We start from the raw sequence: 72,089 nt of genomic DNA, 5'->3' as shown, positions 1-72,089 counted from the left end.
AGTGTTGATCGTTTTCCTTTTGTCTCACTAGAAAAGTAATCAAAAACAGAAATAAAAACGAAAGTCAAACACATCATGGAAATATAAAATGTTTCAGGACATGAAAATTTAGAACTTGCCATTGACTGAGATTTTTGGCATGTATATGCAGTAGCAGAAGAAAACAGCTTAAAACAATTATTTTAACAATTTTATATGGGAAAAAAATTCCTATGGACTAAAATTAACTTATACTTAAGTTAAAAGTAAAACTTTGCAGAAATTATGTAAAAACATTATAAAAATTAATTCTATCTTAATAAAAACTAGTAAATATTAATTTTCTTCAGAGAAAGGAAAAATTAGATCAACATGGCCACAAAGACGTTACTGGATGGTTATGGATGGTAGGTTTGATATACCAAAAGAAGTTGAAAAATTCAAAACTCAAAAGTAATGTATTCCACTAGTAAAAAAAAATTAGAAAGCGCAATATATGCTTCGGTTTAAGCGAACCTGAAGCGTATAAAAACGTGATGGCAGATTCATAATAATAGCTTAAGTATATACTTCGGTTGCTCCATGACCAGTGTCTAAAGCATGCTACTAACTCGGTTCTACGTAACACTGAGGCATAAAACTCTGCCCAAACCTGCTCCACCTGACAGCTGATGGGTTTGATAAGAGCTACTAATTCGGTTGTCCAACAACTGATGCCTAAAGGGCAATACTAACTCGGTTCTAGGTGAAACCGAGACATACAACTCCTGATGAAAATCGAGGCATGATGTGCTCTCACTCGTGCTCAACATCTTCTTCTCTGTCCCTCGTGCTCAACATCTTCTTCTCTATCCCTCGTGCTCTCACTTTTTCATTTCCACAGCCCAACATCTTCTTCTTCCCTTGTGCTCTCACTTCTTCTCTATCTGTCGCTGTACCTCCTCCGCCGCTGCCTCCGCCGCTCTAGATCCACCGCTCCAGATCACCATCGCTAAGCCGCTCTAGATCGGCGAGCCCTCTGTCGTTGCTGCCTCCGCCATTGCTGCCTCCGCTGCTCTAGATCCACTGCTCCAGATCGCCATCGCCAAGCCGCTCCAGATCGGCAAGCCCTCTATCGTTGCTGCCTCCGCCGCTCTAGATCCACCGCTCCAAATCGCCATCGCCAAGCCGCGTCCAGATGGCCAAGGCGCTCCAGATCGGCGAGCCCTCCGTCGTTGCTGCCTCCGCCATTGTTCCCCTCTATATCTTCATCTTCATCCACCGCTCCAGATCCACCGCGAGTCGCCGCTACCCTCTGTATCTTCATCTTCCTCCAGTCGTCGAAGCCATGTGTGATTGGAAACCCTAAGGGAGCTTCTGGTTCGTTGCAGAAGATGTTCATCTACAATAAAGATAAAGTTTAATGTTAGGTCTGTTTTGACTCACAATCACAAGCACTTTGGGTTTCTGAAATTGGGTAATGTTAGGTCTGTTTTGATCTCGGATTGGGATTGGGATTGGGATTTTCCGGTTGCGTGAAAAACAATGACTTGCACCACTCCGTTTTTGGTTGCGTATTGAAACAATTTCTGGTTCTGGTTGCGTACTGAAATTGCATCTGAAAAAAAAAAAGGATACTGCCTCGGTTATCTAAGAACCGAGGCATACTCCTGTCTAGTTTTATCTCAGTCCATGACCGAGACATAAAGTCTGTCCTTTTTACCTCGCTCACATATGCCTCGGTTGCAAAACCGATGCCAATAATAAAAAATAACCGGTGTCTTTTCTTCTTATGGTACTAGTGTTCTTAATTTGTAATATGTTTTTGACCCTTTTGGATTGTGTTTATCTTTATTGATGTTGCAAATTTTGCCACTGCAATTTTACTTGGATGTTATTGTCACATTAATACATCGATGATATAGTCTAAAGTGACGCTTTGATTTGTTTGTTCGCATATCTTGGCAAAAAATGAAATAAACTCTTCGATCTTTTAATTTTAAATTTGTAATGAATACTGGTATTTTTAATTAATATATTATATAACATGTGTTAAGATGTGGAGGTTTTATGATGAGATGAGAAAATAAGAGCTACTCTTCTGATATTCGGAAATTAGAGTTTTTATAACTCATAATTTCATAGCTATGAATTGCATAAAGTTCTTAAAAGTGTAAAACTCTATCTTCTATCAATAATAATCAATAAAAGTACTCAATGTATACTTAATTAAACAATAAGAGAATATAACATAGGAGAAAAAATTAGCATTGAAGTGTGTACTGTACAGTATGTAGCGGTTGGCGCATGAAAAATTCATGATTTGTTACGAACAATCAACCCGCTCATGATAGAAGCAACTAGTCGATCGGTTATGCGGCAACACAATTAACAGGTAAGGTAGAAAATATTAATGAATAATTAATAAGTTTAATGGTCATATCAAGTACGAATATATGATATTAATGAGTAATTAACATGTTATATCACCTAAAAAATAATGTGTGTTAATGGTTAATCAATGGTTGCTACAAGTCCTATAAATATACCATTCATGTCTAGGTAAAATAATCTTGATCTATCCTAATAAAATAAAGACCTCTTTGAAAAAGATATCTGACTTGAGCATCAGAATGTCTTCTACAGGTCAACCCATCGGAAGAGATTTCGGTCTCGAAGAGGATTGGATGATCGGAAGAGAGTGTAGCAAGGAAGGACGACCGACCCTCGGACCTTTTCAATCGAAACATTGATGCCCATCATGGGGCCAAGTGGAATCCCCATGAAACCAAGATGAACCAGACATGCGCTCAGTCTCGACCGCTACTTCGGATCAATACCAGGTTTTGCAACAAAAGCAAAAAATTCCATAATAATTTCTAAAGGAAGGTCCAATCCCTTACCGCTCAATCAGTTGGACCACCTACGTTCAGCCTTATCAAGTTCTAATGACTTCTCATTATAAAAATAAAATATTGAATATTTTATTAGCGCATATTTTTTTGTGAGTAAAAATATCCTATACAGGAAGGTTCAATCCCTTACCGCTTGGTCAGTAGGTCCACCAACGTTCAACCTTGCCGGATTCTAATGACTTCTCATTATAAAAATAAAATATTGAATATTTTATTTAACACATATTTTTTTGAGTAAAACTATCCTGCACAGGAAGGTTCAATCCCTTACGGCTGGGTTAGTTGGACCACCAATGTTCAACCTTGTCAGGTTCTAATGGCTTCTCATTATAAAAATAAAATATTCAATATTTTGTTTAACACATATTTTTGTGAGTGAAATATATTGCACAGGAAAAATTTCCAAAGAGAACTCCTAGCGTCTACTACTCAACACAGGAAAAAGTTCTAAAGTCTGCTCAACATAGAAAAAAGTTCTAGAAAAAGAACTCCTATCAGTCTCCGCTCAGCCTAGGGAAAAAGTTCCAAAAAGAACTTTTAGTGTCTCTGCTTAAAATAGGAAAAAGTTCTAGAAAAAGAACTCCTATCAGTCGTCGCTCAACCTAGAGAAAAAGTTTGAAAAAGAACTTCTAGTACCTCTGCTCAACATAGGAAAAAGTTCTAGAAAAAGAACTCCTATCAGTCGCTACTTGGCCTAGAGAAAAAGTTCCAAAAAGAACTTCTAGTGCCTCTACTCAACATAGGAAAAAGTTCTAGAAAAAGAACTCCTATCAATCGCCACTCGACCAAGAGAAAAAGTTCAAATAGAACTTCTAGTGCCTTCGCTCAACTTTGAAAAAAGTTCTAAATAGAACTCCTATTAGTCGCCCCTCGGCGTGGAGAAAAAATTCAAATAGAACTTCTAGTGTCTTTGCTCAACATAGGAAAAAGTTATAAAAAAAGAACTCCTATTAGTTGCCGCTCGGCATATATATAAACTCCTTCACATCTGTACTCACTTGCTTGGGACTTGGGGGCTTATGTACTATATGATTCTGATGGCAACCTCCTTAGCTAGGTTAAGCCAAAGCTAGGAGATGTGCATGGAGGGGTGTTCCTTGGATGAATGGTGCGAAAATGTGATGGTAAATGGTCCAAGGATGATGAGCTAATGTATGAATGGTGTAGAACCTCAAAACCTCTAGGAGATATGGTGGTGGTGGTGTAGTGTTTGGTGGGTCCAAGAGAGGTTAGGCCAACTCAAGGAGGAAGGTGACTAGAGGGGCCTCATGGGTTGCTCTAGTCTTGATCTAAGATGATTAGTATGGCCAAAAATGGGCAACATAACATTACTCAACATCAAAGATGAAATACAAGGGTGGAGACACCTCTATTTATAGGCCAATGGTGTCTCCTTCTAACCCTAAAAGCATGATCTTCCACCTTTGCTCTCATTGGCCAAAAATGAGGCCTTTTAAGGAGTGGACAAGTGTCCACAAATCCTCTCTAATGATGGGAGGACATGTGGCCACTCCCAAAACACAATCCTCTCCATTCCTAGAGTGCCATGTGGCCACTACTAAAAGAAAAAAAATCTCCACTCCTAAGGTGCCAAGTGGCTACCTTTTAAAAAGTAAATCCTCTCTAATGGAAGCATGACACATGGCACACACTTTCCACTTGGTTTGGATGTCTAACTTTTAAGGAAAATCCTATGCTACTTAGGCCTTAATACAAGCCTTAAACAAACCTACACTACATGGCCTAATACAATGGCCTAAATTCTTACACTACTCTTTAATCCATGCTCCATGATGGCTCCAAAGGTGGCCCACAAGGTAGAGTTTATGTCATCTTCATGGATGGCTTCCACTCTCTTGAAAGTGCTTGACCATGGCTAGGGGATTTTCCATCATTCCTTCCCTCTTGAAAAGGATTTGCCCTCAAATCTTCAACATGGAACAAGGCAAACTTCCTTATCTTCTTTAGAGTTTTGTGTTCTTCTCCACCAAGGTCAAATACCTATTTTATAACACAAGTTAGAACAAATGTTATAATAGTATGTAAATGAAGAATATAGCTCCCAACAATGATACACCTTAAATCAAATGAATGATCAAGGTCTTGAAGAGTAAGAGCATCTTTAAAGCTTTTATTTGTCTTGTGTTGGATGTATATGTTTGAAAGACTATCCATTCCAACACAAGACTTAATTTTTTAGGGATATGCCATCATACCCTCCCTTTTGAAAAGGATTTGTCCTCAAATCTTTTTGTTCTTTTATGACAAAAACCTTTTTCTTATTATTGGTTAATTTGTGTATCTTTCCACCAGGATCAAAGATCCATATGCAAGTGTCATCAAACATAAAACCAATAATCTTTTGAACCACAAACAACATGCATCTAGATGAAAGATTTAAAGAAGACCTTATGCTAATTTTAAAAGAATTTACTTGAAAACTTTGAAGGTCTACTCCACAAAATTGTTTGTGTTTACTTTGAGTTAATTGAATCCTAGAAAGTAACATCAACTCAAAGTTTGATTTGGAGAAATTTGAGGAGTTAAAAATAATGGGAGGTAAAAAAGAAGTTGAAATTTTTTCAAAATTAAAAGTTGGAGTTATGAAAGATGGTTGGATGTATTGAGAAAAGTTCAAGGATTGGAAATTTCCCTTCATCATCTTAGTCTTAATCTTAATTGTGGGAGTGGTAGGGGGCTTTGGTAACTCTTCCTTTTCTTCTCTTATATCAATCTCTTCTTTTTCTCTCTTTTCTTTCTCATTCCTTTCTTTTATCTTTTTCTCTTCATACTCTCTTCTTCTTTCCTCCTCCTTTTTCTCTCTTCTTACTTCCTCCTCTTTCTCTCTTTGTTCTTTCTCTCTTTTCTCATGTTCCTCTTTCTCTCTTTGTTCTTTCTTCCTTCTTTTGTCTTCATCTCTACTTCTCTTTATCTTCCTTAAATCCTTTTGGACTTTTTCTTGTTTTTCATTGAGAGTTCTAAGTTCCTCATCCAATTTAGCAAGATATTCTTCTCTTTCCATCTTTTCTTTTTCTTTCAAAATAGCTTCTTTCTTTTGCCAAATTTTTAGTGACTTTAGTTCTTTGGCCAAGTTTTTCAAAGTAGGCTTGACCTCTTCACTAGAGTCACTACCAATTTCAAAGGATGTGGTCTTAGACATTCTCAAAGTTTTCAAAAATATGCAATGCAACAAATAAATTACTTAGAATTTCAAGAGAAGTTCCCTAGGAGACTTAAGGAAGTAAAAGATGCCCAAGTTCACTTCCAGGAAAGGGAGGTGAATCACAAATGATTGCTTAAGAACCAAGCCTTTCCTAGCCAAAGCTTATCTTAGGTACTCTTACACCAAACTTCTCAAAAGGAACAAAAATTGAAATTAAAGTAAAGACACACTAAACTACGACAATTAAGGAAAACAATAAATCTAAACTATGCGGCCTAATGATGAATTAGAAGGAACTTTGGTTCCCTCTTACCCACCAACTACAAATTTCGCTTAAATAATAAATGTCCAATGTTCTTGTTAGTAAAAACCCCTAACAAGTCAAAAATACAAGTCCAAAAGGAAAACAACTACAATTTTACAATTCAAAGAAAATACACACAAATCTCTCTTTCTCACCAAGTGTATACTCTCTTGTTTTGTGTTTTAGACAAAGACATTAAGCTTCCCTTCAAGACCTCCTTCACCTTTGAATGTTTCTCACTGTTTTGGGCTATTATCCCCATGATCCTCACGTTTTTTTACCATCCAAAGACCTACACCACAAGTTAACACCATTAAAGCCAAAAGGAGTCCAAGGAAAAAGCAAGAAAAGGTCTAAAATGAACAAAGGCTCTTCAAAAGGAGTTTTACTTTGACAAAACCATGAATGTTTAGAAGACAATCAAGCAATTAAATGGTAAGAAAGAAAGGTTAGCACAAAAAAAGAAGTTACCTAAAGAAAGGCACTAGAATGGATCACAAAAAAACCAAAACTACTAGAAAAACACAAGGTGCTTTTGTTCTTTTGCAAGCTAGACCAAATGGTGCACTAAGGCAACCTTTTTAGGTCATCATGGTTGCTGGAACAACAACTAGGGACATCAGTTTCAGCTCCCAAATCAACATCAAAGTTCTCACACAAAAGTTGGTACATATGGTACATGCATGTGCTTTTACTTTTACTTTTTGCTTTTGCTTTTTGTACTCTTTTGTCTACTTTTCTTTTGTACCTTTTGTCTCTCTTTTTTTTTTGAAATGTTTAGCACAAACACCCACCAAATCAGATCTCCAATATTGAATATTACAAGGAGTTTCAAGTTCATACAAGCTTATAGCACCAAAATGAAGAAAACCTACTAGAATCAAATATGAGCATGAAACACAAAAAGTGACATAATGGAAACCTAACTCTATGAACTTGTTCATGATCTAAAAACAAGTATGAACTCAAATATATAAAATAAAAGCATTCAAAGGCACAAATACAAATAAGTTTTTGGACATGACCTCAACATATAATTTTGATGATTTGCAAAGTTTCAACTAGGAAATAGAGACATCAAAAGGACTAAACATGACTCTAGACAATATGGATTGATTTGAAAATTAAAATGACTCAAGAAAACATATATTGACCAAAAATAACAGTAAGGAATGCCTCAAAAAAAAAGAAAAGACACAAAAAAGTAACCAAAACTACCAAAAACGAACTTGAAAAACTCTAATGACAACATCCTGCCAGCTTTAACCTTTGCTGAGTGTTTTACTCATAGCTTTCTCCACAGAACTCCAAATGAAGTGATTCATTTTGTTTTTTGAAAATAGACTCAAAGGGCTTTCATTTGAATATTTTTACGTATTTTTTGGATAACTGAGCTAGATGCAATTTAAGTTTGAAAATCGTCACAGTTTGCTGCTAGAACAAATGATAGATTAAAAAAAACACAACAAGACAAGTAGGGAAATAACATCAACAACATGGAAGAATAAAGGATAGATAAGGACCAAAAGACTTAACTCTTGAAGAACCAAAGCTCTGATACCAAATTATGGCAACCTCCTTGGCTAGGTTGGGCCAAAGCTAGGAGATGTGCATGGAGGGGTGTTCCTTGGATGAATGGTGCGAAAATGTGGTGGTAAATGGTCCAAGGATGATGCGCTAATGTATGAATGTGTAGGTCCTCAAAGCCTCTAGGAGATATGGTGGTGGTGGTGTAGTGTTTGGTGGGTCCAAGAGAGGTTAGGCCAACTCAAGGAGGAAGGTGACTAGTAGGGCCTCATGGGTTGCTCTAGTCTTGATCTAAGATGAGTAGTATGGCCAAAAATGGGCAGCATAACATTACTCAACATCAAAGATGAAATACAAGGGTGGAGACACATCTATTTATAGGCCAAGGGTGTCTCCTTCTAACCCTAAAAGCATGATCTTCCACCTTTGCTCTCATTGGCCAAAAATGAGGCCTTTTAAGGAGTGGACAAGTGTCCACAAATCCTCTCCAATGATGGGAGGACATGTGGCCACTCACAAAACACAATCCTCTCCATTCCTAGAGTGTCATGTGGCCACTACTAAAAGAAAAAACTCTCCACTCCTAAGGTGCCATGTGGCTACCTTTTAAAAAGTAAATCCTCTCCAATGGAAGCATGACACATGGCACACACTTTCCACTTGGTTTGGATGTCTAACTTTTAAGGAAAATCCTATTCTACTTAGGCCTTAATACAAGCCTTCAACAAACCTACACTATATGGCCTAAATTCCTACACTACTCTTCAATCCATGCTTCATGATGGATCCAAAGGTGGCCCACATGGTAGAGTTGATGTCGTCTTCGTGCATGACTTCCACTCTCTTGAAAGTGCTTGACCATGGCTAGGGGATTTGCCATCAGATTCGTTATGAAAAACCGGACAAATCATGATGGAAGTAACTAGCTGATCGGTTATGCGGCAGCAAAATTAGCAGGTAAGGTGGAAAACATTAATGGTTAATTAATAAGTTAAATGTCCATATCAAGTACAATTATACGATATTAATGAGTGATTAATAGGTTATATCACCTAAAAATATATTGCGTATTAATGGTTAATCAATGTGTTTTGCTGCCACAAGCCCTATAAATATGTGATTGATGTCCAGGTAAAATAACCTTGATTTATCCTAATAATATAAAGACCTCTTAGAAAAAGATATCTGACTTGAGTGTCAAAGTGTCTTCTGCAGGTCAACAACCCATTGGAATGGACTGCGTTCTCATAGAGGATTGGATGATCGAAAAAGACCATAGCAAGGAAGGATGATCAACCATCAAACCTTTTCAATCGAAACAAAGTGTATGATGTAAACACAATTTCATTCAACATGAAAAACAGATGAGTACTTAGACATTCTAATACGAGAATGTGAAGTTGGAGATAAGAGTGGTTGAACTTAAAATATTGAGAATGTAAAATTGGAAATAAGAATTCAAGGAATTAAAATCGTTGCAGAATGTATTAATTGGTGTCCATAATAATTAGTATATATTTTTTTTCTCTTGTTTGATTATTCCTTTTTTCTTATTATTTCTCCTTTCCTACTTTCTTCTCTACTTTTTTTTTCTTGAATTTTTCTTTATTTCAACTCTTCCTTTCCAATTTATTTTTCACTCAACTCCTTCTCCCCTTCTCTTCAATAGCTCTTTCTGTTATGTTGTAAACAAAACCAAATTTCAATTACATTGTTTCATCTATAAAAGTTGTAATGCATTCAGAAATGATGTACAGAAAAAATCATTTTAGCGTACCTTGTGTGTGTGAGCCTTAAGCCTTCTCTTCATCCCATTCTTCATTTATGTCTCTACTCTCTGCCTTCTCTCTACCTCTTTAGTAGTTTTTTCGCTTTCTCTCTCAAAACGCTAGATGGTATCAAGAGCATAGGAGAAACAGATCTGTGTGGTGTGTGGGTGTGAATAAAGTCTAGAAGAAGAGTGTATATCCAGAAAGAAGTATTCTTTGGAAAGTGATAAATCTTTAAAGGTGAATAAGGAGATCCAAGAAGCTTTAAGATTTAATCAAGAAGAATATGGCAGGGTTTGGAGGAATACAGGGGTCTCTGCCAATGTTTGATAGCAAGTTGTTTGATGATTGGCGCATCAAGATGCAAGCCATATTTGGCTTCTAGGATGTTGCAGATGTGATAGAAGAAGACTACCCGAGTTGAGTTCAAAGGCTACTAAAGAAGAGAAAAGAAACCAGAAAATGCAGGTGAAACTAGACAGTAAGGAACAATTTTTGCTTTACTAGTGTGTCAGTTCAAAGATCTTTAATAAGATCTCAAAGGCTGCTACTAGTAAAGAAATTTGGGAAATATTGGTGAAGAGAACAAGAAGGTGAATTGCAGATATTGAGAAGGCAATTTGAAATACTAACCATGGATGAGGGGGAAATCGTGGTAGAGTATTTTGACAAGGTGCAGGAGTTGGTCAATTCCATGAGGGCCTATAACGATGGAATTTCAAATCAATATGTTGTGGATAAAATCCTAAGAACCCTAACTCCAAGGTTTGACCATGTGGTTGTTACTATTGAAGAGACCCGTGATTTGGAGAAATTAGAAATTGAGGAATTGCAGCACTCATTAGAAGCACATGAGTATCACATCAATGAACACAAGCAATGCCAAGAACAAGCACTATAGTCGTAGTCTCAGTATAAGGGCAAAAGAGGGTTCAAGAAAGGCAATAAAGGCAACATTAAGCATAAAGACTCACTGGAACAAAAGGCAAGAATCAAAAGTCTTGCACAAATTCTAATGGTGGATGGAAATTTGATAAGAAGAAAGTTAAGTGCTACAACTACCAGAAGTTTGGCCATTATGCCAAAGAGTGTTGGAAGGGAGAAAGAGCAAAGAATAAACCAAAGAAGATGGCTAATCTGGCCCAAGAGGATGTGTCAAATTTTGAAGTTGTAATGTTGATGGCTAGCACATAGGGAAGATCAACCAGAAAATGCAGTCCGGTATCTGGATTATGGATACTCACCCATATGATTGAAGGAAGGAATGGTTTGTGAAGATGATGGAGGCTATGCGGGGAAAAATTCGATTTGCTGATGATAAGAGTCTAACTGCAGAGGGTTCTGGCAGGATGGTCTTGAGAGATGGTGATGGAAGAGAAGTAGTGATTGAAGAAGTACTATATGTGCCAGGCCTAAAGACCAATCTGCTCAGTTTGGGCCAATTGCTGTAGAAAGCATATGTGATGAAAATGGAGAATAATTGTCTCAGCATTTTTTATCAAACCAAGAGGCTCATTGTCCAGGCTCAACTATTACAGAACAATACATTTAGGATCATGATGAATGCAGTTAAACACCAATGTTTTGCTGCATTAGAAAACAGTGCAGAATGGTTGTGGCATCTTAGATTTGGACATCTAAATTTTATAGATCTATCACAGTTAAGCCAAAAGAATATGGTGAATGACTTACCTATGGTTAGCATACCAGAAACAATGTGCAAAGAGTGCATTCAGTGCAAGCAGACCAAGGGTAGTTTTCAGAAATTTTTACTCCAAAAGACAACTGAGAAATTAGAGGTGATATATTCATATGTGTGTGGTCCAATTCAGACAGAAACACTTGGGGGCAGTAGGTATTTTCTGTTTTTTATTTATGACTGGACTAGGAAGAGTTGAAGTTATTTGATCAGGAGAAAATGTGAGGTGTCGCAGGTATTTCAAAAGTTTAAATGTCTATTAGAAAGGCAAAGTGGGAAGAAGATTAAGGGTCTTCGGACATATGGAGGAGGAGAGTATATCTCAACTGATTTTAAAGTTCTTTGTGAAAATGAGGGTATAGTGCATGAAGTTACTCCACCCTATACACCACAACACAATGGGACAGCAGAAAGGAAGAACATAACCATATTAAATATGGTTAGGTGTATGCTGAAAAGTAAAAGGATGTCAAACTTTCTATGGGGAGAGGCTAGGTTGACAACCACCTATATCCTAAACCTATCTCCAACAAAGAGGCCGAAAGGTATCACATTTGAAGAAGCATGGTCTAATGTTAAACATTTGAAGATATTTGGTTTTAGACGCTGGAATCAATTGCGTTCATTGGGAGAAGCGAAGAATTGGCTTCAATATATGTTTAATTCTGTTGCACATGCTAGGTCCTTTGACCTATACCTTTTCTCTCTATAATTAATTATATTTTTTTCTTCAATTCTCTATAAATAAGATAACTAAACAATTTTCTAATTGAACAAAGCACAATTGTGATATTGTATACTGTTATGAATTTGTGTGTTGACAATAGGTGCTAACTCTGGGAGAAGGACATGGAGATAAGGGAAATGAAAGATCAAATAAAAGAACTTGTTGGTCTCTTACGCCAAAGTGAGATGAAGAGAAAAGAAGTTGAGAAGGAACTAAAAGTGAGAGAACAAGCTAATGGAAGCACACTGGCTACACCACCTTCCGTAAGAATATTGTTAGTGAGTTATCTACTAATTACATTTACTAAAAACTTTAATTAATAAGATTGGAATTCAACTTACTTCCTCATAAGGTAATTTCTTCTTTTTGATGGACGTATTCAGCGCGTCAATTTTGTTAAATTTGGTATAGCTAGTTATAGATTCCAAGTACCATAGTTAAAGATTCCAAAGTAATAAGTTTGTCCTAATTATTTAGTTAAAAGTTTTGAAATTTTGACAGGAAATTTTATTTGGTCCAGAGGGATATTGAAAAAGGAAAATTAATTACTGCATTAAGCTTTTGCAACCCAATCAAAATTTATATATTTTTATTAAACACCAGACATGCCATCAATCTAATTTATATAATAAAAAATTGATATCCCTTGTAATTCAAAATAGTAAAACCATGAATTTTATTCTTTAATTTATGTTAAATGTAAGAATCTGCCTCATATTTAAATTTTCATCCGTTATATTATGATTTAACCAATTACATACTTGTTGAGTTGTCTTCTACACTGGTTACACCTTTGATAAAAGTATATATAACTAATTGTTGAGTTGTCTGCTAACTAAGCCTATAATTAAGGAACAGAGGTACTTGAACTCCTACATTTTTGTGCTTAGTTATAATTCTTTGTTTTCTTTCGTTTTTTCTCTAACGAACTTCTTTATCAACATTTTAGGAGAGAGAAATAAAGAGAAACCAGTGGCCCAGCAGGAAACCAATAGCCCACAGCTTGAGGCCCAGCAACGTGAGACAAAAATCTCACTGGAAGCCTTTGATGGTCAGAGAAGCGTTGGTGAGCCAGCTGCGAAAAGAGGAGAGAAGTGGGATCTCCATGTTCGTCCGGCAAGAGCACCGCGACGGTGGTGGATCGGAAAGAGGACGACGGTGGAACGGACCCGCGACAGAGGTAAGCCCCTTTAACTGAATAGAGATAAGGGAAAAAGAGAGAAAACGTATATGCATGAATATATGTGTGTGTTGTGTTTTTACAGAGGCTGGAAACCTTTATATATGGTTCTAGTAAGGCAGCAAAAACTGTCAAACTAACAAACTAACTGAAAATAACAAAACCCCCAAATTAGAAAACCTAGAAACCAAAAATACTGTTTACAGGAACAGTAAACCAAAAACAAGTAACACCGGATACATTCAATAGCCTCCCCTCAAGTTGGATGATGGATATTCATCATTCCAAGCTTGGGAATAATAGATTTGAACCTAGTCCGGTGAGGAAATTTAGTAAATATATCTGCAAGTTGCCCTTCTGATCGAATGGGAAGCAAATGTAGGAGCTTGGCTTGTATTTTCTCACGAACAACGTGACAATCCAATTCTATGTGCTTGGTTCGCTCATGATAGCTTTGATTGTGAGCAATATGCCTTGCTGAGTTGTTATCACAATAAAGGACAGTAGTAGCTGTTGGCTCAATGTGTAAATCTTGAAGAAGATAGTGTAACCACTGCATCTCACACACTGTAGCTGCAAGAGCCCTGTATTCAGCCTCCGTGGAAGACCTTGACACCGTACTCTGTTTCTTTGACCTCCATGAGATAAGAGAGTTGCCTAAGAAAATGCAGTATCCAGTAGTAGACCTTCTTGTATTAGGACATGTGGCCCAATCTGAATCACTGAAGCCCTTTATCTGAGGATTAGAATCAGCAGCAAAGAAAAGTCCTTCAGCTGGACTTGATTTGACATACCTAAGTACATGTTGTAAGGCTTGATAGTGGTGCTTAGTTGGTTCCTGCATGAACTGACTTAAAAGATTGACAGTGAAGCATAAATCAGGCCTAGTGTTAGTAAGATAGAATAATTTTCCTATTAATTTCCTATAATCACTAGGATTCTCCATATAATCCTCCTTTTTGTACAGACTGCTATTATTGCTCAAATAGGGTGTAGAACTAGGTTTACTCCCTAGCATTCCTGTTTCTTCTAGGATATCCAAGGCATATTTCCTTTGGCACAAGTGTATCCCTTTCTTCGATCTAGCCACTTCAAACCCAAGAAAATACTTGAGTTCTCCTAAATCTTTAATCTGAAATTGATTATCCAAAAGAGTTTTCATGAGATTGATTTCTTTCATTGAATTCCCTGTCAAGACAATGTCATCAACATATATAAGTAAGGCTGTGAAATCTGAAAGGGTTCTTTTAACAAATAGGGAATGGTCAGATTTAGATTGGGTATATCCTGAAGAAATAAGAAATGATGAAAGCTTGTCAAACCACTGTCTTCTAGCTTGTTTCAGCCCATATAAGGATTTGGTTAGTTTACAGACCAGCCCTTTATTGTCAACATTTAATCCTGGAGGAAGATCCATATAAACATCTTCATTCAAATCTTCATGAAGGAAGGCATTGTCCACATCAAGTTGATGTAGGAACCAGCCTTTAGAGGCTGCAAGAGCCAACAAAAGTCTAACAGAGGTGAGTTTAGCAACTGGGGAAAAAGTATCCAAAAAATCTATTCCCTCTTGTTGAGTGTAGCCTTTGGCTACCAATCTGGCTTTATATCTCTCAACTGTGCCATCAGCCTTATGCTTCACCTTATAGACCCATCTACATCCGATAGATCTCTTTCCTGGAGGAAGTTGGGTCAAATACCAGGTTTTATTCATCTGTAGAGCATGTATTTCCTTCCTTATAGCATCAACCCATTCAGGGCTATTCTTAGCTTCTTCATAGGAATTGGGCTCTTTATTCACAGTTATAACAAGAGTGTATTTCAAATGCTTATCTGAAAGAGATTTATAAGACAAAATTTTTTTAATGGGATAGGGAGTAATCAAACCATTTTTGGCACACAGTTGAGTGGATGGAGAGTGATCACTTTGTTGTATGTAATCTTTTAAGTATTCTGGAGTCCTTCTCATTCTGCTGGATTTCCTCTGTGCATTTCCAAGTTCTTGATCTATAGGATTGTCATTATCGGTGGCAGCTTCCTCTTCAGTAGATCTCTCATTCTCAGTAGAACTTTGTTCATGGCTGCAAGTAATGTCATCAAGAAAAAATATGTCTCTTTTATCTTTATCATGATTACTGCTTCCTGCTTCTTTGTCTTTATATGGGAAAATATTTTCATAGAAGATAACATTCCTACTTATGAATATTTCTCTACTATTAATGTCAAGGACTATATATCCTTTTATCCCACCCTTGTATCCTAGAAAAATACCCTTTCTAGCTCTAGGATCAAGCTTACTTCTGTTACCTTCTAAGGTAGATGCAAAACATAGACAACCAAAAATCTTTAAGTCAAGATAGGTGGGTGATTTACCGTGTAAGAGTTCATAAGGGGTTTTGTCTTTAATGATAGGAGAGGGAAGTCTATTGATCAGATAAACAGCTTGGGATAGAGCATAGGACCAATATATGTGAGGGATATTAGATTGGAAGATCAAGCTGCGGGTTACATTCAATATATGTTGGTGTTTCCTTTCCACAACAGAATTTTGTTGTGGAGTCTCAACACAACTTCTTTGATGTTCAATTCCATACGAATTATAGACACTAGAGCAATTAAATTCAGGTCCATTATCGGTTCTTATCACTTTAATAGCCTTATTATGTTGTGTATTAACCTTAGCAATAAAGCTCTGCAGCAGTTCTCTAGTTTGGCCCTTATTATGCATAAGAAAAATCCAAGTATGCCTATTGTAGTCATCAACAACAGTTAAAAAATACCTATGACCATGTACAGAGGGGGTAGATATGGGACCCCAAATATCACAGTGAATCATGTCAAAACAGTCATCAGATAAAGAAGTGCTTTTAGGAAAAGGCAATTTGTGCTGTTTGGCAAAGTGACAGATATCACAAGCGTCATTATCACTAGCAGTCTGAATATAAGGGAAAACTTTACACATCTTATCAAGAGTTTTATGTCCAGGATGACCAAGTCTAAAGTGCCAAATATTTACATTGTCATGTTCATACGAAAAGGCAAAACTAGGAGCTAAATTCCTTCCAAAAGATTGTAAATGGTAGAGTCCCTTGCACACACTAGCATACCCAATCATCCTCAATGTTGAGTTGTCCTGAATTTCACACATCTTAGAAGAGAAAGTTAGTGTACAGTTATATCCCTAGTGAGACTTTGAACAGATATGAGATTAAAGGTGAATTCTGGTATATATAAAACGTTAAAAATCACAAATTCTTTAGAGAAATGTATGGTTCCAGCATAGTGAGCAGTGACAGTAGAACTATTGGGTAATTTCACTGATATAGGACTGATTTTATAGAAAGTTGTAAACTGGTTTTTATCATGGGTTACATGATCTGTTGCCCCTGTGTCTATGATCCATGAAAATATACCTGGTGCATTCTCTGTGTTGTCTTTCTGGATTTGACTGATGCTGTGAGATGGGGTGTCAACTTTCTCCAGCATTTGCAGTATCTTTTGCATCTGTTCATGAGTGAAAGAATTTTGAGTGACATTTTGCTGACTTGTCTGCACTCCAGTAGATGTTGAACAAACATTAGCTGTCCCCCATTCACTCTGTCCAGTGTTGTTTTCATTACTGTTGTCATTCTTTTTGTACCAAGGTGGGTATCCATGCTTGGAATAACACTCATCAATGGTGTGGTTCATCTTATGACAGTAGGAACACTGTTTTCCGTAGTTGGGGTTTCTCCCTCTCCATCTTCCTTGATTTCTGGGAGGATTTCCACGTCCATAAGTCTTCCAACCTTGATTGTTCTTCCATTGATTTTGCTTTTCAGTGGCACTTGCAAGAACCTTGTTGTCATTCTGATTAGAATCATTTTTCCCTTGTCTTTCTTGTTGTATGATGAGGGAAAATACACGATTAATGTTGGGTAGAGGCTCCATAAGCAATATCTGGGTTTTAACAGTATCATAGCATTCATTTAGGCCCTTTAGGAAACATATGACATGCTCCATGTCCCTGTATTTCTGTGATGCTTTGGACAGATCACATTTGCATGGAATTTTGCAACTGCAAATGGGAATAGGTCTTAGAAATTCAAGTTCTTCCCACAAGATTTTCAAATCTGTAAAATACTGGGTCACACTCCTTTCACCTTGCTTGATGAAGTGAATTTCTTGGAGTAAATATGAGAATTTGAAGTGATCTCCTTTAGAAAATCTTTCCTTCAATTCTTCCCACAGTTCTTGTGCATTCTCTACGTATATCACACTCTCAGCTATTTGGGGTGAGAGGGTTTTAATGATCCAAGATAGCACCATCATGTTGTTTCTTTCCCAAGAATCAAACAAACTGTCACTTCTTTCGGGTCTTGTGATGCCTCCATCTATGAATTTTAGTTTGTTCTTGGATAAGAGAGCCCTTCTCATGTTTCTACTCCAAGAAGTATAGTTGGTTTCATTCAAGACCTGAGATATGAGGGAGGTGCCTGGGTTCTCCCCTGGGTGTAAGTAGTAGGGACTGACTGGGTTATTGGTCTGGTCCAGTTTTTCCATAGTTAGCAAGAAAATTTCAAAGAACCAAAGAAAGATCAAGAAGAAGAAGGATGTGCAGCGGAATCAGTGGCAAAACAGGTCCAAGACCTGCTCTGGTACCATAAAGAGAAACCAGTGGCCCAGCAGGAAACCAATAGCCCACAGCTTGAGGCCCAGCAACGTGAGACAAAAATCTCACTGGAAGCCTTTGATGGTCAGAGAAGCGTTGGTGAGCCAGCTGCGAAAAGAGGAGAGAAGTGGGATCTCCATGTTCGTCCGGCAAGAGCACCGCGACGGTGGTGGATCGGAAAGAGGACGACGGTGGAACGGACCCGCGACAGAGGTAAGCCCCTTTAACTGAATAGAGATAAGGGAAAAAGAGAGAAAACGTATATGCATGAATATATGTGTGTGTTGTGTTTTTACAGAGGCTGGAAACCTTTATATATGGTTTCAGTAAGGCAGCAAAAGCTGTCAAACTAACAAACTAACTGAAAATAACAAAACCCCCAAATTAGAAAACCTAGAAACCGAAAATACTGTTTACAGGAACAGTAAACCAAAAACAAGTAACACCGGATACATTCAATAAGAAATAAGAAAAATAGCTAAAATTAACTTTTTTTTACAAATTAAATTTATTTTATTTATAAATTAATTTTTAAAACATTTTTTCATATAAATTAGACTTGCTTCTTTTTCTCATCACTTTTTTTTTTTGTATCTTAGAAGTATTTATGGATCAATTAGTAAAAAAGTTATCTTTGTAATATTGTGGAGCTTTGTGCAATAAGTTTTATCAAAACTCATGGATTTTATTAAAGTTTTAGAGAAAATCTCTACAGGGAAAATTTATTCATGTAATACTAGATCATATATTCTAACTGTTATTTTGTTTCCCTTGACGTGCTCATGAATTTCTTGGCTTTCATGTAGGTTATGCAGAGAATGATATACGTGCTGAATTTTTGTATGATTATAGAAGAAAAGAGTTAGGCTTTGCCACATATCAGGTGATATGTTTTTTGATCAGTCCTATTCATGTGGTTCAGTATTTTTCGAACCACAAGAATTATCTTAGACACATGCATTGGAAATAATAGAGCACTAGGTGCAGGTAAATTAATGGTGACCATTCTTTTTTAAATTTGTCTTTAGTTAAAACTTCTTGCAAACCACTATCAAACCTGTGGTCTCAAAAAATTGTATAGTCCAATATTCTTTAAACGAATACATAACTGACCTTTCAACTTTTCATTTTTGCTATATTTTGTGCTAATTATTAGTTATATATAATTCGAACATTATTATCCAAAAAAGTTTAGTATGGTATTGATCAGACATCCATCGTTTCTTTCAACAGAGTAATATAATTGGTTGTTGAAGTAATGTATATGCTTGCCAGTCTTCAATAATGTTGTCCAAATCTTGGAAATTTTGCCATAATTTTTCACATATGGATGATCTTGGAGGTATGTTGCAATGTAATGTTTGGACAAAGGTACCCAAATAATGAAAAACGAAGATGTCGCTTGCTTGAACACAATCGTAGATTCTGGACAGACAAACTATCTTGGAAAATAGTCTGTTCATACTAACAGTACAAGTACAAGACACAAAAGAAAGAATTTTTTGTCAAGTCTTGGGAAGCTTATTGTGTATGTTATTCTTTATTGCAAGCTCTTACGGTCCTATGGTGTTTAAGAAAATTGATTTTTGTATATAGGTTCTATGTTGTTTCATTTTTCACATAACAGGAGGAAATTCCTGTGTAGTTTTTTAGTTCTCTAGTACTGGACGTGTGTTATTTTATTATTTATTAGTTTATGATATGTTTTCTTAGTTATTTAATTAATTATGGTCACTGTTACTTTATAATTTTATATAATTTTGATAATATTTGTAGAAAACGTATATTATTTGTCTTCGAAGTACATAGTATTAATCTTATTTAATGGTTCTTTACAAGTTTCAGTGTACATGTAACTTTATAGGATGTTCATGAGGAGTAGGCGATATTTCTTTTAACATTTTGTAGATATAACATTGAGTTTAGAAACAATTTTGATGTGTTAATAATAGAAAATATATTGATTATTTTGCTCGTTATAGATTATTTAGACTATATTTTGAGATTGATATGGATAGTAGCACATGCAAATCTACATTTTAAAAAAACTCACTTTTTACACCAGTCAAAACATGAACAGTAATAAAAAGTCGCACTTTTACACCGGTTATGACTCTAACAGGTATTAAAAAATTCGCATTTTTTATACATATTTTAATTTTGACAAGTATAAAAGTAAGTCTTTTTATGTGAGATTTTTCATACCTGTTCTACGAACATTAGGTGTAATACCATTCTTTTATACCTACTCTTGGGCCGGTATAGAAAAACAAAATACTTCTATACCCCCACACTTCTATACCCACTTAAAAGCAGGTATAAAAAGTCATTTTTAAAAGGTATAAAAAAATTTTTTTGGCATAGTGGGTATAGCAGAGGATGTTATAGTTTGTGTAGGCAAACTACAGTTCTTGGTAGACTTTGTGGTGATGGAAATGGAGGATGAGAGGATACCCAATATTCTCGGAAGAGCGTTTATGAAAACGGCCAAAGTCATCATTGATGTGGATGAAGGCATAGTGGTATTCCAAGATCGAGAAGAAAAAATTGTTGTAGATGTCTTCAAAGAAGAGGGGCAGATGCAGGAGGAAGAAGCTAGTCATAAAGCTACATATCAAGATGTACTCATGACTAGCCATCAAGATGAAAAGCCAAAGGTCAAAGGTAAACATTGTTTTTTGTTTCAGTTACAGGAAGAAGAAAAGATTGGGAAAGGAAGAAAGGTCCATGATGACTGGATGCAAGAACGACTCCAACTTGGTAAACCTGTGAAATTCAAAAACAAGTTGTGGGTTGTGAAAGACTACAAAGAAAATGAGGTGATAGAGATAGAGTCTCCACATTCCAGAAGAGTCAGAAAAGTGGACCGGAAGCAGTTGATGAGTTGGTGTGATATGAACATCAACCATGAAGATGGAACATGAGCTTTATTGGGTCAAGCTAGTGACGTTAAAAGAGCGCTTGTTGGAAGGCATTCCAGTGATTTGAGGACAATTTTTCTTTTGATTTTATTTTGGTTTTGTAAATTTTTATAAATTTGGACATTACTTTTGTAAATTTTTGGGTATAACATCTACTGAAGAATGCTAGGTGGAAGTATCTACTCAAAGATACTAGGTTTGACACCTACTGATGGGTGTTGGTGGATGTTTGGGTCAGGCTCGTGACGTTAAACAAGTGCTACCTAGGAGGCAACCCAGTTGATTGATTATATTTTTGTTTGTTCTGCTTTAGTTGCATAATAGGGATTTGGATGCATGAGTGATCTGAGAATTTAATTGCAGGGAGCAAGTGAGGGGCATGAGTAGGAGCCACCTAGGTTAAGCTAGGAAGAAGAAGAGCACTTCACGAAAATGCCGCTGAGTGGTAGTGTCGCAGATTGGGCTTAGGTTGCCCCTTAGCGGAACCTGAGCCCATTAAGGTATTTTTATACCCTAAGTCACGTCTTGGCCTCTCTTTTCAGATTCTTCTCTGCACACACACTCCTAAACACTTTTCCAAAGGTTCTCTACAATTTTCCCTTCATTCCTCTTGAGAAAATCTCCTTTCCACTCACTTTCTAACTAGTTTTCCATCTAAGTTTGGGGTTGGGAGAGAGCATCATTGTTCTTCACAGTTTGAAAGCATTCTTTACTCATTGAGCATGAATTTTTAGGGGTTTTGATTCCTATGCGCTATTTGATGAATTAATTGATGTTTGAACCGATTGAATTGATTGATTTTGTTCTGGAAGCATGAAAATTGTATGTGGGTGGTGTTAGGAAAGGTCAAAAGATATTTTTCAAAAATCTACAGAATCACCACTCAGGGATAAATTGCCGCTGAGCGGCACTCTGACAAACTTGGAATTTTTGCTGAATTGTGTACTGGATTGATGCATTGGTGGTGCTGAGGGGTGATTTTGACCCTCAGCGGTGGTTTAGCATGGAATTAGGGTGTTTTTTTTGGTTTACTAATGATTAACAATATGTCTTGTGGTTTTGTAATATGTGTTTGATGTAGGAATGGCATCCTCTTCAGGCAAAAGAGTGAAGACAATGGCATCCAAAAGGAAAGAAAAGCAACCAGAACAACCCCACTCTAGTATGTTCCTATCTCGCAAACATGAGAAGCATTTTAAGTTGGTCCAAGATAGGAGGCTCCTTATGGAGAGGAAAGTTGGAATAATACCTAACTTTGCTCCTCAGTTTGGAGAGCAACTGTTGGGAAGGAATTGGGGGAAGCTAGCCACATACCCTACACCAGCCAATATATCTGTGGTGAAAGAATTTTACACCAATGCAAGGAAGATTGATGATTATCCGGCTAAGGATTACCTAGGCTATGTCAGAGGCCACGCTATTAGGTATGATCCTAACTCTATCAACAGCTTCTTGGGTACTGTATGGGCTAGTGAGCAGTGCCAGTTTGCTCTATGTATGGAAGAGGGCAGTGATTTTGATGATGTGCAGAGTGTTCTATGCGTACCTGGAGGACATTTTCAGAGAAACAGAACTGGTTTTGTGGTAAACATTAGGAGGACTGACTTGAATCCTCTTGCAAAGTATTGGATGATATTTTCTCATGCCAACATTCAGAGCACTCCTCCTTTACTGTGCGATCAGGAATTTGAATGTTAATATTGGACAAGTCATAGCTAATGAGATAAGGGTGTGTGCTAACACAACAAACAGCAAAGCACCCTTAGGACATCCTTCTTTGATCACACACCTATGCAAAATAGTTGGGGTGGATACTTCTGCTCCACCATTTGAGAGGCCAAGGAAAGCGATTGATGAGGCCTATTACAGATAATACTGTGGAGGTGAGGAGGCAGCTCAGCCAGTTCCACCACGCCGTACTAACAGAGAAAGAGGACAAGCACAGAGTCAGGCATCTGCAGAGACACATGAAGCAGAGCCTTTCCAAATGAGGGACATGTATATGTCTCTTATAGGTGCACAGTTGCAGTCTATCCACAGAGGGCAGGTGGCCACTGCTGAGATGATTGTTGGAATGTATGATACACCTCCAGCACACAGGTGGACTATGGAGGAGTTCCATAACGTGGTAGCTTGGCCAGAGGAGCATGCCCAAGGAGGAAGAGTTGTAGCAGCTGAAGCTTCAGCTATGGAGATAGATGAAGATGATGCTGATGATGTTGAGGATGACGCATTTGGGGATGCTGAAGATGAGGAAGAGGAGGAGGATACAGATGACAGCTCAGATTGATGAGGAGCTGAGATAGCATTTACTGATGAATGCTATCAGCACTAGAGCAGGACTTATGCTTTTGTTTGGTTTTATATTCCTGAATTTATTTGCTTTTGTTTTTAGAATAGGGTTTGATGTACTCAATTTGAACTTGGTCTGTTATGATGGTTTGCTTTTTGACTTATGCATGATGAGTATTGCTTGATGATACTTTGATATTGATTGATGTTGAGATTGTGCACATTATATACAGGTGGTTCACAAGCTTTGTGAACAAATGCATGATGTTGTGATTGTGATTATGATGCTAAGCAGGATGTGTATGTGGAATGTGAATGAGCTTATATGTGAGGTCTTGAGCTCCAGAGTTGTTGTGATTGAATGTTATTAGTTTGAAAGCATGAAAGATTTTGCCCAGGTTTTCTATGATTGAATCAATTGCTTGTTTGCATCATATGATCAAGGCCATTTGTTGGTATCCCTTTTATTAGCCAAATGCATGATTTTAGCCCCACAAAAGAGAGCACTATGTGTTCTATCCTTTGAACCCTTAGCCTTGAACATGATTTGAAAACCCTTTGTGAAAAGCTTTACCTTGAGTTAAGTAGAAAATATTTTGTGGTATTGATAAATGTTCAAGTTTGGGATTGTTGGGAAGTTATGAAAGGGAAATTGAAAGCATTGAGCTAAGAGCAAAGATATGAAAAAGAAAAAGAAAAAAAAAGGAAAAAGAAGAAAAAGAAAAGCTCAATGCAAAAGAAAAGTTGGGAATAAGTAAGAATGATTGTGTTTATATGATTCTCTTAACTCAAGGGTTTTGTGATCTAGAAAAACCAATTTTTCTTGTTAGCCCAGCCACATTATAAGCCATTGAAAAGTCCTTGTGATGATGCATGCTTGGGAATGTATTTGATTGTGGTTAAATGAAAGGCAAAGTCAATTCATGTGACATTGTGATAGTAGAGTGAATGAGTGAATACCTTTTATACACTTGTGTGTTTGAGTGAAACACTTTATCTAGTGAGGAAAGATTCCATGAACACATAAGAACATCTTTGCTTAGTTGATTGATCATTCATTAAAAGTAGCATTTGTTGGATATTAGGTGATTATGTGAACACTAGAGCATGTGCATGTCTTGACTGAAGTTTTTGTCATGAGCTTAATTGAGTACTTACTTATCTTGAAAAGAGAATTTTTGAATGGAGTGAACCATTGTATTGATTGGTAGAAGATTGAGTTACATCTTGTTTGCTTGAGGACAAGCAAAGTTCTAAGTTTGGGGTTGTGATAACAGTTGAAAAACTATTATTTTCATGCTTAAAATTGATACTAAAAGTAACCTTTAACACTTAGAAACTAGCTTAGAATCATGCTTTTGTTCAAATTTTTAGAAATAAGAGAGTTGGACAGGTTTATGCTTGATTTTAGTGTTTTATGCAGGTTTTAAGGTGAATTTGATGAAAGAAGTGAAGAAGGATAAAGATGGAATCAGAAAAGAACTCAAAAAGTGAAAAAGAAGAGAAGTCGCAAGTACCGCTCAGCGCCAGTTTACCGTTGAGCGGCACTAATGAACACCCGTTGGCTCCATTGAGGGGTGAAAGTGTAGCTGAGGGGAGAATTGACTACGCGCTGGTACCGCTGAGCGGCGGTATTTTGGGCTTAGGCCCACTTTTCTGTAATATTTTGAATAGTATATAAGCTTTAGGACTTCCTAGGGTTTGTATCTTTGGTTGGAGACGAAGCAAACACACACCTTTCCACCCCCTTGGAGGAAGATCTTGGATGCTAAGGCTACCTACTCATCTTTCTAGGGTTCTATCTTTCACTATCTTGGATTCTATTTCATCTAGTTTCACCATGAATATGGTGAAGTAAACTCTTCTTGTTGTTGGGGAATCAATGTAATCTTGTGAAACTCTCATATATGGAATTTTGTGTTTAAACATCATATCTTTGATACATGCTTTCTTTCATCATTAGTTAGGGTTTTTCCTCTTTGCTCAAAGCATGCATTGTTTAACTTATTCGATGTCATGATTATTGATTTTAGTGATATGGACACATACGGTAAAATCTAGATCCGGGGAATCTCTCCCAAAAGCAATATCGCCTAGACATAGTGATATGAGGGTTGGTTGCCTTTAAGCTTCTGTGCTTCAGAATTAATTATTAGGGATGCTAGGAATTGTATGAACTCGTAATTAAGGATAGGCTTTCTTCGCCGAGACATCGGGTTTAAGGTAATTTAGAGAGTGGCATTAACATTGATGAAAAGAATGATGAATTCCTAAAATATATGAGAGTGGATAAGATGAAATTGATTTCCCCAACAACATACTCATCCATATAATTCGTTCAGTGTTTGTGTTCTTCTTTCCCATTGATCAAAACTCATGCAGCATACATGTTTACTTATTGTCTTTTGCAATTGAAACCTATAACCAATTGTTCACAAGTCTTAAATAATCAAGAAATCATATAACTAACTAGGCCGTGAGTCCTTTAGGAGAACGATACTTGGTCTTACCGAGTTTATTACTTGATACGATTCGGTCACACTTTGATAACAGTTGAAAAACTGTTATTTTCATGCTTAAATTTGATACTAAAAGCAACCTTTAACACTTAGAAACTAGCTTGAAATCATGTTTACCGCTGAGCGGCAGTTTACCGCTGAGCGGCACTCAGAAACCCACGTTAGCTCCGCTGAGGGGTGAAATGGCCGCTGAGGGGAAGAAACGAACTCGCGCACTTACCGTTGAGCGGTAGTTTACCGCTGAGCGGCACTATTTTGGGCTTGGGCCTAATTTTCTATATTTTACGAATAATATATAAGCTTTAGGTATTCCTAGGGTTTGTATCTTTGGCTGGGAGGAAGCAGAAACACACATTTCACCCCTTGGGGGTAGATTGGGAGATGGTGACGGCTCTCCTTTTCTCTTTCTAGGGTTTTTCTATCTCCTTCATTCTTTCATTATTGTTCATCTAGTTTCACCATGAATATGGTGAACTAAACCTTGTATTGTTGTTGGGGAATCAATGTAATCTTGTGAAACTCTCATATATGGAATTAGTGTTTAAACATCTTATTTGAGATACATCCTTTCTTTCATCATTAGTTAGGGTTTTTCCTCTTTGCTCAAAGCATGCATTGTTTAACTCATTCGATGTCATGATTATTGATTTTGTCGATATGGGAACGTACGGGGAAGTCTAGATCCGGGGAATTTCTCCCAATAGCATATTGGTTGCCTTTAAGCTCCTACACTTCAGAACTAATTACTAGGAATGCTAGAAATTGTATGAACTCGTAATTAAGGATAGGCCTTCTTGACAAGGTAATTTAGAGAGTGACATTAACATTGATGAAAAGATTGATGAATTCCTAAAGTATATGAGAGTGGATAAGATGAAATTGACAACCCCAACAACATACTCATCCATATAATTCATTACGTGTTTGTTTTACTCTTTTTGCCGTTGATCACATTCATGCATACATGTTTAATTACTGTCTTTTGCATTAAAAACCTACAATCAATTGTTCACAAGTCTTAAATAATCAACAAATTAGATAAATAACTAGGCCGTGAGTCCTTTGGGAAAACGATACTTGGTCTTACCTAGTTTTATTACTTGATACGATTCGGTCACACTTGCCGATTGTTAAACAAGTTTGTGGCGCCGTTGCCGGGGACTCTTGGTTTAACTAGTTTATTTGTTTGATTATTGATTATCTTTGACTTGTTTTTGAATTTTTAATTTAAATTTCGAATTTTTATTTTCTGTTTATATTTTTTAGTTTTTATTTTATTTTATTTTATTTTTCTGTTTTTATTTTTTTTCTGTTTTCTATTTTTATTTTTTTTCTGTTTTCTGTTTTTATTTTATTTTCTTATCTCTGATCTTATATTCTCTTTTATATCTTTTTGTGCTAACCAATTCTTTTAGGGATTTGTTTTCTTGTGTATGCAGGAAGCAATCCGAACTAGGAGCAAGAAAATTGCAGAACCTCTTCTTGAAGGTTTGGACGAGAGTAGACGGAGGAGAAGAATCCGTACATCTAGAGAACACTTTCCTTCTCCGGAAACTCTGTTACAACCATCACCACAAAATTCTGACCATAGCACTGAAAATATGGAGAACAATAGACGAACTCTTGCTGATTATACAAATGTAGCTGGACCTCAACATTTCAACAGCATAGCAAGACCAAGAGTCAATGCAGCTAATATGGAGGTGAAACCAGCACTAATCCAATTGGTTAAGAGTAACCAGTTTAATGGGTTGTCTCACGAAAGCCTATATGAGCACCTCACTACATTTAACGAGATTTGCAACACAGTCAAGATAAATGGGGTGCCAGACGAAGCAATCAAACTTAGCTTGTTTCCATTCTCACTAGGAGGCAACACTAAGATTTGGTTAAACTCTTTTCCAGAAGGAAGCTTTACAGAGTAGGAAGAGGTGGTAACAAAATTCCTAAACAAATACTTTCCACAATCAAAGGTAAATAAAGGAAAGCAAGAAATTTCATCTTTCAGGCAAGGTATGGAGGAATCACTAGGTCATGCATGGGACAAATATAAAAGCTTACTGAGAAAAACTCCCACACATGGTTTGACGAAGGGAAGGTAGTCTTGGCTTTCCTTACAGGATTTGGGTCTCAAACCAAGATGATGCTTGACGCCACAGCTAGAGGAAACATCAAATGGAAAACTCTAGAAGAAGCTACAGAAATCATTGATAATATGGCTACTAGTGATAATGAGCTGAATAGTGAAAGAGGAGTTCTTAGTCAACAAAAAGGAGTTCTACAGCTCCAAACCCATGACGCCTTGTTAGCACAAAATAAGATTATTTTTCAGCAGTTGGAGGAAGTAATTATGAAACTCTCTCAATTACCACAGGAAATACGAAAGGTTTCAATGGTTCAACAGCAGCAGCAAATATGGCAAATGCAACCTATTCCATCTAGGAAGACAACAAAACTAGACGAAACTTTCCAACAATTTTTGAAGACGAATGCCTCTTATTGTAAGAATGTGGAAGCTGCATTTCAAAATATGAAGATTCATATTGATCGAATAGTTGACAAGATGAAAAATGATAATCTCAGAAAGGAGTGTAAGACTATTGTGACCAGAAGTGGTAAGGTGTTAGAGGAAAGAAAAATAGAAAGAGAGGAAAAAGAAAATGAGAGTGAAAAAGAAACATGTGAGTAGAAAGAAAGAGTTGAGAGAGAGAAAAAAGAAGAAGAAGATAGAAAGAAAGAAAAAAAAAGAGAGAGAAGAGAGAGATGAGAGACAAAAAGAAAGAGATTTTGAAAAACCACTTCCTTATCCAAAAAATATTTCAAGGAAGGAAAAAGAAAAACAGTTGGAAAGATTCATGGAGTTGTTTAAAAAATTGGAGATTACTATACCATTCTCTGAAGCATTGCAGCAGATGCCAGCATATGCAAAATTTTTGAAGGAACTCCTTACAAAGAAAAACAAATACATTGAGAAGGAGACTATCCAAGTACAGGGCAACTGCAGTGCAATCATACAAAAATTACCTCCTAAGCTTAAAGATCCAGGAAGCTTCAATATTCCGTGCACCATAGGAGATTTGGAAGTTGGAAGAGCATTGATTGATTTGGGAGCTAGCATTAATTTAATGCCGATATCTATGTGTAAACAAATTGAGGGATTGGAAATCAAACCTACCAGAATGGCTCTTCAACTGGAAGATAGATCACTTAAATATCCATATGGAGTGATTGAAGATGTTTTAGTGAAGGTTGATAAGTTTGTATTCCCAGTAGATTTTATTGTAATGGAGATGGAAGAGAATAGTGATGTACCTCTCATTCTTGGGAGACCTTTTATGAAGACTGCTAGAGTGTTAATTGATGTGGAGAATGGTAAGCTTAAATTGAGAGTTCATGATGAAGAAGTCACCTTTGACGTATTCAAAGCCATGGCATATCCAAATGATGATAAAGCATGTTTTCAATTTGACGAACTTGATGAAGTTTGTATGATACAAGAAAAGATGGTGCGGTCTGTTTCTCCATTAGAAAAAACTCTCATTGATGCTTGTGAAAATCTAGATGAAGGAGAAGAAAGATTAATTGAAGAATGTGTGATGAACTTGGAAACATTGAAGAAGATTCCAGTGGAGGATACAAAATTTGAAATAATTGATAAGGAAGAAGAAGTCAAAGCGAAGAAGCCAGAATTAAAAAGACTTCCAGCACATCTGAAGTATGTTTTTTCTAAAAGAAGATGAAAAAAAGCCGGTTATCATCAGTAATTCTTTGTCTTTACAAGAAGAAGAACAGTTGATAGAAATTCTGAAAGCTAATAAAGGAGTAATTGGGTGGTCAATATCATATCTTAAAGGTATTAGCCCAACTTATTGTATGCATAAAATCTTTATGGAAGAGGACTATAGACCGAGTGCTCAATCACAGAGAAGGCTAAACCCTGTAATGAAGGAGGTGGTTAGAAAAGAAGTGTTGAAACTTTTAGAAGCTGGTATTATTTATCCAATCTCTGACAGCGAATGGGTAAGTCCAGTTCAGGTGGTTCCAAAGAAAGGCGGCATGATAGTAATTCACAATGATAAGAATGAACTTATTCCCACTCGGACAGTTACTGGATGACGAATGTGCATTTATTACAGAAAGCTAAATAAAGCCACTAGGAAGGATCATTTTCCTCTTCCTTTCATGGACCAGATGTTAGAAAGATTAGCAGGTCAAGCTTTCTATTGCTTCTTAGATGGATATTCTGGATATAATCAAATTGTGGTAGATCCAAAAGACCAAGAGAAGACAACTTTTACTTGTCCTTTTGGTATTTTTGCTTATAGGAAGATGCCATTTGGATTGTGTAATGCTCCAGCTACTTTTCAAAGGTGTATGCAGACAATTTTCGCAGATCTCTTAGAAAAGTGTATTGAAGTCTTCATGGATGATTTTTCAGTCTTTGGAAATTCTTTCCAAAGGTGTTTGGCGAATTTGGACACTGTTCTCAAAAGATGTGTTCAGACAAATCTTGTTCTTAATTGGGAGAAATGTCATTTTATGGTGAAGGAAGGAATTGTGCTGGGACATAAAATTTCTGCTAAATGGATTGAGGTAGATAAAGCAAAAGTGGAAGTCATTGAGAAATTACCTCCACCAACAAATGTAAGGGGGATCAGAAGTTTTCTAGGTCATGCTGGATTTTATAGAAGATTCATTAAAGATTTCTCAAAAATTTCTAAACCATTGAGTAATCTTCTTATGAAGGATGCTTCGTTTGTGATGAATGAAGAATGTTTGAAAGCTTTCGATATATTGAAGAGCAAGTTAGTGTCAGCGCCAATAATTATAGCTCCAGATTGGAATAAAAATTTCAAGCTAATGTGTGATGCAAGTGATTATGCAATAGGAGTTGTTCTTGGCCAGCGAACAGAGCGGGTTTTTCATCCAATTTATTATGCCAGCAAAGTTCTGAATGATGCTCAGTTGAATTATGCTACCACAGAAAAAGAATTTCTAGCTATAGTGTATGCTTTAGAAAAATTTAGACCTTATCTTATTGGGTCTAAGGTGATTATTTATACAGATCATGCAGCTATCAAGTACTTGTTGACAAAGCCAGATTCTAAGCCACGCCTGATTAGATGGGTACTACTCTTGCAAGAATTTGATGTGGAAATCCGTGATAAGAAAGGGAGTGAGAATCTGATTGCTGATCATTTATCACGATTAGTCAACAAGGAGGTTACTAGGAAGGAATCAGAAATCTGGGAATCTTTTTCAGATGAAGCACTCATGTATATTCAGTAGAGGCCATGGTTTGCTGATATGGCTAATTTCAAAGCTGCAAGGGTCATGCCAGGAGATTTAACATGGCAACAAAGAAAGAAATTTCTGCATGACGCCAAGAAGTTTGTCTGGGATGATCCTTATTTGTTCAAGATTGGAGCAGATAAGCTTTTGAGGAGATGTGTGACAAATGAAGAAGCAGAAGGGATTCTCTGGCATTGTCATGATTCACCTTACGGGGGACATTTTAATGGAGAAAGAACAGCAACAAAAGTTCTTCAATCAGGATTTTATTGGCCAACTTTATTTAAAGATGCTCATAATCATGCTAAAAATTGTGATAAGTGTCAAAGAGCAGGGACGATCACTAAACGTCATGAGATGCCATTACAAGGCATTTTAGAGGTTGAGATTTTTGATTGTTGGGGTATTGACTTTGTGGGACCCTTTCCTTCATCTTTCAACAATGAGTATATTTTGGTGGCAGTAGATTATGTGAGTAAATGGGTGGAAGCATTGGCTTGTCCTAAAAATGATGCTAGCACAGTAATTAAATTTCTGAAGAAGCAGATATTTTTGCATTTTGGAACTCCAAGAGTGTTGATTAGTGATGGGGGATCTCATTTTTGCAATTATCAGCTAGAAAAAGTACTCAAACATTATGGAGTGAAACATAAGGTAGTTGCACCTTATCATCCACAAACCAATGGACAAGTTGAGGTATCTATCAGAGAAATAAAAAGGATCCTGGAAAAAACAGTGACATCATCAAGAAAGGATTGGTCACTAAAGTTGGATGATGCTCTTTGGGCTTATAGAACAGCAATGAAGACGTCTATGGGATTATCACCGTTTCAATTAGTCTATGGGAAAGTATGTCATTTGCCAGTAGAGTTGGAGCATAAAGCGCTGTGGGCTTTGAAATTTTTGAATTTTGATCCTCATGAAACTCAAAGCACACGCAGAAGGCAGATTCTGGAGCTTGAAGAAATGCGACTACATGCATATGATTCATCCAAGGCCTATAAAGATAAGATCAAATTCTATCATGACAGGAAGCTGGTAAATAAAGTTTTTAATCCAGGACAACAGGTACTATTATTCAATTCAAGATTAAAGATATTCCTTGGGAAATTGAAGACAAAATGGTCAGGACCATTTGTAGTGAAAGGAGTGCATCCACATGGAGCAATTGAAATATTTAATCCAGCCGTTGATGATCCACAGAAAAGCTGGGTGGTGAACGGTCAACGTCTCAAACCCTACTTAAGGGGAGAAGTGCAACAGTTGTCCACAATGATGCAGTTGGTTGATCCTTGAAATTTCGGGTCAGGCTCGTGACGTTAAACAAGCGCTACCTGGGAGGCAACCCAGTTGATTTACTTATGTTTTTGTTTGGTTTTCTGAACTTATTTATTTGTGTTTTAGAATAGGGTTTGATGTACTCAATTGGAAACTTTGTCTGTTATGATGGTTTGCTTATAATTGGTGTTTGATAAGTAATGCTTGATAATGCTTTGATATTGATTGATGTTGAGATGTACACATTATATGCTTATACAGGTGATTCACAACCTTTGTGAACAAATGCATGATGTTGTGATTATGATTATGATGCTAAGCAGGATGTGTACATGTGGAATGTGAATGAGCTTATATGTGAGGTTTTGAGCTCCAGAATTTTTTTGATTGAGTGCTATTACTTTGGAAGCATGAATAACTTTGCCCAGGTTTTCTATGATTGAATCAATTGCTTGTTTGCATTATATGATTGATGGACAAATTTATGAACACCGAAATACGGCGTCACAAACTTGTTTTACAATCGGCAAGTATGACCGAATCGTTTCAAGTAATAAACTTGGTAAGACCAAGTATCGTTCTCCCAAAGGACTCACGGCCTAGTTTAGTTATGTGATTCGTTGATTAGCTAAGACTTAAGAACGAAATAATTGGATTTTACTATGCAAAAGACGAAAATAAACATGTATGCATGAGGTTGATCAATGGCTAAAACAAAAATACAAATACTTTCAATGGAATATATGGATGAGTATGTTGTTGGGGTTTATCAATTTCATCTTATCCACTCTCATATATTTTAGGAATTCAACATTCAATTCATCATTGTTAATGTCACTCTCTAAATTACCTTTCAAGAAGGCTTCTCCCTAATTACGAGTTCATACGATTCCTAGCATTCCTAATAATTAGTTCATTCAGCGCAGGAGCTTAACGGTAACCAATATACTATTGGGAGAAATTCCCCAGATCTAGACTTCCCCGTACGTTTCCGTATCGACAAAATCAATAATCATGCAATGAATGAGTTAAACAAAGCAAGCATTGAGCAAAGAAGAAAAACCCTAACTAATGATGAAAGAAAGCATAGGTCTTAAATATAAGATGTAAAAACAAATTCCATATATGAGAGTTTCATAAGACTACATTGATTCCCCAACAACAATACAAGGTTTAGTTCATCATATTCATGGTGAAACTAGATGAACAATAATGAAATAAGGAAAGATAAAACCCAAAAAAGGTGAAGAGGTAGCCTGAGCATCCAAGATCCTCCTCCAAAGGGGTGGAAGAGAGAGTATTTGCTTCGTCACAGCCAAAGATACCAACCCTAGGAAACCCTAAAGCTTATATACTATTCGTAAATTACAGAAAAATTAGGCCCAAGCCCATAAGTGTGTCGCTCAGCGGTAAAGCACCGCTCAGCGGTAAGTGCGCAAGCTCGGTTCTTCCCCTCAGCGGCCATTTCGCCCCTCAGCGGATCCAACGTGACTTCCTGAGTGCCGCTCAGCGGTAAACTGTCGCTGAGCGGTAGTTGCGGCTCCTCCTTTTGCACTTTTTGATGTCTTTTCTGATTCCCTTTCTCTCCTTCTTCACTTCTTTCACCAAATTCACCTTAAAACCTGCACAAAACCACTGAAATCAAGCATAAACCTGTCCAGCTCTCTTATTTCTGAAAATATGAATAAAAGCATGATTTCAAGCTAGTTTCTAAGTATAAAGGTTGCTTTTAGTATCAATTTTAAGCATGAAAATAACAGTTTTTCAACTGTTATCACAACCCCAAACTTAGAACTTTGCTTGTCCTCAAGCAAACAAGATGTAACTCAATCTTCTACCAATTCATATGATGGTTCACTCATTCAAAAATCTTCTTTTCAAGATAAGTAAAAACTTCAATCAAACTTATGACCAAGATTTCACTCAAGATGTGCACATGCTTTAGTGTTTCACAAAGTCAGTTAATATTCAACAAATGCTATTTTTCATGAATGATCTATCAATTAAGCATGGATGTTCATGTGCTCATGGAATACTTCCTCACCAGTTAAAGTGTTTCACTCACACAAGTGTATAAGAGGTAATCACTCATTCACTCCACTATCACAATGTCACATGAATCAACTTTGCCTTTCATTTTACCATAATCAAAAACATTCACAAGCATGCATCATCACAAGGACTTTTCAATGGCTTATAATGTGGCTGGGCTAACAAGAAAATTGGTTTTTCTGGATCACAAAATCCTTGAGTTAAGAGAATCATAACAACACAATTATTCTTATTTTTCCCAACTTTCTTTTGCATTGAGCTTTGCTTCTTCTTTTCTTTTCTTTTCTTTCTATTTTTTCTTTGCATATTCTTAGCTCAATGCTTTTACTTTTTCATGTTTTCCCAACAACCCCAAACTTGAACATTTAACAATACCACACAAGATCTTCTACTTAACTCAAGGTAAAGCTTTTCAACAAGGGTTTTCAATTTATGTTCAAGGCTAAGGGTTCAAAGGATAGAACACAAAGTGTTCTCTTTTAATGGGCTAACTTTATGAATTTGGCCAATAAAAAAGGGTTCCAACAAACGGCCTTGATCATATGATGCAAAACGAGCAATTGATTCAATCATAGAAAACCTGGGCAAAATCATTCATGTTTCCAAAGTAATAGCATTTAATCAATAAAAACTCTGGAGCTCAAAACCTCACATATAAGCTCATTCACATTTGACATACACATCCTGCTTAATCTCACAATCACAATCATAATATCCTGCATTTGTTCACAAAGCTTGTGAATCACGTGTATAAGCATTTTATGTGCACATCTATCTCAACATCAATCAATCAATAATCATCATCAAGCATTACTTATCACACAATCACAGTCAATAGCAAACCATCATAACAAACCAGGTTTCCAATAGAGTACATCAACCTTATTCTAAAACAAAAGTAAATAAGTACAGAACACTAAACCAAAAAAAAGCATAAGTTCTGCTCTAATTATGATAGCATTCATCAGTAAATGCTATCTCAATCTCCTCATCAATCTGAGCTATCATCTGTATCCTCCTCTTCTTGGATCTTATAGTCTTGATTCTTTTTGCCCGATGAGGAGGCCATCCCTGCATCAAACATAATTCACAAAACCAAAAGATACATTGTTAAGCATTAGTAAACCACAATGAAGAAATCAGCCCCTTCAATGATGCTCTCTCTCAACCCCAAACTTAGATGGAAAACTAGTGAGACAGTGAGTGAAAGGGAGATTTTCTCAAGAGGGAAGAGGGAAAAGATGTGGAGAACCTTTGAAAAGGTATGTAGGATTGTGTGTGCAGAGAAAAATCTAAAAGGAGAGGCCAATGCGCAGCTTAGGGTATAAAAATACCCCTAATGGGCTCGGGTCCCGCTGAGGGGCAACCCAAGCCCCTTCTGCGACACTACCGCTCAGCGGTAGTTTTCCGCTCAGCGGCACTTACGGGAAGTGCCCTCCTTCTCCTTAGCTTAACCTAAATGCGTCCTAAACATACCCCTCACTGGCTTCATGCAATAAAATTTTCAAATTACTCATGCACAACCCTATTATGCAACTAAAGCAGAATCAAAACAAACAATACAGATAAAATCAATCAACTGGGTTGCCTCCCAAGTAGCGCTTGTTTAACGTCACGAGCCTGACCCAAAATCCTCCAACACCCTTCAGTAGGTGCAAATTTTCCTTACCAACACCCATCAGTAGGTGTATACAAACATAGTATCCTTCAATAGATACTCTTCCGCCTAACATCCATCAGTAGATGTAAATCCTGTAACAAACTTATAACAAAAACAAAAATACCCAAAAGTTCAAAATTACATCACCAAAACAAAAATTAAAAGTTCTTAAATCACTAGGTTGCCTCCCAGCAAGCGCTCTTTTAACGTTATTAGCTTGACCTAGTAAAGTTCAAGTTCCTTCTTCTTTTTCTTCTTTCTACTGAATTTCTTCAGAAATTTGATCAAACCAGGAACCTGTTGCAATGTCTCAATCATAGGAACTTTAATCTCCAATTTCTTGAAGATGTCCATTAAGCACTTAAATTTCTTTTCCTTCCTATGATTCTTCTTTAGATGAGGATGGGATTTTTCATATGATTTCTACTTCTTTCCTCTCATCTTCTTTTTCTTACGCTTCCTCTCCCCAAATTTTCTCTTTTTCTTTTCTTTTATTTTTTTCTTCCCTTCTCTTTTTCTCCTCAACTTCTTTATTTTCACACAAATTTTCTTTCTCTCTTCTCTCTCAACCACTTCTTTTTCTTTTTCTTCATCTTTATTTTTCTCACTCAACTCTTCTTTTTCTTTTCTCTCTATCTTTTCCTCATCTCCCCCTATTTTTTTCTCATCAAGAATCTTTTCACTTTGAGTGACAATGGCTTGCCCTTCTTCCTTAAGGTTAACTTCAGTATTAACCTCCTCATTCAATCTCTGACTAATGTAACGAAGGTGCATCTCCATCCTTTTACATGATTCTTCAATGCTTTTCTGAGTAGAGTCGGAATTTTTCAAAAATCGTTGAAGGGTGTCATCCAAACTTTCTGATAGAGAGGGTTGTTGTTGCCATTGTTGTGGTGGTGGCCTATCAAATTCTTCGGCAGCTTGAGTGGTTTTGTGATGACAATCAGGTATCTGTATGTACTGTTGAACTGCCTCCTCCAACGTTCTCCTTTTTCCCGATAGAGAGGGTTTTTGTTGTCATTGTTGTGGTGGTCGATTCTTAAATTGTTTGACAGCTTGCCAAAATTGATCATTATCCATGCCTGAGTGAGATCCACCAGTGGTTGAAATTACCTTAGTAGAATTGAGTGCCAATATAATTAAATTCTTGTCCGAATTGCATCCTGCAAACATTAGGCACAAAACCCTAAAAACAATTGTTAGCACAAAAAGATAGAGAAGATAGATAAAAACAAATCAAAGGATATAATTGAAAAGATAAGAAGATAGGAAATAAAAACAGAAAAATAAACACATAAAATAAAATAAAATAAAAAAAAAACAGAAAAATAAAATAAAATAAAATAAAATAAAATAAAATAAAAACTGAAAAATATAAACAGAAAATAAAAATTCGAAATTTAAATTAAAAATTCAAAAACAAGTCAAAGATAATCAATAATCACACAAATTAACCAGTTAAACCACGAGTCCCCGGCAATGGCGCCAAAAACTTGATGGACGAATTTATGAACACCGAAATACGGCGTCACAAACTTGTTTTACAATCGGCAAGTATGACCGAATCGTTTCAAGTAATAAACCTGGTAAGACCAAGTATCGTTCTCCCAAAGGACTCACGGCCTAGTTTAGTTATGTGATTCGTTGATTAGCTAAGACTTAAGAACGAAATAATTGGATTTTACTATGCAAAAGACGAAAATAAACATGTATGCATGAGGTTGATCAATGGCTAAAACAAAAATACAAATACTTTCAATGGAATATATGGATGAGTATGTTGTTGGGGTTTATCAATTTCATCTTATCCACTCTCATATATTTTAGGAATTCAACATTTAATTCATCATTGTTAATGTCACTCTCTAAATTACCTTTCAAGAAGGCTTCCCCCTAATTACGAGTTCATACGATTCCTAGCATTCCTAATAATTAGTTCATTCAGCGCAGGAGCTTAACGGTAACCAATATACTATTGGGAGAAATTCCCCAGATCTAGACTTCCCCGTACGTTTCCGTATCGACAAAATCAATAATCATGCAATGAATGAGTTAAACAAAGCAAGCATTGAGCAAAGAAGAAAAACCCTAACTAATGATGAAAGAAAGCATAGGTCTTAAATATAATATGTAAAAACAAATTCCATATATGAGAGTTTCATAAGACTACATTGATTCCCCAGCAACAATACAAGGTTTAGTTCACCATATTCATGGTGAAACTAGATGAACAATAATGAAATAAGGAAAGATAAAACCCAAAAAAGGTGAAGAGGTAGCCTGAGCATCCAAGATCCTCCTTCAAAGGGGTGGAAGAAAGAGTATTTGCTTCGTCACAGCCAAAGATACCAACCCTAGGAAACCCTAAAGCTTATATACTATTCGTAAATTACAGAAAAATTAGGCCCAAGCCCATAAGTGTGTCGCTCAGCGGTAAAGTACCGCTCAGCAGTAAGTGCGCGAGCTCGGTTCTTCCCCTCAGCGGCCATTTCGCCCCTCAACGGATCCAACGTGACTTCCTGAGTGCCGCTCAGCGGTAAACTGCCGTTGAGCGGTAGTTGCGGCTCCTCCTTTTGCACTTTTTGATGTCTTTTCTGATTCCCTTTCTCTCCTTCTTCACTTCTTTCACCAAATTCACCTTAAAACCTACACAAAAACACTGAAATCAAGCATAAACCTGTCCAGCTCTCTTATTTCTGAAAATATGAATAAAAGCATGATTTCAAGCTAGTTTCTAAGTATAAAGGTTGCTTTTAGTATCAATTTTAAGCATGAAAATAACAGTTTTTCAACTGTTATCAATGATCAAGGCCATTTGTTGGAAACCCTTATATTAGCCAAATTGCATGAAATAAGCCACTAAAAGAGAACACTATGTGTTCTATCCTTTGAACCTTTAGCCTTGAACATAGATTTAAAACCCTTGTTGAAAGCTTTACCTTGAGTTAAGTAGAAAATATTTTGTGGTATTGACAAATGTTCAAGTTTGGGGTTGTTGGAAAATAGAAAGGGGAATTGAAAGCATTGAGCTAAGAGCTAAGAATTAAATATGTGAAAAGCAAAAGACAAAGAGATAGAAAAGAAAAGAAAAAGCAAAGCTCAATGTAAAGGAAAGTTGGGAAAGTAAGAATGATTGTGTTTATATGATTCTCTTAACTCAAGGGTTTTGTGATCTAGAAAAACCAATTTTCTTGTTAGCCCAGCCACATTATAAGCCATTGAAATTCCTTGTGATGATGCATGCTTGTGAATTTATTTGATTGTGGTTAAATGAAAGGCAAAGTCAATTCATGTGACACTGTGGTAGTAGAGTGAATGAGTAATTACCTCTTATACACTTGTGTTTGAGTGAAACACTTTACCTAGTGAGAAATATTCCATGAGCACATGAACATCCATGCTTAGTTGATTGATCATTCATGAAAATAGCATTTGTTGGATATTAAGTGATTTTGTGAACACCAAAGCATGTGCAAATCCTTATTGATATCTTTGTCATGAGTTTGATTGAAGTTTTACTTATCTTGAAAAGAGGATTTTTGAATGAGTGAACCATTGTACAGATTGGTAGAAGATTGAGTTACATTTTGTTTGCTTGAGGACAAGCAAAGTTCTAAGTTTGGGGTTGTGATAACAGTTGAAAAACTGTTATTTTCATGCTTAAATTTGATACTAAAAGCAACCTTTAACACTTAGAAACTAGCTTGAAATCATGTTTTTGGTTATATTTTCAGAAATAAGAGAGCTGGACAGGTTTATGCTTGATTTCAGTATTTTATGCAGGTTTTAAGGTGAATTTGGTGAAAGAAGTGAAGAAGAATAGAAAGGGAATCATAAAAGACATCAAAAAGTGCAAAAGGAGAAGCCGCAACCACCGCTCAACGGCAGTTTACCGCTGAGCGGCACTTAGAAACCCACGTTAGCTCCGCTGAGGGGTGAAATGGCCGTTGAGGGGAAGAAACGAACTCGAACACCAGAACTAATTACTAGGAATGCTAGGAATTGTATGAACTCGTAATTAAGGATAGGCCTTGTTGACAAGGTAATTTAGAGAGTGGCATTAACATTGATGAAAAGATTGATGAATTCCTAAAGTATATGAGAGTGGATAAGATGAAATTGACAACCCCAACAACATACTCATCCATATAATTCATTACGTGTTTGTTTTACTCTTTTTGCCATTGATCACATTCATGCATGCGTGTTTAATTACTGTCTTTTGCATTAAAAACCTACAATCAATTGTTCACAAGTCTTAAATAATCAACAAATTAGATAACTAACTAGGTCGTGAGTCCTTTGGGAAAACGATACTTAGTCTTACCTAGTTTTATTACTTGATACGATTCGGTCACACTTGCCGATTGTTAAACAAGTTTGTGGCGCCGTTTTCGGTGTTCATAAATTTGGCATCACACTTGCCGAGGGTTAAACAAGTTTTTGGCACCGTTTTTCGGTGTTCATAAATTTGTCATCACCCGCCAGTCCCACAAAGCTTCGAACTTCAGTGACCGAACGCGGACTCTCCCATTCCAATACCGCTCGTACCTTAGCTGGATCCACAGAGATACCTCAAGCCGAAACTACGTGCCCCAAAAATTGCACTTCTTCCATCCAAAACTCACACTTAGATAACTTGGCGTACAACTTCTTTTCTCGTAATACACCGAGCACTATCCTCAAGTGTTCTTCATGTTCTTCACAGCTCTTGGAGTAAATTAGGATATCATCTATGAAGACCACTACGAGCTTTTCCAAGTATGGTCTAAAGATGTGATTCATGTAATCCATGAATATCGTTGGCGCATTAGTGACACCGAATGGCATCACTACATACTCGTAGTGTCCGTAACGAGACCGGAAGGCAGTCTTCTGAACGTCCCCTTCCTTAACCAAAATCTGATGATACCTGATCTCAAGTCAATCTTTGAGAAGATAACAGCCTCATGCAATTGATCCAACAGATCATCAATCTGAGGCAATGGGTACTTGTTCTTTATGGTCAGCTTGTTTAATTGCCTATAATCAACACAAAGCCGAGAGCTATCATTCTTCTTCTTAACGAGCAGCACGGGAGCTCCTCATGGTGATGCACTTGGCCGAATGAACTGCTTGTCCATTAAATCTTCAATTTGCTTCTTGAGCTCAGCCAATTCTGTTGGAGCCATTCGGTATGGCGCTATAGAGATGGGCCCTGCGGTTGACACCAAGTGAATTATGAATTCTACCTCGCGAGGGGGAGGTAGTCCAAGTACCTCTTCTAGAAAGACGTCCGGAAATTCCTCCACAACCGATCGTTCTCCACTCAGCTTTCTACTGGACGATCGGTCGTGACTTAAGTCTTCAATTACTTCATCCGAGTGCGTCATTATCAGAAAGTAGCTGGCGCCTTCCATAATATCTTCCCTTAGCTGACCGAGCGTTACCAAACACTCTTCTTCTTCTTCACTAGGAAATATTAACTTCTTCTTGCCACAATCTATGAGAATGTGATTGGCAGCCAACCAATCCATTCCTAAAATCACCTCTAACTCTTTTAGAGGTAAACAAATAAGGTTCACCTTATATCTACGCCCTTCCACTTCAATAGGACATCTAATGCACATAGTAGATGTCCTAACCTCACCAGCCTCTAGGGTTCACACCACCAAGTCAAACTGCATCTCGCTCTCAATTAATCCCAGTTTTTCAACGCACGCCTTCGAGATGAAGGAGTGGGTTGCCCCCGAATCATACAACACACAACAAGGCAGTCCATATAGTAAGCAAGTGCTGGTGATAAATGTACATGAGCTTGCCGCTTCCGCTCCTGTTATAGCATAAACTCGACTGATCGCCTATGCTCAGCCACCACCCCTTTGCTGATTTCTTCCAGCATTTGGTGGCCTCATCACCGCTCGTCCTCCCATGTTACATTCGCTCTCCAGATGTCCGTTCCTCCTACAGCGAGTGCAAAACTTTCCTCCCACCAACTGAGGACATGACGATCGGTAGTGTAGTCCTCCACACTGAAAACAAGTCACGGTCCCTTGCTATCTAGACCGACCGGCAGCAACCAAAGATTGTGACTAGAACCCACCAGAAGTAGATGGTAGTACTGGACGAGCGTAATGATTTATTCTCAAATTCAAAATGGTTCTTAGAGGAGACCGGTCCTCTAGTTGTCTGTCGCTGCTGCTTCTTCTGCTGTTCTACTTCTTGAACATTCTTCTCCAACACCTTGGCCCTCTCAACCATAGCAGGAAATGATTTAATGCACAAACTTGAAATCAGCAGTTTGAGGTCACTCTTCAATCCATTCTCAAACTTTCTGCACTGTCATTCCTCGCTCATGGCCATGGTATTAAACTGAACCAAGTGTTTGAACCTGCTGGTATATTCTAAGACGGACATCCCGCCTTGCACCACCTGAACAAACTCCACTTCCTTAGCGAAATGAACGCTATCTGGGAAATACTCTTCATATAACTTAGTTATGAAAACTTCCCAAGAGATGGAAGTCTAGCCGTCCGCTAAGATCATCTTCATGCTTGTCCACCAATGACTAGCCTCTCCAATCAGCAGATACTCTGTGAATGCCAATCGATTGTCGTCCGGACACCTCTTGGCATTGTAGATTCTTTCCATATCTCGCAGCCACTGGTCGGTCTCGTCAGGAAGGCACTTCCCATTGAACTTAGCAGGGTGATGTTGGAGAAAACTCTCCAAACTCCACTCGCTCTGATGATTCCCAGATGAAGTGGACGGTCCGGTTGTGTTTCTAGTAGCTGCTAATATTTCTATTAACTGCCTCTAGGTTACTTCAGCGTTCGCTCTAGCAGCTTCTAAGCTCTGTAAAGCCACCGTGTTCTACTGTATTAGAGCAACGTTCTATTGTTGTAAAGCTTCTATCATGGATTCCAACAGTCTAGTGTTGTCAGATGCATCATGCTCAGTAGGTTGAGGAGGAAGTCTAGGAGCCATTAGTTCTCTGAGAAGCAGAGAAAATAATCATTAGTTGAATTCAAAGAGTTTGAAATACTCATTAACGAACGTTGAGCACACAGCAAAAGCATAGTATACTCATAACCTATAGTGTTCTTTAAGGAACAAAACTGCTCTGATACCACTAATGTAACATCCCAAAAATACAGTCTAAAATTATATAATAGAATAATCACATTTGATAATATTACAGATCAGTCTTACATTAAAAGAGAAATACGCTTGTTGTCGAACGACCTTACAAAAATAACTAAAAACTTAAATTGTATAAGATAAGCAATTCTGACCGAACGGTTTACAAATGTCCACACCGGACGGTCATACAAAAGCAAAGGGAAAAGGTGATCGAACGATCACCTTACTATCAAACTAAACTACTGATCGAACGGTTCTACTGTTCGGTCTTAACTTCTACCTCGACTAAGTTTTCTTCTTCCAGCGCTTCTTCTAGTAGCTCATCTCCTTCTGCTCACATCCACATGGATGATCATTGCAACAGAAAGACAACCGAACGTACAAAACAGACAAGACAAAACTACATAGGGTAAGCTTATGTAATTTAATTCAGGTACAAACATATATTTCACACAATCAAAACCAAACAAGATAATTCATCACTCGCTCATGCAAAGCCTAATACTAGACTGACTGTCCGGACTGTATGAATTCTATGTAGCTACGACGTTCGTACACCCGGGTGATGTAGTAACTGGGATATCCTCAATAGTTGCCACCTGAGGTTAGTCCTATCTGTCCAAATTAACCATAAGGACTAGGACCTCCTATCGTTCCCACACATGACTTACCCTTCTCTACGTGAGAACGAGTAATCACGAAACATCAGGATGAACTGCCAGCTTAGCATGCCCACATTCATACTTTACCAAATGGTTTAATCCTTTTCTACATCCCTATTTATGTACGAATGTCTCAATTGGGTCCTCGTTTTTTAAAGTGTATCAAAATGGTCCCTAATTTTGGAAATTGATATCAATTGAGTCCTTCCCGTTAAGTTGGCTGGACGGCGTTAAAAAAATTGATGAGTGGGATGCTGAGATGACGAAATGTTACTGACGTGGCATTGACCTGGCTTAATGGTGAGTTTTTTAGATTTAAAAAACGTGAAATTTGTAAATCAAAACGCAACATTTTGATTTTTAACATAAACAACGAAAGCTTTATGAGAAGGAGGAATCCCTAAATTGAAGAAATCCCCAAATCGGTTGACGCAGGTGGGTGGGTTTAAGAACGTCGTTGTTCGACGCAGGTAGGTGGGTTTAAGAACGTAGTTGTTCGTCGCAGGTGGGTGGGTTTAAGAACGTCGTTGTTCGAAGACGATGTCGAAGGAGCATTCTTGTTGTTCGTCGACATGCAGTGTGTGGCGGAAGGAAAACCGTAATTTGTGTTCACCGATTTGCCACTGTGGACTGAGATGCGCGCTGAGAACTGCTAAAACTTTGAAGAATCGTGGCAAGCAATTTTGGGGATGCTCGAAGTATAAGGTATGATTTATTTGACGTTTGTATTATGTGGAAGTGTTTTTGAGAATCGATTGTTCTTTATACAGAGTGGTGCTGAAGAGGGTGGTTGCAACTACTTCAAATGGTTCAATGATGTTGTGGAAGAGGAAAGGGGGAAATGCTTGAAGTGTGAAGGAAACAAAGAAAGTTCGGTGCACAGTGAAGAAATGGATAGTTATAGGAAAATTTTAGTTAAGTTTGAGAAATCTTTGTTGGTTGTTCAGAACTGGATGAAGGTGTTGATATTTTTGGTTTTTCTTTTATGTGTAATAAATACAATTTGCGTATCAATGTTGATGAGAATGGGCTGATGGGTTGTAACCGTGTTGTACTTTTCTTCCATTTCAATGAAAGTCAGACTTCTTACTAGTTAAAACTTTATTTTTGTTATGAAATGTGATGAGTCTAAAAAAATGTTTGCATATCTGAGGTGTTTTTAGGAGTCTGTGGACGAGCGTCTTTTTTGTCGCTGAGGGAGCGTTCTCTAATGCGTACACAGTGGACGAGCGTCTTTTTTGTCGCTGAGGGAGCGTTCTCTAATGCGTACACAGTGGACGAGCGTCTTTTTTGTCGCTGAGGGAGCGTTCTCTAATGCGTACACAGTGGACGAGCGTCCACAGTGGACGAGTGTGCTCTTATCGCTTGGCCAGCGTCCTCTCGAGTGTCCACAGTGGACGAGCGTCTTTTTTGTCGTTGAGGGAGCGTTCTCTAATGCGTACACAGTGGACGAGCGTCTTTTTTGTCGCTGAGGGAGCGTTCTCTAATGCGTACACAGTGGACGAGCGTGCTCTTATCGCTTGGCCAGCGTCCTCTCGAGTGTCCACAGTGGACGAGCGTCTTTTTTGTCGCTGAGGGAGCGTTCTTTAATGCATACACAGTGGACGAGCGTCCACAGTGGACGAGCGTGCTCTTATTTACAAAACAAGACATAAAAATTATTTACAAAAGAAGACAAAAAAAGAGGATTTAACATCAAAATTAGCATTATCAGCTGTGTAATTAACATAAGATAACCAAAGTACTGTCTAATACAAAAAGAGCACGAAGTTGCTGTCTAATACAAAGAGACATTAAAAAATACATTAAAGTTGTTCATTTATCCCCTTAAACTGCAGCTTCTTCTTCATTTGATGATGGGATGTTTCGTTGAGTTGATGGGGTACTTTGTTGTGTTTGTTGTGCTTTGGTGCAAGAAGTCCTGTTGTGGCCGAGTTCCTTACAAATGCCACATCTTTTCTTTAAACCACCCTTCCTCATTCTTTTGTCATCCTTCACCAACTCCCATTGCTCCAACCTTCGCTTCTTCTTTGGTCTTCCAGGCAAAGTTCTTTTTGGTGGAGGGAGAACATCTTCATATGTGGTAATCTCCCACATATTGTTACCATTTATTGGATAGATAATTGAAGAGTATGTTTCTTCATATGTTGACTTCCTAAAGCAACATGGAATGAATTCCTCTGCATCAAGATTTAGGAATTTCATAGCAGCTAACGAGTGGCAACATGGTATGGCAGTGATTTCCCACTTCTTGCATGTACACAAATTTTCATCTAAATTGACTACAAATTTGTCACCGGCTTGGGACACATGGCGAACTTCAAAAATCTTGTTTGTTGACCAGCTGTAAAATCAAAACAAGAAACACATTATAATCATAAACCACTAACACATTTTAAAACAAATCATAAGTGAACAAACCTCATTCTTACCACGGTATCCAATATTTAGTTAACTGAGACTCCTTCTTTAGTCTACTCTTGATTTTTGGACAAATGTTCCCAGAAATTGATTGACTTTTTGTCCTGTTAGTTGCCCATCTCTTCATCAAGTAAAGCCGGATTTCCTCCATCATGGTTACGATTGGCTTAGACCTTGTATGCACCATTACACTATTGAAAGCCTCCGACAAGTTGTTAACCAAAGTATCACACTGAGCCTTGCTGCTAAATCTTGATCTTGACCAGTACCTACAACATATATATGTTCATCAATGTTACTGTGAATATTTGGCAGATTTTTAAGAATAGAAATTTAAATACAAACCTGGGAGGGATTTTTAACAAGTATTTGAAAGCCTCATCGTTAAGCTGTTTAATATTTCTCATTTCTGCTTCCCATGCTTGTGGATGGGTTGTTGTAGCTGCCTTCCACATCAAACGCTTGAGTTGTTTTCCAGGGAATTTCTTTCTAAAATTAGCGTATAAGTGCCTAACACAGAAACGTTGATCAACTCCAGGCACTACTTCTTGTATAGCTTGTAGTAGTCCCTGTTGAATCAAATTATGACAGTGTTGTTAGAGATATGATTTCAACCTCAAAGATAATTAACATAATCGGGGAATAGGTCATGTGCATTACCTTTTACTGGTCCGACATGAATGTAAATGATGAACTTACTTCCTCCCCACCGAGATCTTCAACTAGAAATTGGAGGAACCATTTCCAAGTATCCTTGTTCTCTACTTCGACCACGGCATACGCAAGAGGTAACATTTGATCATTTGCGTCTCTACCAACAGCAGTTAACATTTCACCACCATACTTTCCTTTCAGAAAAGCACCATCCAACCCAATTATTGGCCTGCAGGACACAAAACTATCCTTGCAGGCCTTTAGACATGTATAAAACCTCATAAAACTGATTCCATCCACATTCTCTTGAACTTTGACTTTTACTGTGGATCCTGGATTACGAGCTAAAACCTCATTGGCATAATCATAAATCCTTCTATATTGGTCTTTGAAAGACCCATCAACATTGTCTGAAGCAATGGCCTTTGCCCTATAAGCCATACATCTAGATACACCTACATTCCATTTTCGATTTATCTTCTCACGAATTTCCTTTCCCTTTACTTGTGGATTTTCTCTAACAGTTTTTTCCAACCTTTTACTGAGCCATTTTGCATTAACTAATCTTAATTTGTGCTCTCTACTACATCTGTGGTCATCAACAATAGTCCTTAATTGTCACGTATGAATGGCTTCCATATAAGCACAATATGCCATCCAGGGGCACTCTCCTTTAGCACCCATACATTTTACCCTCATTCTCTTCTTATCATTTTTAATATATTTAATATTTCTGCCATTTTCTATTGCATATGTTTTAATGGCATCCACAAAGTCTTCCTTCTTAGCAAAATAAGTTCCCACATCCCATTTATAATCTACCATTGTCTTAGGCATGCAGAAGGTTACAAACTTCCCATAACCCTCCTCTTCATCATCTTCTGCTTCACTTTCTGCTCCACTGTCTGCTCCACTATCTAATTCATCAGATTTCCATTCATCATCGGACAAACCTCTATGATGATCACTATTGATTCCATCATCCACATCACTATCATTAGATTGCACATCAACTTCAACATTACCAAACCAATCTGTCACTCTGTCTCCTACCTCCTCTTCTAAATCACACTCAACATTAACATCAACCAGACCTTCCATACAGTCGTAATTAACCTCCTCATTGCCATCATCATGACCACTACTGGTCCAGCTTCGAACATCACAACCATCCTCTTCAACCTCACCCACACCAACATGTGTTTCAATTTGTCCTTCAACAACATCATCATCCTCACCTCTCTCACCTTCATTAACAGCCACCTCAAATTGTCTTTCACTGTGTTGTTCACATTCTGTTTGAATTTCTCCTTCAACAACATCATCAGCCTCAACTCTTTCTTCTGACACCACAACACTTTCATTGATTCCATCACATTGGCCTCTCTCACCTTCATTAACAGCCACCTCAAATTGTCTTTCACTATGTTGTTCACATTCACCCCCACCAACCTCTGTTTCAATTTCTCCTTCAACAACATCATCAGCCTCAATTCTTTCTTCTAAAACAGGTTCAACAACCATACCCCCGCCTTCCTCTTCACCTTCACCCATAACCATACCTACAGGTTCAACTTCTACTTCATCTGTATTTTGAGGAATATATTCTAACATATTTATCACCTCAGGTTCAGAGACATTGTGAACAACAAATAGATGAACCTCACCATTAAGCCTGGCTAAGGTAATCATGTGCATGGCTCCTATGTCATCCAACAAAGGTTCCAACCTATTTTCCAAAACAGAACCACCACCAACGCAGTACAACAACTCCTTAAACCCATCATAACCTAGACCTTTTACTACACTGACTACAAGGAAATAGCTCCACATGTCTGGGTCAAAGGATAAACTTGTACTCTCCCCCTCATACTTAAGTTTTCCTTCATTTATGAACTTTCCACCATGGTGAAAAACAACTTCAAAATTTCCTTCCATTACGTACAACACAACAATTATATTTTAACCTATAAAGTAAGAAAAGACTTTAACAATGGGGGACCACAAAAAAAAAAGCATTAACAATATATTCAAACCACAACCCACTGAAAAAGACAATCAAACAACGCTTTAATAACGAGGGACCACATATACAACATACAATAGGTTACGACAACCATAAAGGACAAATTCATCACAAAATTCAATCAAAAGCACATTTACTAACCTGAACACGTGGTTCACTTCGAACACTTTCGCCACTGCTTTCCACGTGCTTCACCGCCAACACCTTCCTGATTCTACCGAAATACCACCGATAGATCACTCGCAAATCTAGAAACGATACCTATTGTCCGCCAAATTGGAACCACAAAAGACAACTCTCGACAAAACCCTCTTCAATTTAGGGATTTGTCCTTCTCATAAAGCGTTCGTTGTTTATGTTAAAAATCAAAACGTTGCGTTTTGGTTTACAAATTTCACGTTTTTTAAATATAAAAAACTCACCATTAAGTCAGGTCAATGCCACGTCAGTAACATTTCGTCATCTCAGCATCCCACTCATCAATTTTTTTAACGCCGTCCAGCCAACTTAACGGGAAGGACTCAATTGATATCAATTTCCAAAATTAGGGACCATTTTGATACACATTAAAAAACGAGGACCCAATTGAGACATTCGTACATAAATAGGGATGTAGAAAAGGATTAAACCTTACCAAATTCCAATATCCATTCATGAGATATTCCTCCCCGGAATACTCGTCAAAAATCAAATACATTTCATATACATCATATTCCATCATCTTCCATTTTCTAACTTCAATTTTAACTAAGATCACTTAAGATACAAAACCGAACACTTGGACTGAGACCGAGAGGTTTCCAGTTCCAGAATAGATCAAAACCGAGAGAGAATTACCATCAGGATTTGAAAGAGATCGAGTTCAATAATATTTCTCAAGATTTAAAAGGATCGAACGTTATTTACAAGGTGAATCAATTTGATGAATTGACCCATGAGCGTTTTAACTGAACAGCTTAAAGCCTAGACTGAGTACTAAGACTTTAGGCCGAAGCTAATGGAGACAGACACTACAAGACATTCAAATAATAGTACTTAGAAGACTCATATGAAGAAATTGAACGCTTATAAATACTTAGCTTACTTATAAATTTATCCTCAAGAAAACCGAATGTCATTCAAAGACCGAGCACAGTAGATGGTGAACACCATTAAGTTTGGATGAACGCTATTTTCATCAAGGTAGATTATAGAAAAGAGAATGAGCGCTTAGTGTAAGACCCAGCACTAAATAGTACGAGCGCTTGGTGAAAGACCTAGCACAGAATAGTACGATCGCTTGGTGAATATAGAATATCATTTTACTAATGTTCAAGAACGAACGAACATACTACTACACAGATATACTTAAATTTATAATAAAATACCAAGGAAAGGATATCCTTGGTGGAACGCCTATATACAAATTGTACTAGACGAAGACGCTCGTCCTCAACATAAATTCTTTCCAAATGAAAGAATTCCGTTCTAAACGAGTCCCTTATAAAAACCGAACGGTCAAAGACCATTCAGTAACGAACACATATCAACTTAGGGAAATTTCATACTTAGGAATTATTTATCTTCAAAATCTCATACATCCATATCATATTAAATTTTCATACTTCATACAATCAGAACATAGCAACATACAAATTAAATTAAATAAGCTTCCCTTACCTTTGATGTGAGCGAACGTTCACAAATAGGACCACTGATTCACCTCTAAGAATCCTTCTACCCTCAACGCTCAACAATTTCCAAACTAAAACCAAGTAAAACCAATATACTATCAGAACCTCTTGTTTCAGAAGAGTTATTAACACAGGAAACCATAACTTGGTTTGCATGTCCAAGAAAACGCACGGCTAAGTGAAAAGAAGAACTAACCAGATCAGAACCCAAAACCGATCGGTTCAAACTGAAGCTCTTGACACCGGAGAAGTAGAAACGGTGCCTGAATGGTGATTGGAGGAAGCAAAGGTGAGAATTTCTTAGAGAGAAGATGAAGGAGATGTAGTGAGAAGGAGGAGAAAATGAGATTATTCAGAATCTGAGGAAGAAGGGTGCATGCAGTGAGTGGCGTGGATTTCTGAAAATCAAAGTTTTCCTTCCAACGTCAAAACGAGCGTCCGCTCATCTGCTAACACCTGTCTTCCACCAGCTGAGTGTCGAGCCCCCCTCTTGACACGTGAAATCCACTAAAGCGAATCCTGAGTGGATTTTTAATGGCTGTGACACATAACTAGATCACTTGATTAGCAAAACAAAGAAACCACCATGAAAATTCTAAAAATCAAGTTTCCATATTATATATAAAAAAGCAAGAATGGATTTTTTTTTAATTGTTAATTTGTAATCATCTTATATGTTTTTGCATGTGAAAAAAATATAATTAATATAATTATTTATATGTGAAAAGTAAGTTATTCTAATTTTTTAAAATTTATAATTATTTGTTGCATATCAAAATGAGTCATTAGATAATTTCTTGTGAATATACTCAATTGCAACAAGATGAAAATGAACTTCTTTTACTAATTATACATTGAAAAAAAAAGTTGAAAATTTTAGTATAGATTTCATACTAGACTATTTATGTGATGTCTAAGCAAAACAGATTGAGTTTTGATATATTGCTAATGTAATTAACATTTTGAAACATCATATTATAAAGAAGTGTATATATACACACTTTTCTGGTCAACATAGTTGGCTTGACATTTGGCTTTTCCTATATATAAAAAGAATTACGATATTGTCATACTTTGATAAACAATAGAAAAACTGATTAGCAGATACTTTTGTCATGGCAATATGCCTTTTTTTAATTTAGGAACTAAAAAAGAATATATTCATTAAATATATCTATTATATATTGAAACACGTAGATTACAAAAAAATTTACAGAAAAATGTCAACTCAACAGACTAGAGAATTTATCGATCCTTGAATTGATATTTCTGACATCCTGACACAATATATTACATAGTTCGCGTGAAAATCCAGTAACAGCAGTTCTACAGCACAAGATGATGTAGTTTCACTAATTGTTTCATTTATTTATGATATTTATATTTATTATTTTGATAATGTTTTGAACAGTGAAAGTGAATAAGCAATGTTAACACTGTTTTTTTGTTAGGTGATAAGCATGCTATAAGCAATGTGCAATCTTTTCTTTGTTTTATGTTATAAGCATGCTATCACCAGAGGTGATAATAAATCAGAATGAAGAACTAAATACATGAAGCCATTTTACATTTTATGGCACTTACATACACATATATTGTATGAAATTATTTGGATCCGACATCAGCTTCCCAATCCACATCATTCTCTATAAATGTGGGGGAAAAACTAAAAAAAAAATACAAAATTACAGTATAAAAAATCCATGTTTTTTTGTTATGTTCTTCTTCCATTATGCTATAATTGATGATGCTGTTGTTGTTGAAGGTTGACTAGTTTAAAGTATGCTCCATTTTTATTTTCTATGAGACTTGAATGAGTCCCTTGCTCAATTATCTTTCCATCCTGTAAAACTGAGATTTGGTCAGCATTTCTTATGGTGGATAGCCTATGTGCCACCATAACTGTTGTTCTGTTCTGCATTAATCTGTCCAATGCTTGCTGCACCACACGCTCTGACTCCACATCAAGTGCACTAGTGGCTTCATCAAGAAGCAAGATTTCAGGGTTCTTTAGAACTGCTCTTGCAATGGCTACCCTTTGTCTTTGCCCACCAGATAGTTGCACTCCTCGTTCTCCTACTTTGGTGGAGTAGCCCTCAGGAAGACCACTGATGAAGTTATGAGCATTGGCAAGCTTAGCTGCTTCAATCACTTCTGAATCAGAGGCACCTTCTTTTCCATAGAGTATGTTTTCATAAATTGATGTGGCAAAAAGAGCTGGCTCTTGTTGCACAAGACCAATGTGTCTCCTAAGAGATTTCAGATTAAGTTTTGTGATGTCTTTGCCTGTAAGTTTCATTTATTCTTGTTAAAAGAATGTTACAGGCAAATAGCTTATGCATGCAAATGGGTCAATGACAAATCCTTTGCATTTAATTGGATAAAGTTCTACGAAAAACTTACCATCAACTAACACCCTTCCGGATACTGGATCATAAAATCTGAGGATAAGGGAAATCACAGAGCTTTTACCAGAACCACTTTGCCCCACTAGAGCAACACTCTTGCCTGCGGGAACTCTTAGGTTGAAATCCTTGAAAATAATCACATCTGGCCTTGAAGGGTAGCTGAAATTGATTCTTTTGAGCTCAATTGTTCCCTCAACTGTTTTCAATTCTTCTCCAACATCTCCTGTTATTCCTGACTTTCTATCCATCACTTCGAAAACTGATGCAACCATTTGGTTCCCTTTCAAAAGGTCTGGTGCAAGGGCCAAAGTCTCCCCCATAGCCAGAGCTGTTACTATCAAAACCATAAATGACTTCATAATTGATTTAAAGCTTGCAAGCTCCTTTTCCATCAAAGTAGATCCATACCTGCAAAAGGTTTACACTCTAAGCACAAATGTAACCAGCATTTGGTAAGACATTAATCCTACAAGTAGCCTACTTAAGACAGAATAAAGTTAAAACATCTACCACAGGGCAAGACCATAAGATGAGAAAATAAAGAACTGGGAAACGCCATAGAATATGCCAGCAATTTGGCCCCGTTTAAATGAGCGTTTAGAGGGATCAAGAAGCTCATTAGCATAAAGGTCAAGGACCTTTTCTTCAGAACAAAATGCAGCCACAGTGCGTATATTGCTCACAGCCTCCCCAGCAAGCATGTTGGCTTTTAGGTATGCTTTGCTCAAGTTGCCACCATATCCTTTCATAAAAAGTTTCTGAAATGATCCCGGGGAAATATTAAAACGCAGAAAGATATGCTAGTTCTATGATGTTGAAATGTTAAATAAGGAAAATCACCTCACTGATATGACCACTAATGACAAAAGGATATGTAGCTACGACAATAAGTGTTATTCTCCAGTTCAAGATGAAGGCAATAATAAATGAAGCAACAACCAAACCAATGTTCTGTAACAGAATTGTTGAACGATCAACGACTATAGTTCTTAACAATGTAGCATCAGTCTCTAACTGCGATGACAGCATAGAACTTGTGTTGTTTGTATCATCAAACCATCCAATTTCGTTCTTCAAGATAGCTGCACCCAGATGAGCAAGGGAAGTTAATTGAGAAGCTCCGATAGCTATGTATTTAGTTTTCAGATTTTTTATATACATCAAAAGTAAAAACGGCAATAATATATTGAATACTGAAAACTCAAATGCACCTTTAAAATATAATTCATCAGAAAATGAATTGATTAATTGTATCACTGATCATGATTCATGAACATACCGAATCCTCAAAATGTGTAACACAAACTACAAAATAATGGACTTTTGCTGATACATTCACATTCAGTGTGAATTGATTGAAGTAAGAAGCTTGAAAGGAAACATTTCATGGCAAGAAAAGTGTACAAGTGATGGGAGCAAGTAATAATCAATTGATAAATATTACCTGAAAACATCATTTCCCTCACACGAAGGGTAAGTCGCTCTCCCATGATTCCAAAAGACAGATGTTCAATGGCATGGACAGTGATTGTTATAACTGCTGCTCCACAGAAGAGAAAAGCAATTTTTTTAACTTCGCGACATGTTGTGTCCCAGTCCATATAGTATGATACAAGTGCATGAGAAATTCCAAGTGCAAAAAGTGGCATCTGTGCTCCAGCAATAAATGCGCATAAGGTCCCAAAAACCCCATAAAACCAGTCAGGACCGACCATAGAATACAGTCTTGCTGCTGAAACATGCTTTTTCTTGCCAGAATTTTCAGTTTCTTCAGCACAAACCCGGCCAATAGATTCTTTATCTGATCGAAAACTACCACCAAGGCTGGTGGTTGTACGGGATAACTCTCTCGAGTAGGTTATGCTGCAACCAAAAGAAATATATAATCATAAACAGCACGTTAATGGAATTGTTATCCAAGAGGCAAACGTAAAAGACATACAGAAGCATTCAATTAACTTGTGTATTTTTAAAACTTTTATCAAAGCTTTACATTTAAGTGTCCCGATGAAAATGAGAATGAAGTACCTTGGTTGGCGTCCCATGCTAGGACCAACCGAAGGGAGGCGTTGCAGAGAAGTTGCCTCTTGGAGTTGAACAAGAGATGCATATACACTACTTGGGTTAGACATGAGCTCTTCATGGTTACCGGTTTCCACAATCTTCCCTCCCTGTACAACAGCAATCAAATCTGCATTCCTGATGGTTGAAAGTCTGTGTGCCACTACAACTGTTGTTCTCCCAACCATCACACGATCAAGAGCCTCCTGTACACTCTTCTCAGACTCAGCATCCAGAGCACTCGTTGCTTCATCCAACAAAAGAATTGATGGATTTTTCACGATTGCACGAGATATTGCAATCCTTTGTTTTTGCCCTCCTGAGAGTTGTATCCCTCTCTCACCAACCTGAAAAGATAAAAAACTGATTTAGTGTCACCACTATCACCTCTCAAGGAAAAGAAAAAGTTCACCATATTTACTTTGTTATGGAAAACCTCTTGAAATACACATAAATATCTTACCTGAGTTTCTAGTCTATCAGGAAGATTGCTAATGAAAGACTGAGCATCTGAAAGCTTCACAGCACGCTTTAGTTCTTCGAGAGTGGCATCATCTTTTCCATAAAGTATATTCTCCTTGATGCTTGTAGCAAAAAGGGCAGGTTCTTGATTTACCAGCCCAATTTGCTGCCTAAGCCATTTGAGATCAAGTTCCCTGATATCATTTCTGTCTAACAGTATCTGTCCAGAAAGTGGTTCGTAAAAGCGTTCGATCAATGATATGACAGTGCTCTTTCCCGAACCACTTCCTCCCACAAGGGCTACAATTTTCCCTGAAGGAATGTCAAGACACAGGTTGTTGAATATTACTACATCTGGACGAGATGGGTAACTGAAACAGACATTCTCAAACTGGATGTCACCCTCCAATTTGCCCAACTTGCGACCAGTTTTTGAGCTACTTTTGGTCACTGTGTCCCTCTCTATCATCTCAAAGATTGGATAAGCTGCTGCCTTTGCTCGAATGAATGCAGTGATATCTGGTGCTGCCTGCCCAAGTGATCTGAGAAACAAAACACGACCTTCACACTTACCTTAATGAAGAAAAAAAATTTAACACAAGAAATACAACCTTAAACTAGATAAAATCCATAATGCAATGTCAACTATAGTCTGGTTGTATTAACAATTGGCAAGGAAATGACATTAATAAATATATTGTAGAAGGAAGAAAATATGATTAAGATTAGAATAAATGTGTAAGCTCACTGTAACATGTTTTTATACTATTATTCAACTATATGTAATTCACTCTAGTGAATAACAGCAAAATGTACTATCATTGAATTTCATTATATCAGCCTTATCAGAAAAATGTACTTCACTACATGTGTGTGCATGTGCAAATTTCTGCATGAAAATTGAAACCAAAATAAGATACATCTTATTCCACGATACACAATTATTATGAACTCTTCTAGGATGTCATGTAGAAGATAGAAAGGGCTTACAGGCCAGAGATCACAACATTGAGCATGGTAGTGAAAGACTCGCCTCCATTTGCAATATTCTTGTGAACAACAATACTAGTAAACCAAACAAGCAAAGCCCACGATAGAAAAAGGACACAATGCATTGAGCCCAGGCCCAGGCCCTTTGCCAAACCTGCTTTTCTACCGTTTACATAAGTTTTCATGAGAGCAGCTTTATACGACTTTACTGCTCTTTCTTCTCCAGCAAATGCTTGAACCGTTCTAACATTACCTATCACCTGAAACTCACAAAGAGTACAACATTGAGCCATGTCTTAAAGAACTAGCCACACTACTGTTGCTATGATTGAAATTCATGCAAATACGACAGCTTTCACTCTTAATATAGTGACCTAATTCCTGCCAATCTAATGTTCTGCATGAATTTCCACTTAGTAGTTAAAAAACATTGTAAATAGCATGAATTTCACTTAGTAGTTCAAAAACATGGTATCTAGCATTCTTTAATGAACATTGGTAAAACCCTAAATAATCCAAACCACATAGGTAGCAAGATTTTCTTTGATCGTACACAAGATAGTAGAAAACAGTTGAATAATTTTATGAAAATTAAGTTAATTAATTACCTCTTCAGCGATTTCCCCAGCTCGCACATAGGCTTTTCGAACTTTTGCAATAAGACCAATTGTGACGTATGCATAAAGACCTCCAGCAAGGGCAATCAAAGGTACAATTGAAAGAGTCACAAGACTTATCTGCCACACTCTAACAAACCCAATAATAAACCCTGCTAAAAATCGGCTTATGTAGTGCATGAAGTTCCCCACCTGTAAATTCCAATCTTCAACTATTATCAATCTTTTTACGTTTAACATGCATTCGTTAAGTTTTAAAATACTTATTTAGAAGTAATTCTATCCATGTAACGAAATACACAGGAGAAAACCCATGAAAAAAGCTAATTAATTTAGAATGTGCAACAGCTTTTATTATTTCATCATATAATGCCACAATAGATTAAGTTGACAAAGTTTAATGGTCTTCTGATAAACAATTAACGTTGAACTCTTCGAATGTTAAAACGTAAATGACCACAAAAATTGTTCCATTAATTGAAATGGATTAAAACCATAGAAATGGTTTAGTGTGGCATATGGTTGTGGCTACGTGTCTGGTGAATGGTCACAGAGATACTGTTGGTAGATGCTGAATCATAATTGCATGCATCCTAAAGTAAGTGTGCATTTTATTGGAGGCACATGCAGCTCAGGTTAAAAACTCAAAACCTTAAAACCAACGCAACCATATCGACCGGGCGCATAAATGCTATCGGATGCATTAAATCCACACTGTTCGATTTTCGTATATCAATGATGTCAGAGACAAAACACAGGCGCGGAAGAAGGGAAGAACATAACCATAAGAAACGCCAAATGCTGAAGTTATTATTTTACCGCTTCAAGTGAAATTCCCCAACCCACCGCGCTGTTACCCAAATAACAGCATTTATTATATCTTAATAGGTGTATTCAATGTTCTTTTTCAAAATATTTCTATTTTCAAATCTATATTCAAGGGAAACTTTCTTAATAACAATTAATTGTAGTCTTACCTGTTATTTAAATTACATGAAGAAAAATCTTCTTAAAAAAAATTATGTCTCTTACTGGTTTGGGGAAGCGAAGAATAGGGGAAGGCTCCATAAACTAAAAATTGTCCGAACAAAGTTGAAGCGGCAATTAATAATGATTAATGAAAACAATTTCACCAGATGGATTGAAGAAGCCAGAAAAAAACAAAAAAAACTGAATGAGATTAAAATTGAAATTGACATGGGAATAAGTTTTTGTACAACTTCTTAGTTTATATGTAATGAGGATAGGAAAAACATTCAGAAATGCATGGAAGCAGTAAGAAATATGGGTTAAAATGCATACCTTCTCGGATAGTGCATCTTGAACGATGATAATGTCACTGGTGATGGCAGAAATAACCTCTCCTGTTGATGCCTCGGTGTCAAATAGACTTATATCTTGATTCAACATTGACTTCAAATAAGCCATTCTCATCTTTGCAGCTTGACGTTCCCCAGTATGCATCCAACAAGCGACCTCTATATGATCAATCCAACATCAATATTAATTAATTATATTCTTTAGTTACTAAGATTTGACAAAATTAAATCAACTGAGATAACACATGATTTTTGACTTGGCTATTTTCATACCTATCCAAGATGAAAACAATATTGCTACACTTAGATACACAAAATCCATAGAGTACTGCAAAATTGAAAACAAGTATCACATTAAAACATGCAGCTAGTAAGATAGTTACATTTCTTGAATGCAATAGTTAAGTCCAAATTAGCCTTCAATTGACAGAAAGTGTTGTTTTTTTTCCAGCCAAACAGTTACTACCTTGGAAGGTTAATATGGAAGAGGACAGGAGAAAAGGTTGTTAGTTGTTGCTACAAACCTTGGCAACTTTGTGAGAAGCTTCCTTGGGGAAAAGATAGGCCAAGCCTATGACATTGATCAACTTGCCAAAGAAGATAAAGAAAACGGGAACAGAAGCACCATGTATACATGCCCCAACAGATCCAAAGGCCATTAAGACACAGTCATAGAAGTCAGCAAAAGAGAAGAGTTTCAGCAGAGAAACTTTGTGTTCCTTTTTGCTCTTAGCATCCACGGCCGAGTCACCGGAGAAGGTACCCCGGTCTGACATTCTGGCCAGAAAAAAGAGAAAAGAAAAAAGAAGAATAACCCTTTTCTGAAAAGTAAGCAAAAACTAGTAGTAGCTAACACAAGAAGGTGCCCTGCAACTGCAAACTGCAATGTACGTTTGCAAAAAGGCAGAAAGTGAAGATGGGAAGGGAAAAGAGGAGGTGGGCACGTAGTGATTTTGGTTGTGCTGCTGTATTGAAGAAAGTAGCTAACGTGGAGAGATTAGGAATGAGGTAGGAGGTGGTAGTGGATGTGTCATAATATACAAGGTAGAAAAGAAGATGGAATATTTATTATCACCGAAGATTTGATACCATGCAAGGTTCAGATTTAACTTATTAAGCTAGTAATAACAGGAACCTTAACATAATTATAATATAATAATATAATATGAATGTTTATTCAATCTTCAGTGCTTGATTGTGTTGTTATAGTTATTGAGCTCTTTCTTTGGTCATTGCGTGAGTGGTTCATGATGATGAGCTGTGTGTGACTTTGCAGTATGCAACTGCACTCTCTTTCTTGCTCTCTGTCTGCATTAAATTACATTGAGAGTAGTTGTTGAAGTTTGCTATATATATCTCTATATATATATATATATATATATATATATATATATATGTGTGTGTGTGTGTATGTAGGCTCCAGATAAGTTCAAATGGGTTTGGATGAGTCCGTGACTGAGACTTACCATAAACTGTAACTGCATAATGAAAAGGAAGAGGGAACCATTCAAAATCTGGGTCTTGAATATTCGTAATTTCTAGCATATAAAAACATCAGATGCACCAACGGTGGTTCATGCAAATAAGGATATAATTACTTCAACATTTCTGAAAAAATAAAAAGATTCAAAATATTTAAAGATGTGAGAACAAATAAGTATTATTATTATTATTTTACTTTTGTTGAGGTCCCATCTACGTGTACGTAATATATTAACTCAACTCATGACACTGCATCGAGGTACACCAAAAGAGTTGACAAGGTCAAATACCTAAATGTAAGGTCAAATACCGAATGTAATTATTTCTGATATACATCCATCCAGAAACAATATATCTTATTATATCTCCACGTTATAAAACAGTAATATTGTCTTTATAAAATTATAAAGACAATTTATTTAGTTCAACTAAAACATCAATAAACATAAAACGTGATTATAAAAGATAAAATATCTATTATATATTATTTAGTATAAGCATGTACTCGATCTTAAGTTTATATGATGAAAAATGTTTTGAAATTTAAGTGTGAATTAAGTCCCATGTTTTATATAAATAAAAAAGTAAAGTATTATATAAAGATAAAAGACTCTCTAACTCATTATCTTTTAAGTTTTGGATAGAGAGTGATGTCATTTTTTTTATATAATTAGTCTTAGGTTTAATACCTCTTTTGGTCCCTCGAAAGGGAACAAATGTTCAATTGCGTCCTACGTTTTTTTTGAAGTTCAATGTGTTCTCGACTTTTGAAAAAAATATACAATTAAGTCCTTTTTGTTAACGGCGTTAATTTTTTAACGGGCCAGCTACCAGGGTGGACTGAAGTTTGCAACGTGTCTGGGGAAGGTTAATACGTGGTTGTGTGAGGGTAATACGTGGCTGTGTAAACATGTGTATATTATTGTGGTTAATAAATCAGAGGTTAGGGTTTGGGTTCCAGAGAAATTATGATTTGGGGATTTATCATTGTGGAGGAAGTGTCTTGAAATAAGGGTTTTCCTGAAGCTGAAATCTGCAGAATGAATTGGAAACAGCAAGTTAGCAGAAACGAAAAGGAAAAAAAAAGCAGAGAGATTGGTGACCTGCAAAAGAAAAGGGGGTTTGGAATCCAATCTTTGGCGGTTGGAAATGAAGATGACGTTATGGGAGTGAAGTGCTACATTGAATGCAAATTGAAAAAGCAGAGAGGACCAGAAAGAAGGAGCAAATTCGAAGGGTTTTTAGAAGGTTGAGGAAAATGGATGCTACAAAAGAACATCTCCATCAACCCTTCACCATCTTCACAGATTTTCTAATTTCAATTTCAGAGGAAGCTATTCCGATTACACGACAACCTCAAACTTATATTTTCTCGTTCTTAATTCAAACGAAATACAAACGCAAAAAATTTCTTAATTCCTTTGGAGAGAAGTAAGAAATGTCTGAGATAATATTTTGTTGATGATATTTAAGTTAATAATTAAGAGCAATTTAATTGTTCATCTCAAAGACTAGAAAAATAAAGCATTACGAATTATGGGAAGATCTAATTAGAACAGTTAATTAAAAAAATTAGAGAGTAAATTTGAATAATAGATTTAGAAGACCGAAATTATAATTTACTGAAAATGTAATTGAGTGAAATGTATTTTAAATTACTCAATGATGTATTTGCTGCATATATTTTTAGTTAAAAATAATCTATCAAGTATTAAAGGATGCATTAGAATTAAAAGACACGTTTACCCTTACACAGCAGACACGTTGCAAACTTCAGTCCACCCTGTTAACTGGCCTTGGCCCGTTAAAAAATTAACGCCGTTACCAAAAAGGACTTAATTGCACATTTTTTACTTCCTTTGGAGAGAAGTAAGAAATGTTTGAGATAATATTTTGTTGATGATATTTAAGTTAATAATTAAGAGCAATTTAATTGTTCATCTCAAAGACTAGAAAAATAAAGCATTAGTTAATTAAAAAATTAGAGAGTAAATTTGAATAATAGATTTAGAAGACCGAAATTATAATTTACTGAAAATGTAATTGAGTGAAATGTATATTAAATTACTCAATGATGTATTTGCTGCATATATATATTTAGTTAAAAATAATCTATCAAGTATTAAAGGATGCATTAGAATTAAAAGACACGTTTACCCTTACACAGTAGACACGTTGCAAACTTCAATCCACCCTGTTAGCTGGCTCTGGCCCGTTAAAAAATTAACGCCCTTACCAAAAAGGACTTAATTGCACATTTTTTTCAAAAGTCGGGAACACATTAAACTTCGAAAAAAACGTAGGACGCAATTGAACATTTGCCCCATTTCGAGGGACCAAAAGAGGTATTAAACCTTAGTCTTATATTTCATTGATGTTTCTGTCTTTTTGGTGAACCCCCTCTCCTCGATGGACCCAATAAATGACCCAATAAATTAATTTATAAAAATTTAAATAATAATAATAACAATACGCACAAGTTACTATAATAAAACTAGATAAAAATTATATTAATATTATGATTATTAAGAAATTAACTTTTAAATAAACTAAATGTGTTTCATGAGTTGAAAAGTTCTAATAAACCATTTTAAGTAAGAAGAAAATTTAGTAGGAATAAGTCAAAAATTGTTAATTTTAAATCCTTCAAAATAAATACTTTTAGAAAAGTTAATAAATTTTAATGTTTTTTTTAATGTAAGAGAATTAATTAATGATAAATTTTTTAATATATCGAATAATTCTTTTTCTAGAATATAAAATTTAAAATATAAAATGATTTTTGTGAATGAAATTATAAATTTATTATTATTTAGCTATATTTTTATATAGTTTTTTTTATAATGAATGTGTTATGTGTACTGTGTAATTTTATCATAAATTTAGTGTGTTTTTTTATGTTTTTGAGATGTTAATATTATGACTAATAATGATAACATACAATTTATTAGTATAAGTTGATGTTAATCATAAGAAGAATGTGGTTTGAAAAACTAAATCTGCGCATCCCTGATTTATTACGTTCACGCATAAACCATCATGTCCATGTGGTTTGGTGACCGAGGAGAGGGATTTGAAAGGTATACTATATCTCGAACAAATACTAACCAAAAATAAATATTTCCTTTTTCCCTTTTATTATTGAATTTTGAAAAACATGTTGATAATTAACATTTTTCTGATGGAATCACTAGCTAAAGCACTTTTTTCCTATCCAATCAAATCAAAGTCCCTTCAAATTTCTCTGATAGAACTTTGGATTCAATTCAAAACACTCAAGGTAAGAAAAAAGGGAAAAAAAGATTATGTGTAATATGCATAAACATTAACTGACATTGCTGTAATTTTATTCTTAAAAAATATTTTAATTAGAGATAAGAGGAAATATATATAGGTATAATCTTTATTATAGATATTAATTTTATAAGATTGATTTAAATTTATAATATATTTATATGAGGATTAAAATATATTTTAACGAAATTGTTAACGAGTTGAACTAAAATATATAAATATTAGAAATGGTGTCATATTTGAATAAGGCACAACATTTTCATAATTATTAGAAATTTGTTTAACTGTGAAGTGTTTAGTTAGTTAATCAACACTTTGTTTAAGAAGCTTTAATCTATCACTCAAGTCTACCCTAAAACGGAAATCATTTCCTTACGCACAAGAATTCCTCGTTTGGCGGAGGGAATCAAATTCTCTTTACGTAATTAAACGACATAAACACTTTTTTTTTCGGAAATCGTCATTTTAAGAAGAACTTTGCTTAATTAATCCCAAGTCTAATTCAAACTAATATATATTGAATTAAAAAAGGCCTCAGATATTTAGAGAAGACGCGACACGTAGACAGAGAAACAAAAGTGCCAGATTTATTTTATCGAAACATGTTAGAAGCATACAGCAGAAACTGTCACGCCATACCATAAAAGTGTAAAGTCACCGAATATTTGGATGTTCATAACATCTTTTACATGTACTTTCACATACGCTGCCCCATACCAACAACTTATTTTCTTCTTAACCATTTGACTACCAGAATCAACATCCTCAAAAACCCATTTTATTATTCGTTGTTTCATTAGCCATTCCGAAGAGGAAATTTTCAGACCATTTGGTTCCCAGACTTTCAATAGTCTAAAAGCAACTTTAATTGCCTCCACCCAACCGTTTACCTATATTTTTTAATGCATTAATAATTGGTTTACTTTGATCCTCTTTTCCACCACTCCATCTAGTACTTGTGACACCACTGTCTTTCTTTCTGGTTCACATAAAATATATTTTTTTATATATTTTTTAAGATCAAGCAATAAATAAATTAAGCAAAGTGAACAATCTCTCATCCTATCTTTGAAACAATGACACCTTCTCCTCCAATGGGGTAAGAAGAAAAGAGAGTTAAAAACGCATGCGTCACGTACAACCTATAAAATTAATTGTGACACATACAAATGGGGCACCACTAAGTACTATCAACAACGAAAATATCAAGTAATATAGAGTTTGAGAAAGTTATGAAGAAATATGATTTGCTGTAAGGTGTGATAGTGGTACAATTTGTGGGGCTTAAATGGTGAAAATGGAATTTAATTGAAAGATGGACATGACACGTTAGAAAGAAGAATATTGGTGATGATATTGGAGAGTGGAAACTGATTGCATGAAGGGTATATGTTGATGATATTGAAGAACGAACAAAAAGTGATGATAATTGCAGAAGTAATGAATATACATAAATAGTTGAGGGATTGAAGTTGGGTTGCAATAGTGGTTGAGAAGCTTTAATAACAAAGACCCAACCGAAAAATTGATGCTAATTAATGCAGTTATGGAAACTGATTGGGACATACCTGTCACGCTTTCTATATACTACTACTCTTCCATTATTAATTATCCACTATATTTACCTCATTAATTCACTGCTTAACTAACTAATTAATTCCTTTCCATTAGTAACTTAAACATCTTCCTTGGTGTCGACATCGAGATTATGTATGTTTTCTTTCGTATACATCTGATGCATTTCATAATTAATTCCGATACAAAAGTTTGCATTCCTTTGAGTAAAATCCATCTCCTAATGTTTTGAAAATATGCATATTTAATGTTTATAAGAAAATATTTACAGTTTTGTTTCTCTAACTTTTTTAAAGTTTAAGTATTTTGAATTAATTGTGGATACATTATTCAATTTTCAACTACTTTTAACAGACAAAAGCTTATGTTTTTATAATAGTTTTTTGTTACTTGGTTGCGTAAGATATTGGATCATTTTGTCTTTATTTTTTTTTTAAGTTATTTTTTAATAACTTTTTTTGTGTAGTTTACTTATTTTAAAAGTAAATAGTTTATATATATATATATATATATATATATATATATATATATATATAAACAAAACTTCTTTCCTTTAATTTCAAAGTTTACAACAATATTTAATGATAAAATTTACTCATAATGAAAACTCATTAATATGTTTTCACAATATCTTAATTATGAAAAATTTACATGATTTAAATTTATAAAAGAATTAAATTACAGGAATTAACAGTAGATTTAAACTTCTTTATTTCATTTTTTTTACATATAAACAAAACTTCTTTCGTTTCATTTCGAATTTAAACAAAGTTTATAACAATATTTAATAATGAAATTTACTAATAACGAAAACTCATTAATATGTTTTAACAATTAAATCATATATATAATATTACATTAAAGTATCTTAATTATGAAAATTTTACATGATTTAAATTTATAAAAGAATTAAATTACAGGAATTAACAGTAGATTTAAACTTTTTATTCTAAAAAATCTTTATATTATATAAGTGCTCGGGAAAATTTTAAAACAAAAATCATTAATATAAATATCCGTGAAGAAATTTGGTAGATGTTACAAATTGGTTTTCCAAAAAAATTTATGATAAGTAAACAATAATTCTTCATTCTGATTTTCATCAACCTTCACAGTTCTCTTGTTCTTTTTTACTTTAAAGATTGAACCATGGTAGCATAGTAACAAGTTGCTTCATACGTGGGTTATCTTGTACTTTATAAACATTGCATGAAATTATTAAAAATATTTATAACACTATACTCTCAGGAAATTTACATTTATTTTCTTTCCATGGATACCAACTAACCTGTGTTTTTATTTAGTACATTAAAAAAAAGAAAAAAAATGCAAAAAGTTTTTCTTCTTTTTTGTACAATAATATAAATATTTAAAATGAATAAATTATGAAAAACATTGTAAAAAACTCAAATAGATAATAGTCGGAAAAAAATTCCATAAATCCAGAGAATGTTGATAGTTAGTATTTTTGGTTTGTCTCCTTATAACTAGGTAACTATTACATCTCGAAATTGTAAAACTTTTAAATAAAGTGTTGAAATTTTTAATTTTTTCATCTAAATTTTTAGAAACACTTACTATATTTTAGTTTCTGAACATGCATTAATATTATCACTTATTTTCATTTTAATTTAAATTTTAGACTATTATATTTGAAATTTTACACTTTTAAATTTATTAATCTTTTTTTCTTGATTGTATAAATTAATTTAACAATATTATTCACTTCTAAAAACTAAGAGTGGTTCACAATGACAATGTACATTTTGTGCTTCACAAATCCATTCCCAAAATATAGTTAGAATGAATTTAATGTTTTGCTTTTTGATTTTCCTCTTTTCATTCATTTGCTAGGGGATGTGGAAAGTAGGAAAATTGTTTATGATATCGTTATATATTTCATTTATTAATTTATTATGTTTTTTTGCAACCATAAAATATTATATTAGTATTCTTTTAAAAGTACAAACAAGTTAATAAAAAAAATGTTTAAAGAATTTACGTAAAACCCTAGAAAATTGTATTCTAGAAGCGGTGGTAGTCTAAACTTATTTTCATATTAAATGGTTTTATTATAAATAATTTTGTTATAAATGAGTTTCATTATTTTAAAATGTAACATCTCTCAATAAAACACTTTTCTAGAGTTCTCTACCCTCTCTCTAAGAGTTTTGACTTTTGAGTCACCTCTTTGACGATCAGGAGGTGTCAAATCGATCACGGCGATGAGGTCTACATTTCTAGCCGATCAATATATGTAATAGAACAAGTAAGTTTCGACTCATTTTCTCTCTCTCGTTCCTAATCTGCTTTTAGGAGAAAGAATGGTCATAACATGTGTGATTATGCTTCTCTTAATCATTCTTAGCTAATCTAGGTTTCTAAGGACTCTATCCCCTTCCAGTTTGGTGTTTCGTAGGTTCATCCAAGAATTCCTTGCGCTTCAAACAATTTACGGAATGTTCTTTGAATCGGACAGATTATTGTGAGGTAAGGGAAGCTAGAACCTTGTTTTAGATTGTGCTTGTGCTATAAAATTAGTATCTATATGAGTAATAAATGAATTTTGAGAAAATTATTATGTTTGAGTGTATGATAGTTATCAAATTAATAATTTTGGATAAGTATGATGTTGGTATGTTTGGAATAATGTGTTTGTGATGCTTAAAATTGTCTTGACTATGTATGATGAAGTAGTTTTGGTGTTTAAAACTGAATGTATAGTGGGTGGAGTAAAGATGAATCAATTTCTTAGGTTTAAAGGTAAAAAATAAGGGTTTGATGGGTGAGTTTTTGAGGTGGGTCTTGAAATGATGAAGGAACTGATTTAGTACTGTTATGTGATTATTTTGGACTTATGAGAAGTGTTAGTTTGAGAGAAACCTGATATGGGACAAAGAAGAAGGTTCATTGTTGAAGTTTTAAAGTACTGTAGTGTAAAAAATGAGGTTTTGAGTAGTGAGAATTGGTTGTAGGTAGTGGAGACTGGTTTGAGCAATTAGGAAGTTGTTATGAGGATTATTATAACTTGACTAAGGATTTAAATGAAAGAAATCTAGTATAGAATTGTTGGAGTCAACTTAGAGTGAGTATCTAGGCACTTTTGGTCAATTTTTAGGTTTTGCATGGTGATATTTTGAAACAACAGGGCTGGAAGTATGATAACAGTTGAAAAACTATTATTTTTATACTTAATTTTGACCTTAAAGACAACCTTTATGACTTAGAAATTAGCTTGGAATCATGTTTCTGCTTAAGTTTTGGAAATAAGAGAGTTTGATGGGTTTTATGCTTGGTTTCCTTGTTTTGCAGGAATTGAGATGAATTAGATGAAAGAAGTTGAAGTAGTAAGGAGCTGGACTCAAGAAAGGAAGTGAAAGTGCTTAAAAGAAGAGCCGCAGTCACCGCTGAGCGCAATTTTACCGCTGAGCGGCATTCTGAAGTCCGTAGTCACTGTTGAGGGCCAAAACTTCAGCTGAGCATCAATTCTGTAGACCCGCACTTACTACTAAGCGGCAAAAGTGCCGCTGAGCGCCATTAATTTGGGCTTGGGCCTATTTTATGTAATTTTTAGGAACTATATAAGCTTTTAGTCGAATTAGGGTTAGTATCTATGGACAAAAAGAGACGAAAATCACACTTTCTTCACCCCTTGGAGGAGGATTTTTTATGCTCAAGCTCTATTCTTCAACTTCTAGGGTTCTATCTTTCATTCTTTCATTGTTTTTCATCTAGTTTCACCATGTCTATGGTGAACTAAACCTTCATTGTTGTTGGGGAACCGATGTAATCTTTTAAAACTCTCATGTATTGAATTGATTCTTTAATTGCTTTCTTTCATTAATTGTTAGGGTTTTTCTTCTATACTCTATGCATGCTTTGTTTAACTAATTCAATTGTATGATCATTGATGTTATTTGTATGGACACATATAAGTACATCTAGAACTGAGGAAATTCTCCCAAGAGAAATATTACCTAGACATAGGGATAGGAGGATTGGTTGCCTTTAAGCTTCTGTGCGAATGTAATGCATGAATAATTGATAGGGAGACAAGACATTGTAAACTAGTGATTAGGAGTAGGCTTTCTTCACAGAGACATCGGGTTTAAGGTAAATTAGAAAGTGACATTAACATTAATGAAGAAAGATGAATTCTTGAATACATGAGAGTGGATAGGATGAATCGAAAACCCCAAAACATCATCATTCCATATTTTACATCAATCACTTTTGCTTCTTTCGATCCAATTGATCAACACATGCATTCATATTTACTTTTCAGTATTTGCATCTAAACCTACAAGATTTCGTTTACAAGTCCAATTTAATCAACAAATCACATAAGTGTTTAGGCCATGATTCCTTTGGGAAACGATACTTGGTCTTACCATTTTATTATTACTTGATACGATTCGGTACACTTGCCGAGTGTTAACAGAGTAATTTGAGAGGTTGGAGGGTGCAAACAAATGTATTTAGACTTGGTTATACAGTTGGTTTGCTGATAGGGAGGTTAGAAAGTGTAGAATTGAGTTTGGGTAGCTTATAGGAGTGAAATTGGGTTTTAATGGGTCATTTTAAGTTACAACAGTCTTTTAAGAGTTTTCTCAAGGTTTGAAGGGTCCTAGAGGCCTTTAGAAGTTGAGGGTAAAGTGTTCAAAGTGAGAAAATTGAGTTTTTATCTTACTGATAGCGTTGAGCATTCAAGCAGGGCGCTCAACACCCATTTTCTAGTGGCCAGGGTGTTGAGCGCCAGCCCTGGGGCTCAGTTAGGCACTAATAAACATGTTTCGGGGGAGGTGGGTTGGGTTCTGGATATTCGTTTTGGACATTCTTTAGGTCGTTTTGGAGGTTTTGGATCGCTCCAGAGCTATTGGCGAGGGTTTCAAAACTGTTTTCCTTGCCTAAGTATGAGTTTAAAGGGGTTTTGTATTGTTTAGTGGTTCTTCTTAGACTGTTCTTGTGTATTAACATATATGGAATGGTTTCAAGTGTTTTCTAATGATTTGTTTGGTTGTTTAATGTATTTTATGGTATGATTAAAGATTATATATGTTGGTATTCAATGTGAAAGTAAAGTGACATATGTACATGGTTTCAAAGGTGTTCAAAGTTGTGAAAGTGAGTTCAAAGGTGGAATTCTTGGTGTAATTCCAAGAATCTTTAGTCTGAATGTAGGGAGCTTAGTCTTGGGGGTTATCCTAACACTTTAATGGTCATTCATTCTCACATAGAGAGGATTGACACTTGTGGTGAGAGTAGCAGGAGGTCTTAGTATTGGTTGCTTCCAGTATGATCCAAGATGTGGAACAGACTAACCTTGTGAGTGTGGTAGGGTGCAACCCAATGGCAATGACTTTGCAAAGCAATAGAAGCCATCACAAGTGCATAACCCGCCATAGCTCGACATTCATTCTAAGTCCGGACAGTTCAGTCAAAGCATGGTCATGCATAAAGTGTTTGGTTGTTTTGGTGTGATATGTTTGTCTTGTGTATGATGTTTAAATATTCATATATACATATCATTAATTGTTGGTACTTTTTTGTTGTCTATGTTGTTTTATCTTTTGTGATGATCACTTTAATGGTGTGAGCTTTGGAAAACATTCTTTACAATTGCTCTAGCGAGAAGTGAGGGTGAAACAATTGAGAAGTTAGATGATTCTACTAGTGTAGATCTTAGCTTTCATAGGATTTTTTTATAGTGGTTGTATTATTATATATCTAATATTTCATTTTAGTAATATTTTACTATTAAAAAAAAGGATGTTACATTAATGGTATCAAAGCAGTTCGTCCTTAGGATGACTTGTGAGTTATGGGTTTGTCGTGCTTTTCCTGTGGAATGTTGAGTCTAAATGGTATGGTTTACCATGTTCTCCAAGTCTAGATAGTAGAGTTGTGTATATAACTAGAAGTATAGAGAACATAAAACATACGGATAAGAGTAGTGAGGGTGCACACTCATGACTATATCAGAGATGATTTTCCTTTCCTAATTCTAAAGGTTTGGAGGAAAGAAAGAGTTGTGGTTCCAATGTTGTTGTCTATAATGATTCTTGTCTTGTTCTTGCCTTTGTGGTAGTGTACTTTGCTCTATAATGGTAAAGGAATGCATATTCGAGGAAAACTTGAGTCATCTCTTTGACGATCAGGAAGTGTCAAATCGATCACGGTGACGAGGTCTACATTTCTAACTGGTCAATTTTTTTAATAGAGCAAGTAAGTTTCGACTCCTTTTTCCTCTCTCGCTCCTAATATGTTTTTAGAAGAAAGAACAACCATTGCATATGTGATCATGCTTCTCCAAGTCATTCTTGGTTAATCTAGATTTCTAAGGACTCTATCCACTTCTAATTTGGTGTTTCGTAGGTTCGTCTAAAGATTCCTTGCGTTTCAAGCAATCGGCGGAACATTCTTTGAGTCGGACAATTATTGTAAGGTAAGGGAAGCTAGAACCTTGTTTTAGATTGTGCTTGTGCTATAAAATTAGTATCTATATGAGTAATAAATGAATTTTGAGAAAATTGTTATGTTTAAGTGTATGATAGTTATCAACTTGATGATTTTGGATAAGTATGATGTTGGTATGTTTGGAATGGTGTGTTTGTGATGATTAAAACTGTCTTGACTATGTATGATGAAGTTGTTTTGGTGTTTAAAACTGAATGTACAGTAGGTGGAGTAAAGATGAATCAATTGCTTAGGTTTTAAGGTAAACAATAGGGGTTTAATGGGTGAGTTTTTGAGGTGGGTCTTGAAAGGATGAAGGAACTGATTTAATATTGTTATGTGATTATTTTGGACTTATGAGAAGTGTTAGTTTGAGGGAAATCTCATATGGGACAAAGAAGAAGGTTCATTGTTGAAGTTTTGAAGTATTGTAGTGTAAAAAAGGAGGTTTTGAGTAGTGAGAATTGGTTGTAGGCATTGGGGACTAGTTTGAGCAGTTAGGAAGTTTTTATGAGGATTATTAGGACTTGTCTAAGGTTTTAATTGAATAAAATATAGTATAGAATTGTTGGAGTCAACTTAGAGTGAGTTTGTAGGCACTTTTGGTCAATTTTGAGGTTTTACATGGTGATATTTTGAAACAACAGGGCTAGGAGTAATTTGAGAGGTTGGAGGGTGCTAACAAGTGTATGTAGACTTGTTTATGTAGTTGGTTTGCTGATAGGGAGGTTAAAAAGTGTAGAACTGAGTTTGGGTAGCTTATAGGAGTGAAGTTGAGTTTTAATGGGTCATTTTAAGTTACAACAATGTTTTTAGAGTTCTCTCAAGGTTTTGAGGGTCCTAGAGGCTTTTAGAAGTTAAGGGTAAAATGTTCAAAAGTGAGAGAATTGTGTTTTTATCTTACTGATAGCACTGAGCATTCAAACAGGGTGCTCAATGCCTATTTTCCAATGGTCAGGG

General features: G+C 36.0%; 3 protein-coding genes across 4 annotated transcripts; 1 reads left to right on the top strand and 2 right to left on the bottom strand.

Moving 5' to 3' along the window:
- Window positions 1–10,270: 10,270 nt before the first annotated feature.
- LOC128194394 (uncharacterized) lies at window positions 10,271–11,087 on the top strand. The gene is made up of 2 exons (XM_052869981.1): window positions 10,271–10,491; window positions 10,895–11,087. The coding sequence occupies exons 1-2, from the start codon at window positions 10,271–10,273 to the stop codon at window positions 11,085–11,087; spliced, it is 414 nt and encodes a 137-aa protein (XP_052725941.1).
- Window positions 11,088–16,404: 5,317 nt separating this feature from the next.
- LOC128194393 (uncharacterized) lies at window positions 16,405–17,784 on the bottom strand. Its single transcript, XM_052869980.1, has one exon. It carries the CDS (start codon window positions 17,782–17,784, stop codon window positions 16,405–16,407), a length of 1,380 nt encoding a protein of 459 aa, XP_052725940.1.
- Window positions 17,785–52,003: 34,219 nt separating this feature from the next.
- On the bottom strand, window positions 52,004–59,552 carry LOC108335702 (ABC transporter B family member 2). Of its 2 annotated transcripts, XM_017571815.2 has the most exons (12): window positions 58,847–59,552; window positions 58,596–58,650; window positions 58,306–58,481; window positions 56,995–57,195; window positions 56,387–56,646; window positions 55,398–55,938; window positions 54,902–55,281; window positions 54,318–54,736; window positions 53,714–53,955; window positions 53,384–53,631; window positions 52,869–53,281; window positions 52,004–52,751 (listed from the first exon to the last, which is right to left on the bottom strand). In XM_017571815.2, the coding sequence occupies exons 1-12, from the start codon at window positions 59,096–59,098 to the stop codon at window positions 52,201–52,203; spliced, it is 3,738 nt and encodes a 1,245-aa protein (XP_017427304.1). In that variant the 5' UTR covers window positions 59,099–59,552; the 3' UTR covers window positions 52,004–52,200. The 2 variants fall into 2 exon arrangements, with proteins under 2 accessions (XP_017427304.1, XP_017427305.1); XM_017571816.2 differs by lacking the exon at window positions 58,596–58,650 and having other exon boundaries at window positions 58,847–59,108.
- Between the last annotated feature and the right edge of the window lie 12,537 nt (window positions 59,553–72,089).

This window comes from Vigna angularis, chromosome 10 (genome assembly GCF_016808095.1).
Source record: "Vigna angularis cultivar LongXiaoDou No.4 chromosome 10, ASM1680809v1, whole genome shotgun sequence".
Classification (NCBI taxonomy): domain Eukaryota; kingdom Viridiplantae; phylum Streptophyta; class Magnoliopsida; order Fabales; family Fabaceae; genus Vigna; species Vigna angularis.
This window is presented reverse-complemented; position numbering and strand designations above follow the sequence as displayed.

Coding starts and splice junctions, on each gene's coding strand:
- LOC128194394 (XM_052869981.1), top strand. CDS start 10,271: ATGGATGAGGGGGAAATCGTGGTAGAGTATTTTGACAAGGTGCAGGAG. Junction 10,492..10,894: donor CACTCATTAGAAGCACATGA/GTATCACATCAA, acceptor ATATGATTGAAG/GAAGGAATGGTTTGTGAAGA.
- LOC128194393 (XM_052869980.1), bottom strand. CDS start 17,784: ATGGAAAAACTGGACCAGACCAATAACCCAGTCAGTCCCTACTACTTA.
- LOC108335702 (XM_017571815.2), bottom strand. CDS start 59,098: ATGTCAGACCGGGGTACCTTCTCCGGTGACTCGGCCGTGGATGCTAAG. Junction 54,737..54,901: donor AGCATGGGACGCCAACCAAG/GTACTTCATTCT, acceptor TTTTGGTTGCAG/CATAACCTACTCGAGAGAGT. Junction 53,282..53,383: donor TCTTATGGTCTTGCCCTGTG/GTAGATGTTTTA, acceptor AACCTTTTGCAG/GTATGGATCTACTTTGATGG.